Source organism: Carassius carassius, chromosome 34 (genome assembly GCF_963082965.1).
Source record: "Carassius carassius chromosome 34, fCarCar2.1, whole genome shotgun sequence".
Lineage (NCBI taxonomy): Eukaryota > Metazoa > Chordata > Actinopteri > Cypriniformes > Cyprinidae > Carassius > Carassius carassius.
Window position 1 is genome coordinate 1,496,339 of NC_081788.1, and position 60,948 is coordinate 1,557,286.

Here is a 60,948-nt window from a genome sequence, read left to right on the forward strand (position 1 = left end):
GGCTATTAAAAAAGCATTCCCCTGTATAAACTGTATTTTTATTAAACCAAGGGCTATCAAAAAAGCATACCCCTGTATAAACTGTATTTTTATTAAACAGGGCCTATCAAAAAAGCATATCCCTGTATAAACTGTATTTTTAATTAAAATTGACAGACTCCGCTATAAAACTCAACTTCCGCTATGCTATACAGGCACTCCACTACAGGACTGGGCAGGAAATGGCTCATGATCTAAAACATTCAGTATTGGTCACGATAAAATTAAACTCTTCTTACCATTTTTTTCTAAATCACTTTCTTGCATTGCTACAAATGCCTCAGTGTCTCACAAACACCTCACATTAACAGCAGACTGTTCCTAGGTTCCAACATTTAGAACATAGAACCCATCTATCAAGTGTCTGTAATATAACATTCCAAGGTGAGGAGTGTATTTTTTTCCCAGCACGTATCCCAGTATAATATGCAGATTTAACCAGAAATCATCCTTGAAGCGGTCGTACATTGTGCGAATTCGGATGGTCGGAAGATCGTATGTCCATGCACATGTCACGAGTGAGTTTATCTGAGATTCGTACGGACGAGGTGATATACGACACGATTTTATGACCTGCCAATTTCTGAAGCAATCGCACGAAGTTGATAGGCGCGTTCGACTTGAAGCAGCGCTGCACAGAAGGATCACTGTATGACATTAAAGTAACGCGAGAGTGATAAGAGAGCACACGAATCCAATGCATTCGAATCGCTCTCACGGTACTTTGATGTCATACAAGTGATCATTCTGTGCAGCGCTGCTTCAAGTCAAATGTGCCTAATATAACTGCTCTCCCTCTCTCATAACTGCATATAAAATATTGAAACGAGGCGTGACTGTTTCCTACATATACAGGTTCTTTTTCAGAAACAGGAAACCGGGACGTCTGGTCACCCTAGTGTGCGTGTGTGTGTATGTGTGTGTGTTCCTGTATATGGTTTATGGGGACACAAATATCTATAATGACATGGGTATTACACTTCCTGTGCCCTCATAAACCAAATGGCTTAAAAAAATACTAAATGTTGTTTAATTGAAATTTTAAACATGCATTTTTCCTTGATGGATAGAGGTAGTGTATGGTGATAGAATATACAGTTTGTACAGTATGGAAAACCGTTACGTCTATGGAGAGTCCACGTAAACTATGCGTTTGTGTGTTTGTGTGTGTGTGTGAGAGAGAGAGAGAGAGAGAGAGAGAGAATTAAAAACCATAGTACACGCTTCAGAAACCTCTTACAGCGTTCGCTGTTCGCTGCTGCCGTCTTCATCTTTCTTCTTCTGTGGTTTTTCTAGTTCGTGATTGGTCAACTTCAGATAGATTATAACAACAAATCGGCTCGTTCAATCGCACACACATCAAAAATTCAAACCGATAGCTCACAAACGTTTTAGACATGTTTAAAAATGATCGGGGGTTTGGGAAGTGCTCGTAAGGCACTCTGCTCGGCTCATAATTCCTTGCACATGATACGAGCTGTGACCATACGAGCATACACGATTTCCACACGATTGAAAAAAATCGCATGCGAACTCGTACGACAGCAAAAATCGCACCGTGCGCCCACCTTTAGGTTTACCCCTCAAAAGAATGTTCACTGTACACTGGGTGAGTTAGATGGTAGAGAGGGGGGATGTTGGGGAACCTGTTTGGAAATAGTCATTATTTTTGTCATTACATTTGTTTATACCAATGGAACAGAAATGATCCACTTCACCTTGAAAAAAAATGTCTTTCATTGGATTGTAATGCCTTCTTTGTATTCCATATTGTTCTTCACAGATTATTTGGGAAATCTGTATCTGTGTTCTAACCGAACAGCATGGCCAAAGATATTAACAGCCAACTTTGAGCTTGACAGCTCCAAACGACTTCCTCCTGGCCAACAGAACACAGTACATGAAGGCAGCGGAGAGCGATGACTCCAGTCGCACAATATCAACAAACTAAACAGGTCAATCAATGTAACTTGATAAAGTACATCTTTAAATCTGAAAACTCTGAAAACAAGCTGACATGTTCTCGTTAGAAAAGCACAGCGAGTGACTTACAGAGAAGTGTGATTCCATGTTTCTCTTGTTACTTGGGAAATACTTTTCACTCCCCTCTCAGGAATGGAAGAAATAGCAATGTTAGGACACTTAGAAAAACTTCATAGGTTTTTCCTAAAAGAAAAAAAAGAAGAAAAAAAAGAAAAATCATGAACATGGTAACTATAACACACACATCTATGCTAAGTCCTTTAACTCAACATTCCAGAATGAAAAAAAAAATCCTGTTTGTTTTTGTCTTTTTTCTTTTTCTTGCCATGTGTTATAAAAGTGTAAAGTGGACAAGGAATGCATGTTATCCAAGACCTTACACTGTTCACAATATCATTGAGAGACTGACAAAGAGGATTTCTGCATTTATACTCCCGCAGAGACAAAATAAAGAAGAGGATGAAAGATATTCTATAACAAGCCCAAACATAAGACTCAGATGATCACTTGGAATACAATGTCAGGTTCTGACCAATCAGGTCTTTTTTATTCATTGTCCTTTCCAAAATATTAAGAAATTGCCCTCAGGCTACAGATGGGGTGTTTTCACAACCATTACATGGTGCTGGCGAGTTGGAATCTTGTGCATTATCTTTATGTTTTGTTTTTCTGTCGTTGCCTTGCTTTGTTTGTAGAGCATTTAACATATTTTTCTATTCACAATATCTATTTTTTTTTCACATTGTATATATATAAAAAATGTATTTATATTTTTGAATTCAAGTGTTTTTTATTTTATTTTATTTATTTATTTTATTATTGTATTGAGTTCCTTTTTTTGTTTGTTACTGTTTTAAATCCATTGCTACTCTGTCAGCCGTTTACAGCCTTTTAAAAAAATATATATATATATATATTGGTTGAATTCATGTTTGACGGTTTAAGAAAAAGATCAAAAGCAATAGTGGAAGGCTGTGAGTCAGTAAAGAGCACAATTGTTAGATGTTTTTACAGTAGTGGTCAGAAGAGTGATATCTGTCTGTAGACCTTTAATATGTCTGTAAGGTTCAGGATCACTGTCATTAAAAGGTGATGCCCAGTCTCTCATAATAACACATTAAGTGGCAAAGCCATGTTTTGTTTTAAATGATTTTTTATTAAATAATTATAATGATTAAGAAAAACACAAGGCTAGTTGAAGATAAGGGAGCTGCTAAGTGGAATGTTGGAACTTTTAAGCAAGTAGCGATTGCATGTTCTGAAAAAAAAATGATATTGATGTATATGTTCTAATGGTATGTGTGAATGATTTTAGATGTGTATGCATCTACATTTATCACTCAAAAAAAAAAAAATTCTGATCAACAACAAGAAAAGAAATGTTTGGTCAGAGGACTTTTAATTTCAGACCTTCTATGCAATGATTCTCTCAGCTGAGAAAAAAATGGTTGTTAGAGTATAGAAACAAAATAAAAGAACTAAATCCAAGAATTACTAGATAGTAGTTTCAAAAATGTTACTTGGGGGCTGATTTGTTTGTATAAGAGAAACTATAATGTAAATACTATAAATCTGAATGGAAATTTTGATTCCCATATATGTGGCATGTTTCCCATTTTGTGGCACTGTTTTGAAATGGAGCCAATTACCCATAGCGATTTACATAATCATCAATCATTTCTCACTAGACATGGATGGTTGCTGCTAGATTGGTTGCATATGATGAGGGTTCCATCCTATTGGTGCAATACTTATTAAAAGGAAATTACAAATCTAAAGCATACTACAAATGTGTCAACAATATAGCAGACATCATGAAATATACATATATACAAGGAGGTTATATTTGAGAAATATTAAAACACTTTTGTTTATTGCAGTGTTTGAAGGGCTGCCCATTTATCTGGTCTTAAATTATGCTCCTCTGTGGTTGCCTGGAGGCCATGGGAAATCTTGAGTTATCATACAGTTTGACCCTTCACTGCATTAACACACACTGGATTTTCTGTGTGGTCAGAAAAGCTCTTGAGCAAACCCAACAACACAGCCTACAGCTATAGAGTTACGTCACACGTTATGTTGGTTTATATATACAGTATATAATATATATATATATATATATATATTTTTTTTTTTTTCAAATAATAGTTTTAAAAAACTATACCAAAATTTAATAAATCATATTTTATTAGACCAATAAATAAAATAAATAGCACTATATTATGTAAATGGATTAGAATGTATATGAGATGGTATATACGAGAGTCTATAATGAGCAGTTATATAGCAATGTCTAGACCACCCAAAATGTAAAGCAAATCAAGGAGTCTGTTTGTACTGCCTGCAATGTGAACTATATTAGCTATCATTCTGTCTTGCATCTCAGTTAATTTTTTTTTCTCTGTGTGTGTGTGTGTTTGATCCTGTTCACCTCAGGAAAGCATAGAGTTAACGCACCAAGGGGAGATATATGCATCGCTATAAGGGCTTAATTACAATACTAAGAAAGCCACTCATTCTAACACCCTAGGTTTGTGATTCATCAGGACTGTTGACTGTGATGTATGTCAGGGAAACTAGATCACCTGCCATTATGTCTGCTATTTATTTATTTGCTCATCCATTGTGATCCTTTTTACCGGGTTATAAAACAGTTACTCTTGTAGGAGTAAGTATGTGGCACAAAGAAAGAAATACATGACAGATGGAAAATGACTGCTATCACTTTGTCAAAAAGGAAAAAATCAGTTAAATTAGTTTTTAAAATAACCTGGGGCCTGTACCATGTTGGTAGCTGAACAAATTCAGAGTTACAGGATTAGTTTTGAGTTGACAAAACCAAACCTCTCCAATCCAGGGTTGTTGGTACCATGATGCTGATCATCAACTTTCTTTGTCAACTCAGGCTTTGATCCTGAGTTTGTGGAACGCGTGCACATGAATGTGTGACATCACTGGCGAACAGCCAATCACGAGCCTTGCAACACAAAGCAAGTTTGATTTACTTCTCGCAAGAGACCCAGCGAGATTCAAAACTAAAGATTAAAGGTTTTGCTAAAGGTTAAGAGATTGAAGAATAACAAATTTAAACATATGAAAAACGAAGGAGGACAAATAAAATAAATGATCTTGCTCTGTCAGTGTAGTCACAAGTGAAACTTGATAACTTAGTTTATACATTTGAAAATATATAGTGATAGAGACTCAAACATGTAAGGTCAGATTTTTATTTTATTTTTTTTAAATAGTGCAACCTTTTGATACTACAGCTTATTTATATGACATGTGTATATCTGTATACATTAATATTTATTTAAAATAAATGATTTATAATAATAAATAAACTAAAATTGCTTGTGTGTAATAGATTAAAAAATAATAATAATATGAATCATAATAATTATATAAATCATAAAATGACTCAGTAATTATCATTTAATTAAAACATTTTTTACACGTGATCTTTGCTAGCCAGCTAATGGTACAGGCCCCAGCTTCATGGTACAGGCCCCTGATAAGTGCACCCACCCCCACGACCCCTTTGCTGCTCAGTTGCACTGGCAACCATTTTCACAGTTAAAAGGACATGAATATATCTGTAAATCATGTAAATAGTACTATACTTTTGCACACGAAACATTCAGAACAAGGTGTAAAATGACCTGTTGTTTTGTGTAAATTAAGTCTAAAAAACAGCATCACAACATAAACAGAAACCAAATAAACACATAAATATTCAAATGAATCACACTGTGTATGTGGTTGCCTCATGTTGACTGTTTGGAAATGTAAAAAATACAAGAAAAAAAAGTATTGTATTGAGACACATTTTTGGTCAATGGTCTATACTTGTGATTGCTAATGCAGATAAAAGACTTAAAGAGAATATGGCTTCCATATAATTTGTGGACGGGGAAATTTAAATTGACAAATGTATTTTACGAAAAAAGAAAACAACAGACAACAGTTTGAAGGTGTTCGAAAAACAAAATTAATGTTAGATTCACTGTTGTGAGAGCATATCCATATATACATTGTAATTTTTGTGTTTGTTTCAGTGTATACCTGTAGTAGGCTTGATGTAATGTCATGTTGTGTGATGAAAGTAATGATGACTCTTCAATACAATCAGGAAAAAAATAAAAGAGGATTAAAGAAAAAAAAAAAAACACTACCTGAATCTAACTTGTCCTTTTCACTGCTACGCCAGATACATAGATAGCTGATTTCATCTGCTAGGCTAAGTAACAACAACAACAACAAAAAAAGTTAAGTACGTATTTTCCGGACTATAAGTCGCACCTGAGTATAAGTCGCATCAGTCCAAAAATATGTCATGGTGAGGGAAAAACATATATAAGTCGCACTGGACTATAAGTCACATTTATTTAGAACCAAGAACCAAGAGAAAACATTGCCGTCTACAGCCGCGAGAGGGCACTCTGTGTTTTCAGTGTAGGCTACAGGAGCACTGAGCAGCATAGAGCGCCCTCTCGTGGCCGTAGACGGTATTGTTTTCTCTTGGTTCATTTCTCTTGGTTCATTTCTCTTGGTTCATGTCAAATAATTTGGATAAATAAGTCGCACCTGACTATAAGTCGCAGGACCAGCCAAACTATGAAAAAAAGTGCGACTTATAGTCCTTATAGACTTTTACTTATAGAAAATACGGTAGCTAAAAAATAAGTAAAAAAAACAACAACAACAACAACAGTAAATTCAACATAAAGCTGCTGAGATGTTTGTTCTGTTACAGTGGTGCCTGATTATATACTGGTTACAACAATCTGGTGTCACATTCACCATGTTGGACCTAAATCTAATTATTCAAAACATTATGCAAATGCATGGACAAAAAATTAATGAAGGACAGGAGGACATTCAGAATAAGCATGGAAAATTACAATTTCCGATCTTGGTGGTCACTGTAATTAAAGACAATTTATCTATTTATTTTATTTGAACTGGCCTCAGATGGCACTATAATAAGCATTTGTTTGCCAAAATATATTCACAGAAATCGCAAAATTAATTTTCTTATTAGTCACATGATAGTTGGAAATAACCCAAATTATATTTTTGACAATTTTAAACTGTCACACAGGAAAAATAAAGTTGTATATATTTACTCCCAAAGTCATTGCCTGTCCACCTTTTGGAAAACAAACAAAAACAAAAGTTTTTGCATTTTGCCTAACCCCCAATTGCTACTCAAGTGGCCAAAAATATGTTTGCCAACTGCTCCAGGTGTGTGTTATCTGCCAATAGGGTAAGAAAAATAATCTTGTTTCCATTTGCATTAAAATAATTGTTCTTGTTTTTAGTAAAATGCGCTTTATTTAGTTTCTGAAAAACACATTAAGAAAAGCATTTTTTGGTACAGGCCCTAGGGGTGCGTTTCCCAAAAACGAACTATGATCACAAGTTCTGTCAGCTAACAATGCTTTTGGGAAAGCGAGCACAGGTTAGGACCACAGAGTAAGTTTCCATTGTAACTGACTCTGAGTATACATTACCTCTCTTTCAGAAACAGGCCTTATTTACCCTGCTTTCTCAGGTTCGGCAAACCTTTCACATAAACTGCTTTCTGAAATGGGCCTCTGCACACTGCACACTTCCTTCTCCCCTTTTTACTATTGCTGCATTCAAGTCCTACGGGGAATACTTACAAATTGACAAGTCGTAATTATGATATCGGGTGCGTTCCAGTCACTTTCATAATATGGCAGTGTACCTTCTTTTAATAAATTACAAGAAAATACAGCACAGTTTGTTAACCCTGCTTGTGGAAAATGATGAGCAAATAATTTGCATCAGGTGTGTTTTGCGTTTTTATTTTTTATAATTTATGAAGCCACTTTAAGTTGTATCGTACAAAAACTGGTGTTGTCAGACCAGGATCCCAGTGTAACTGGTTTTCAGCATCAACAAACATGATAAAAATACAGATAAAAAAAAAAAAAAAAAAACGGTTAACTAATGCAACATGGCAAATATAATGACTTCTCACCTACAGGTATTTAATAGGTGATAGTATAATAAAATTCTTGAATCTTGAAAACCAAAGAGATATTCTTTATAAAAGTAAAGTCAACCACGCCCCCCTAAAACACCGCCCAAATGTTCACACAAAGAAAGAAGGCGTAACTATTATTCTCTCTGTTGCCGTAGCTGCTATGTTGTGGAGACATTGTGAGTTTCATTGTGAAAGCGAAACTACTTTGTTTGGCCTTCCAAAAGAGACATGACTAGAAATCAGTGGTTTAGTTGTATTTCAACACTGTTCCAGAACAGTCCAACCCAAATATTCAGATGTGTGCAGCGCATTTAATGGAGGAATAGGACTTTTTCTGAACCAGTAGCCTGCAATATGTAAAGTTTCTATAAAGTTGCTCAGTTCAAACTTTGCACTTTTGCAAACTACTGCAAGGACAGTCTGGTGCTTCTGACTCAGAGCCTGTAAGTACATTTTTTATATTTAAAGAATTTGCCAATGATGATTCAGATGCGAGTTTTGAGCAGTAGAGTAGGCTTGTTGTTTCTCAGATCACAAATGTAGACATGGTATTATGTTTAAGCAGCGCGATACGCAATGCAGCACGTAAATTACTGATTATAATGACTTATACTGTCTTTTTACGCGCTGCATTGCATATCGCGCTGCATAAACATATAACCATGTCTGCATTTGTGATCTGAGAATCAACAAGCCTACTCTACTGCTCAAAACTGGATGCAACAAATGCCTCATTCGTAACTGGTTTTATTACAATTGGTCAAGTATTTTGCTCCGCCTATATAAAGATCACATCACCCCTTCTTCTTCATCTGTTTTTTCCACGTTTTCACAGCAGCTTTATCAAGAACAGGCTTGCTCTGCGATGACTGCCAAAGAGCCAGACAGGAGGAGGAGAGGAGAAAAGTGCTTGATAGCGACTCGCAGTGGAGGCAGGCATCTAACCTATCCTAATGTGTGCATGCACCATGAGTGTAGAATACATAAACACTTTTTAATAAAACGTAAGTTCATCCCCCAATTTTTTTCTTCCACCAAGTCAAGTCAAGTGTGTTCATAGAGGTTTCCATGGACCAATACGAATAAATCTAGATTTAAATAAAAAAACTGCTTTAAACTGATCACAAGTGACGATAAACACATTTATAATGTTACAAAAAATATGTATATTTCAGATAAATGCTGTTCTTCTGAACGTTCTATTCATCAAAGAAACATAAAAAAAATCTACTCAGCTGTTTTCAACATAATAATAATAATAATAATAACAACAATAAATGTTTTTTGAGCAGTAAATAAGAATATTTGAATGATTTTTGAAGGATCATGTGACTGAAGTAATGATGCTAAAAATTCAGATTTTAAATCGCAGGAATAAAAAATGTTTACATTTTAAATTTTAAATATATTTCACAATATTACAGTTTTTTGCTGTATTTTGGATCAAATAAATGCAGGCTTAGTGAGCAGAAGAGAATTCTTAAAAAAAAAAAAATCTTGCTGTTCAAATTTAATAAAATTGGGTCGATACAGAGAAGATTAGCATGGCCCTTGCGAAAGGATGTCACGCAAATCCGTGAAGCGCTCCATCTTTTTTGGGGGGAAGTCATGGCCTAGTGGTTAGAGAGTTTGACTCCCAACCCTAAGGTTGTGGATTTGAGTCTTGGGCCTGCAATACCACGACATGGGTGCCCTTGAGCAAGGCACCGAACCCACAACTGCTTCCTGGGCCCCACAGCATAAATGGCTGCCCACTGTTTGGGGTGTGTGTTCATGGTGTGTGTGTGTTCACTGCTGTGTGTGTGCACTTTGGATAGGTTAAATGCAGAACATGAATTCTGAGTATGGGTCACCATGCTTGGCTGTATGTCACTTTTTTTCACTTTTTGAAAGTGAAAGTTTTCCACAGGCTTGGAATCAGAAGAAATAAATTATTTTAAAGGGATACAGCCAGGTGTCTAAAACCTGACCCTGGCCTGTCAATCAGGGGGGTACCACCGGTTCTGAATAAACCTGCTCAAAGAACTGACTCGACAGATCTTCGGTAGCAACACCTTACTCAGAAATGTTTCAAAGAGATACATTAGTTTAGTGGGGCCCAAGATGAGAACCGGGGGCCTAGCCAACTCAGATAAAAGGGGACAAGGCAACAATGCGTCACCTGCCATGAATATGGACTTAGAAAGTGCACAGAGAACTAGCGTGAGCACTTACCATAGATAAGGATTTAGAAATACCGCAAAGAACCAGAGAGACATAGGTTGAGTGGAGTCCAAGGTAAAAACCGGGGCCTAACCAACTCATAGAAAGGGAATGAGTCTACAGCATGTAACCTTTACCATACAGGATTTTAGAAAGTGTGCAAAATTCCTAGCGTGCAAACTTAGCACAGTGTGGGTTTTAGAAAGTGCACAGAAGCTGAGCATGTGCACTTACCATAGCATGGATTTAGAAACACCGTTACTAAAGGTACTATACAGGTACTGGTCATATAATTAAAATATCATCAAAAAGTTTATTTCAGTAATTCCATTCAAAAGGTGAAACTTGTATATTATATTCATTCATTACACACAGACTGATATATTTCAAATGTTATTTCTTTTAATTTTGATGATTAGAACTGACAACTAAGGAAAATCCCAAATTCAGTATCTCAGAAAATTAGAATATAACTTCAGACCAATACAAAGAAATGATTTTTAGAAATATTGGCCAACTGAAAAGTATGAAAATGAAAAGTATGAGAATGTACAGCACTCAATACTTAGTTGGGGCTCCTTTTGCCTGAATTATTTGCAGCAATGCAGCGTGGCATGGAGTCGATCAGTCTGTGGCACTGCTCAGGTGTTATGAGCTCTTCTGCATTCTTGGGTCTGGCATATCACATCTTCCTCTTCACAATACCCCATAGATTATCTATGGGGTTAAGGTCAGGCAAGTTTGCTGGCTAATTAAGAACAGGGATACTATGGTCCTTAAACCAGGTACTAGAAGCTTTGGCACTGTGTGCAGGTGCCAAGTCCTGTTGGAACAATGAAATTTGCATCTCCATGCTCTAAAACTTCCTGGTATACGGCTGTGTTGACCTTGGACCTCAGAAAACACAGTGGACCAACACCAGTAAATGACATGACAATCCAAACCATCACTGACTGGGGAAACTTTACACTGGACCTCAAGCAACGTGGATTGTGTGCCTCTCCTCTCTTCCTCCAGACTCTAGGACCCTGATTTACTTTCATCAGAGAACATTACTTTGGACCACTCAGCAGCAGTTCAGTCCTTTTTGTCTTTAACCAAGGTAACCAAGAACCGGTCTCCTAGATAGGCATAGACCCTATGTGACTGTGTGGCCTGCTCAAGGAGAGCATGTAGATTTAGAAAGGTGTATCTCATAAAAACCCTCCATGTGAGGGGATAATCACCAACTCAACCAAGACTGTCACACTTCAAACTGGGAGCAGCATGCTCATAAGTGACCCTCTAAGTGAGGGAAGCACTACTTAGCTCGACCAACAAAAATAGCATCCTAACAACCTGAGACTGCTGCTAAATGGAGCGGAAGACCCAATGAGAGGACCTCAGACCTTCAGTTGGGAGTAGTGTGCTCAAAAGTAACCCTCTAAGGTGAGGGGAGCACTACTAAACTCACCAACGAAGATAACACCCTAACAGGGAGGCAGAGGCCTATGTCTTTTGGGGCTAACGACCCGATGCTACTGCTAAGTGGAGCTCCAAGGAGCGGAGTACACAATGAGAGGAGACCTTAGACAATCCACTGGGAGTGGCAGGCTGAAAGGTAACCTTCAAAGGTGAAGGGAGCACTGCTAAACTCACCAACAAAGAGAGGAGCCTAACAAGGTGCCCGAAAGGGACCTAACAGCCTGAGGCTGCTGTTCAATGGCTCCAAAACACACAAAGGTATCATCAGAGATAGATAGGAGAGTGAGGCCCAAGTAAGGATCCAGATGTGAGAAAACTCTGATAAAGGGAACTAGTGTGTGCACCTGAGATGACAGAGACTAGGTTCTAAGCAGAGAAACAACCAACACCGGGAGCGGAGGAGACCATAGAAGCTAGAGTAAAGAGTAAATTAACAGGGAGGAAGAAAGCCTAACCACCTGCAACTAGTCAAAAAACTCCAGGAGCTCTCTTCCTGAAATGTTTACCCCATAAAGCCCCAAAAGACATGGGCCTCAACCACAAATGCTCTACTCCAGAAAGTGGAGAACTCACTTAAAGAACTCAGACTAAATAGGGAAATACAGGCTTAACCAAAGAGGGTAGCCCAGCAGGCAGACCAAGAGGCCTAACTTTTAACCTAAAGGCTCTGCCTAGAGCATCTAGAGGGGCAGAAGGCCCAGTTCTTCAAGATTCTGTACTCTCTGCAGAGAGGAAAAACAAATGTTCCATTCCGGTTGGTATTGACACTCCCACAGTGAGGGAAGCACCACGTTCCGAACATGCCAAAAAAGTGAGAGCTGCAGGCTCCTCGCCATATAAATGATAGACCAAGGAGGCCTCTTAGCTACTTGATGTGAACAACTGTTGGAATTATGAGAGGTTTTCGACGAGTGGCGCCGATACAGGATGGCTGCCTCTGTGACGTGCTCTGCAGTTGTTTTTGTGTTTTTGTTAGTTTGTCCTGTCTTTAGTTATATTCCTGCAATCAGTTTCACCGGGGACGAATTGCTGGATATTCGGCAACACACATCTCCCGATATTTCACCGGTTTTCGACTATTCTGATGTTTTGCTGGACATTCTTGTCGGCGGAGCGGCTGCCCTGATCACACGCTTCAAGAGGACGCGCAGACGGGGAAAAAGAGCTGGCGCGCTCGTGAGACTCAGAAAACGCGGATTTCGAACGCCGTTGCCTAGCATCCATCTGGCAAATCTCCGCTCTCTACCCAACAAAACGGACGAACTGCTTCTGCTCTCTCGGACAAATAAAGATTTCTCTCACTCTGCTGCTCTGTGTTTCACGGAAACTTGGCTGAATGACGCCATACCGGACAGCGCGCTCCATCTGCTGGGCTTTCAGCTGTTTAGAGCGGATTGCGACGCAGAATCAACGGGGAAATCGCGCGGCGGCGGGACATGCTTTTACATCAATGAACGGTGGTGTACAGATGTAACTGTGTTAAAGAAGACGTGCTGCTCAAATCTCGAAACGCTCTTCATGAACTGCAAGCCGTTCTATTCGCCGCGGGAGTTTCACTCGCTCATTCTGGTTAGTGTTTACATCCCTCCTCAAGCGCACGTGAGCTCAGCTTTACAGAAACTCGCTGAGCAGATCACAGAGACAGAACAACAACACCCAGACTCTGTTTTAATCATTCTTGGGGACTTTAATAAAGCCAATCTCTCCCGTGAACTGCCAAAATACAGACAGCATGTTACTTGTCCCACAAGAGACAGTAATATATTGGATCACTGTTACACAACAATAAAGGATGCATTTCACTCTGTTCCACGAGCAGCTTTGGGACGTTCTGATCACCTTCTGGTTCATCTTATACCGACCTACAGGCAGAAACTAAAATCAGCTAAACCTGTATTAAGGACTGTAAAAAGATGGACTAATGAAGCAGAGCAGGATTTACAATCTTGTTTTGACCTCACTGATTGGTGTGTTTTTGAAGCTGCTGCCACCGATCTGGATGAACTCACAGAGACCGTAACATCATATATCAGTTTCTGTGAGGATATGTGTATTCCTACCAAGACTCAACTAAATTACAACAATGACAAACCGTGGTTCACTGCAAAACTCAGACAGCTCCGTCAGGCCAAAGAAGATGCTTACAGGAAGGGGGACAATGTCTTGTATAAACAGGCTAAATACACACTGGAAAAGGAGATCAAAGTGGCAAAGAGGAATTATTCTGAAAAAATAAGGACTCAGTTCACTTTGAATGACTCCGCATCAGTGTGGAAAAGCCTAAAGAAGATCACCAATTACAAGACACCACCCCCCAGCACTGTGGAGAATCAACGACTGGCAGAAGATCTGAACGAGTTTTACTGTAGGTTTGAAAGAACACCCATCACCTGCCCTGAACACCTCCCCACACAACCATTCACACCATTCACAACTCCTGCAACCAAACCTGAATGCCTCTCCAAACAACCGTTCACACCATTCACAGCTCCTGCAACCCATCCTGATCACCTCTCCAATCAACCGCTCTCACCATTCACAACTCCTGCAACCAACCCTGAATGCCTCTCCAAACAACTGTTCACACCACTCACAACTCCTGCAACCCACCCTGAACACCTCTCCAATCAAGCGCTCTCACCATTCACACCTCCTGCATCCCCCCTCTCCCCCACACCTGCAATACAGATCAGCGAGGATGCGGTGCGCCAGGTCTTCCGGAAGCAGAAAAGGAAAAAAGCACCAGGCCCAGATTGCGTTACACCAGCCTGTCTGAAATCCTGTGCTGACCAGCTGGCCCCCATTTTCACACAGATCTTCAACAGATCGCTGGAACTGTGCGAAGTCCCTTCATGCTTCAAACGCTCCACCATCATCCCTATCCCAAAGAAATCCAAAATTACAGGACTAAATGACTACAGGCCTGTGGCTCTAACGTCTGTAGTCATGAAGTCATTTGAAAAACTGGTGCTGGCCCACCTTAAAGACATCACTGGACCCTTGCTAGATCCTCTTCAGTTTGCCTACAGAGCAAACAGGTCTGTGGACGATGCAGTAAACATCGGACTGCATTATGTTCTGCAACACCTAGACAGACCGGGGACCTATGTGAGGATCCTGTTTGTGGACTTCAGCTCTGCCTTCAACACGATCATCCCAAACCTCCTCTTGCCCAAACTAACTCAGCTCTCCGTGCCCACCTCCGTCTGTCAGTGGATCAACAGCTTCCTGACAGACAGGCAGCAGCTAGTGAGGCTGGGAAAATACACATCCAGCACCCGTACAATCAGCACCGGAGCTCCCCAGGGCTGTGTTCTCTCCCCACTGCTCTTCTCCCTGTACACTAACGATTGCACATCTAAGGACCCCTCTGTCAAGCTCCTGAAGTTTGCAGATGACACCACACTCATCGGCCTCATTCAGGACGGTGACGAGTCTGGTTACAGACAGGAGGTTAAAGAGCTGGCTGTCTGGTGCACTCTCAACAACCTGGAGCTTAACACGCTCAAAACAGTGGAGATGACTGTGGACTTCAGGAGAAACCCCCCTGCACTCCCCCCACTCACCATCATGAATAGCACTGTGACTGCAGTGGAGTCATTCAGGTTCCTGGGCACCACTATCTCTCAGGACCTGAAGTGGGACATTCACATTGACTCCATTGTGAAAAAGGCCCAGCAGAGGTTGTACTTCCTTCGCCAGCTGAGGAAGTTTAACCTGCCACAGGATCTGCTGAAACAGTTCTACTCCACCATCATCGAATCCATCCTCTGCACTTCAGTAACTGTCTGGTTCAGCTCAGCTTCTAAATCTGACCTCAGAAGACTACAGAGGGTAGTCCGGACTGCTGAGCGAATTATCGGTACAACCCTCCCATCTATTCAAGAACTGTACTTATCCAGAGTGAGCAAAAGGGCTGTTAAAATCACTCTGGACCCCTCACATCCAGCACACTCCCTCTTTGAACTGTTGCCATCTGGTCGACGCTACAGAGCACTGAGCACCAGAACGACCAGACACAGGAACAGTTTCTTCCCTCAGGCAATCCATCTTATGAACAGCTGATAATAACTGTGGGACACACTACACTATTTATATTTATATACACTACACTTTTTATCCAACACACATACTTAGCGTACACTTAAATCTTTTGCACATAATATACATGTACATACATGGAACACACTACACTACTTATATTTATATTTATATACACATACACTTATTTATCCAACACACATACTTAGCGTACAGTTAAAACTTTTCCACATAATATACATGTACATACATAAATGCTCATTTTAATATACCTGCCATACCTTGTCAATTTGTATATTGTCAATCCTTACCCACCTATTTGTATTTTTTTGTATTTTTATTCCTTATTGTGTTTTTTGTTCTGTCGCTGTTATGTTGCACTGCGGAGCTCTGTCACGAAAACAAATTCCTCGTATGTGTGAACATACCTGGCAATAAAGCTCATTCTGATTCTGATTCTGATTCTGAGTGGTGCTCCCAGCACTCAGGCTGAGGCAAGTCCTCAAACTCAACCCAAGCTCAGGTCTAAGCCCCTCAAGGCAAGACCAAGCTGCCCAGGAAACATAAAAAGAGACAGTGCCTCCAAAATGAGCTCAACCTGGGAGAAAGAACTTCAAAGGCCGACAGATCCTGTGGTTGCAGCCATACTGGGGACATATTAACCAAGGAGGCTTCTCAGGGAAGCCTTATGACTCAGAGTCAGAGTCCAGCCAGTACAAAATGTCACACCCATTAGCATAAGTGATGCATCTTTAGCAAAGCTCACTAAAAGAGGAAATAAATGCTTCCATCTAGGAATGGAATAGAATAACAAACATGTAAGATAAAGGATATCAATTTTTTTTTAGAGGCTGAAAAGTTCCAATAAAACAGAACAGGATGTTGCTGCATCAAACAGGCCAGTCAGATAATAATACAACTGTTAACAGTTTAAAAGACATGGATCATACTCACCCACCATGGCTCCAGCGACTGTCTCTTCTGGACCTTCAGTAGGTAGTTCTATGTTCCTAAAAAAACACAGAAACTAACCTCATCGGTCTAGCCTGAGACTGTAATACCAGTGGATGGAGGTTAACCTTGCTCAGGGAAGGAAAGGGTTAATCAGGGGAATTTGGGAGAGGAAGACGAGGGTAGATGTGAACACTCAAAATTGGGCGGTCCGCCCTGATCCGGATGAGAACATAGGGAACGCCTCGTCTGTATTACTTCCCTCAAGTCTTGCCTCATAACCTTCAACCTGCTCCGTACTCTAGACCTGCTAGCATGTGGAAGAGGGACGGGAGTTGTGACACTAACCTTCTGGACCTGTCTTTGATCCTTAGACTAAGATGGGCCAGGACCCCTTTGTTCGGGCTGAGACCTAGGCCTTAGTGGAATGAAGGACTTAAAAGCAGCTGAACATGCCTTCGCCACCTTAAACTTCCCAACAACCATCTCAACGGAAGTGCAGTAAAGTTCAGAAGGAGAAACCTTCTGACAGACTGGTTCACCCACAGATGTCTCTCCATTACCACCATAGCCATCATAGACCTGTCTACAGTAGCCGCGGCCTGGTTGGTGGCACGGAGAACGAGTTTCAAGTGAGCGATCAAGCCACTTCATCAGGGGAAAGACCCTGACCTTTATCCAGGCCTGATAAGCCTGCAAAATTGCCATGGTATACAATGAAGCTGTCGCCTGCCCTGCAGCTGCATATGCCTTGCCATTCAGATGAGATGTTATTTGAAGGGGTCTGGATGGTAAGGAGGAAGTCCTAAGAGAAGATGTTTCTCCCATAGCAAGATAACAGGCTAGCGTCTCTTCAATGGGAGACATATTCTCATATCTGCTTTCGTGCATCCCCTCGATATTGACATAACTAGACTGCTAAAATCTGTTGACACGTGAAGAGAACAGATTTTTTCAAGTCTTCTCGATCTCCAAATGAAGATCAGGAAGACATGGAAGGCTCACCTGGGCTGGAGGGTTATGATCAGAAAGATAGCGCTCATCGAGCCGACAGCAAGAAACCACCACCACAAGTCAAGTTTGTTTTGTCGTGATTTTATTCGAGGTGACGTCATATCAGTTCGTTGTTCAATTTCATTTGAAGTATATCAGGGCATTAAGAGGGCTAGTTGGAGAAATTTGTGTGATGGAATAGAAAGAACAACACCTGTGGGAGAGGTATGGGGGATGATAAAGAGGATGGGATAAGATGGGATAAGAAGCGAATGGGAATAACCAGTTATAGTAAAAGAGGAAGGAACAGTAGTGTCAAGCAGGGAAAAGGCAGAGAGCATGATCAAAGAATTTGCAAAGATACATTGTTCAGAAAACCTATCAGAAGAAGAAAAGAGAAGAAGAGAAGGGAAAGTAAGTCAATATCCAAGAATATTAGTGAGGAAGAAGTAGAATGTACAATAGATGAACCATTTACAATGGAAGAAATGAAGAGAGTTATGAAAATTTCAATACTATCATCCCCGGGAAAAGACAATGCATGCTTTGTGATGTTAAAACATATAGGTGAAAGTGCACTATTGAAGTTTTTGCATCTTTATAATAGAGTCTGGGAGTGAGGGATGATTGCCAAAAATGTGGAAAGAAGCTATAGTAATTCCGACAAGGAAGATTGGTAAGGATCCATCAAAACCCACCAGCTATAGACCAATAGCTTCCAATAACTTCTAATTAAAAAAATAACAGAAATAATGATGACAGAAAGGATATCATATGAGCTTGAGAAGAAGGGAAGGATGGCAAATTATCAGAGTGCGTTAATGAAAGGAAGAAGTACCATGGACGCAGTGATCAGACTAGAAAATGAAATAAGGAAAGCCCAGGGAAATAAAGAGGCAGTAATTGCAGTGTTTTTGGACAAAGAAAAAGCCTATGATATGTTGTGGAAGAAAGGAGTATTAATTAAGTTACACAAGCTGGGGATTGGAAGGAGAGTTTTTATTAGATAAAAGATTACTTGTTTGAAAGGAATATCCAAGAAAGAATAGTATCAGAATTGTCAAACCAATATACTGTAGAAAATTGTACACCTCACGGTAGTGTTGTAAGCCCACTACTATTCATAATAATGATTAATAACATTTTTTTAAAGGTACCAGCTGATATAGGTAGGTTTTGTTTTTTGCAGATAATGGAGCCCTGTGGAAGGGAGGGAGAAATATGGAGCAGTGGCATAGGCAGAAATTGTATTTTGGGCGGGCCATTAAAAAAGTGAGTGGGCCAATAGTTTTTCCTAGAAAAAAATATGACTTAAATAATAATAAAACCTTATAGAGTGGAAAAAAGAATAGACAAACTGCAAAAACAGTTACACTTTTATTTTGATTTGATTTTGATTATATATCATCATGTTCAACCAACAGAGCTCAATACCAGCATAGACAATAACCTGTCTATTTTATCCAAGTTAGTCAGCAGTGCAGACAGTTAAACCGAAAATATAGGCTAAAAGTAAAATAAATTCAAATAATGAAAACTCTCAGCTGAGCATGGTTTAAAATAAATAACAACACTCCCTACAGAAAATTGCGTCCTTAATTACATTGTACTCCAACCAAGAAAACTGTCCATACCACTTTGATGAGAAGCTCCTTGATGTTCCATTCTTGAAAGTGCAGTGAAATACCTTCAGATTGGGTTGTGAAGGTGGTTCATCTATTGCAGTTAGATCGGCGGGTGAACACGCATCCGGGAGAGAGCACTGGCACTTTTTAAATAAAACATTAAAGAAACTTGTTTAGCCATTATTATGGCAATATTAATACATTGGCTAAAGGCCACCAGAGCCCGCTGCTCAGAGAGTTTTTGTGTCGCCCTAGCAACCATAGCAACCAATATATACAGACAGTTGGTCTGGGAACGCCCCCCGGGAACGCCCCATCACGTGATGTGAATTTAGCCCGTGGGGGAAAACATTGCGTTGGCGTCAATTGAATTACACGGGACAATCATGCTGAAGAGTTGTTGTGTCGTTTTCTGTACCTCCAATAAACTAACAAATTATCAAATGAAGTTCTACAGCCTTCCACGTTTACATTAATCTACACCCTGCCTCCAGCAGTGTGACACATGTTTGCATTAATCTACACCCCGTCTCCAGCAGCGTGACACATGTTTGCATTAATCTACACCCCGCCTCCAGCAGCGCGACACACGTTTGCATTAATCTACACCCCACCTCCAGCAGCGTGACACGTTTGCATTAATCTACACCCTACCTCCAGCAGCGCAACACGTTAACATTAATCTACACCCTACCTCCAACAGCGCAACACGTTAACATTAATCTACACCCCGCCTCCAGTAGCGCAACACGTTTACATTAATCTACACCCCACCTCCAGCAGCGTGACACGTTTGCATTAATCTACACCCCACCTCCAACAGCGCGACACACGTTTACATTAATCTACACCCCACCTCCAGCAGCGTGACGCACGTTTACATTAATCTACACCCCACCTCCAGCACCGCGACACGTTTACATTAATCTACACCCCACCTCCAGCAGCGTGACACATGTTTGCATTAATCTACACCCCACCTCAAACAGTGTGACACATGTTTGCATTAATCTACACCACACCTCCAGCACCGCGACATGTTTACATTAATCTACACCCCGCCTCCAGCAGTCTGACACATGTTTGCATTAATCTACACCCCACCTCCAGCAGCGTGACACATGTTTACATTAATCTACACCCCACCTCCAGCACCGCGACACGTTTACATTAATCTACACCCCGCCTCCAGCAGTGTGACACATGTTTGCATTAATCTACACCCCGCCTCCAGCAGTGTGACACATGTTTGCATTAATCTACACCCCGCCTCCAGCAGCGTGACACATGTTTGCATTAATCTACACCCCGCCTCCAGCAGCGTGACACATGTTTGCATTAATCTACACCCCGCCTCCAGCAGCGTGACACATGTTTACATTAATCTACACCCCGCCTCCAGCAGCGTGACACATGTTTGCATTAATCTACACCCCGCCTCCAGCAGCGTGACACATGTTTACATTAATCTACACCCCGCCTCCAGCAGTGTGACACGTTTATATTAATCTACACCCCACCTCCAGCACCGCGACACGTTTACATTAATCTACACCCCGCCTCCAGCAGTGTGACACATGTTTGCATTAATCTACACCCCGCCTCCAGTAGCGTGACACATGTTTGCATTACTCTACACCCCACCTCCAGCAGCGTGACACATGTTTGCATTAATCTACACCCCGCCTCCAGCAATGTGACACATGTTTGCATTAATCTACACCCCGCCTCCAGCAGTGTGACACATGTTTGCATTAATCTACACCCCGCCTCCAGCAGTGTGACACATGTTTGCATTAATCTACACCCCGCCTCCAGCAGCGTGACACATGTTTGCATTAATCTACACCCTACCTCCAGCAGCGCAACACGTTAACATTAATCTACACCCCTCCTCCATCAGCACGACACACGTTTAGATTAATCTACACCCCACCTCCAGCAGCATGACACATGTTTACACTAATCTACACCCCGCCTCCAGCAGCGCGGCATGTTTACATTAATCTATACCCCACTTCCAGCATCATGACATGTTTACATTACTCTACACCCCGCCTCCAGGTGACATGTTTACTTTAATCTACACCCTGCCTCCAGCAACGTGACACGTTTACATTAATCTACACCCCGCCTCCAACAGCGTGACACGTTTACACTAATCTACACCCCGCCTCCAGCAGCGCGGCACATTTACATTAATCTACACCCCGCCTCCAGGTGACACACGTTTACTTTAATCTACACCCCACCTCCAGCAACGCGACACGTTTACATTAATCTACACCCCGCCTCCAGCAACGTGACACGTTTACATTAATCTACAGCCCATCTCAAGGTGACACATGTTTACTTTAATCTACACCCCGCCTCCAGCAACGTGACACGTTTAGATTAATCTACACCCCACTTCCAGCAGCATGACACGTTTACATTAATCTACACCCCGCCTCCAGCAGCGCGGCACGTTTACATTAATCTACACCCCACTTCCAGCATCATGACATGTTTACATTACTCTACACCCCGCCTCCAGGTGACATGTTTACTTTAATCTACACCCCGCATGAACGTGACACGTTTACATTAATCTACACCCCGCCTCCAACAGCGTGACACGTTTACACTAATCTACACCCCGCCTCCAGCAGCGCGGCACGTTTACATTAATCTACACCCGCCTCCAGGTGACACATGTTTACTTTAATCTACACCCCACCTCCAGCAACGCGACACGTTTATATTAATCTACACCGCGCCTCCAGCAACGTGACACGTTTACATTAATCTACAACCCACCTCCAGCAGCGCAGCACGTTTACATTAATCTACAGCCCACCTCAAGGTGACACATGTTTACTTTAATCTACACCCCGCCTCCAGCAGCATGACACGTTTACAATTAATCTACACCCCGCCTCTAGCAGCGCGAAACGTTTACATTAATCTACACCCCGCCTCCCACAGCGCGACACGTTTACATTAATCTACACCCAGTTTTTTATTTATTTGGCTTTTATTTAATTTGTTTTTTTATTTACTTAAAAAAAACATTTTATCCCTTGCCCCCCTCAATCCCTAATTTATAGTAGAAATAGATTGTGAATTTACTTACTGGTCCTCACTCCAGAACAGAAGGGGGCGGTAATGCATCAATAAGACGGATGCCAACCGCCGTTAAAAAAAAAAAAGAAGAAGAAGAAGAAGAAGCAACGTCATCTGACCAATGATAGAGCACGACAGTGGACTTGTGCCCCGCCCCCTCAGTGAATGGATGTTCAGTTCCAGGATTCCTTTCCACCGACTTATTTCGCGCTGTGCTGTCATGGCCTCAAAGGTACAGTCAAATGACTAAAATATGATTTAGAATTAACTCCTTCCATGTGTATTTGACTTTGTACACTGCAACAGAACGCAGATTGTTCAGCCCCAGCATCTGAAAAGCAGCTCCGTGTTTTTCAGACAACTTCCGCGTCACATGAAAGGCATATAATCAGTTTAACGTTAAACACGTACATGTTGTGGCTGCTTTATTCTGTGTTTGCTGTACTCAGTGTATGTTCTCGTGTCTGGCTGTAAATCTAATGTATCTTACTATGCGGTGTTTCAGGTTCTACGGGAGGCGGCGGAGATCGCTCAGTTGTACCGGGATCAGTGTCGGTTCCCGGCGTTGTGTCGCGCTGATGTGGGACCGGTGATCACGTCACGCTTCGGCGGACAATACTGCAACGTTTATACAGGTCATCATCATCACTGAAATACCAAACGAACTACTGAAACACACAAATCAAACTCATTTGAACTGTTAAAACTGATCAGATTTAAACAATCTACCATAATGTAAACACCTACATGGGTCTGAGCTTTTAGTTATTGCTCTTGAGCAGAGAAAGATTTAGGGCCTGTTGATGTGTGTGTCATCAATGGTCACACTGTTCCTCAGACACACTGTGTTCCTGTGTTTACACTCCAGAGAAGTATTCCAGAAAGCAGGTTATGTGACATACCCGATATGTTCCCGATATATATACCCGATATGCCAATTCTTATTAAAAGCACTCTGCTGTGTTCCAAATTGGGTAAAGGGATACTGCTGAAGCTTCACGTGTTTTGGGGCTGTCTGCAGTGTTCCTAGATCATCCCTTTCACCTTCTAAAGCCTCTTCTTTCCTTGCTGACTCATCTAAGACATGGTAAAATAGCAAGCTCAGCTCTATTATTGTTTTAATAGTCTTCACTTAATGGCATGATTTTTGTGAGAATAGATAAAAAAAGGTGAATAAAGAATCTATAATAACAACAACAACAACAACAAAAAAACTTCACCCATTCTTCCTGCACATATTACATTTTATAGTCTACCTTGTTCTTACTTTATACATTCACTCACATACATAATACTATGGAATGATATTGCGGACATTATTCAAAAGGAATCACAAATTGTATTTGCAATTGCGTTTTCAATTTGTGGACGCATAAAATGTGACATAATCCAAACGCAAATGCAAATCGCGCATTACCGTTTGCATTTTGGTTTAAGTGAACGCACAGTGTCTGCCAAATTTAAAATGGAAATGCAAAGTCCGTTTGCAATTGCGTTTCCCATATCTTACGAGCTATGAGCCTGTCATATTTAAATAGCAATATTAATTACCACATTTGCCTTTTCACTCTCTCTGCACTGTGCATGTAAACTGCCAAAACTCAAATGGAATCGCAATTCCTTTTGCATTTGAATTTCCAACGTCTACATGGAAACCTGTCAATCAAGTGACAGGGGTGGGGCCATTTTATTGGGCGTGTTTGCATTGGGACGTGACGTCACTCACAGTCGACGGTAATAAATAATTATTAATTAATTAGTGTGGACTTTGCCATCTAAATACTTAATAACCAATAAGGTTAAGGATGCGTCTTAAAAATTACTTCATGTTTTCTATCCTGTGAAGCTTTACTTAAAGATGTTTCCTGATATTGACACTTTATGTTCTTTTTGTGGTGCTGAACACGAATCCATTTCTCATCTCTTCTGGGAATGCACATATACAAGTCTGTTCTCGAAGAATTTTTGTATCTTCGATCATACTAAAATGTACCATGTTTTACTATGGTAAATATGAGTTATTGATAGTGTTTATAATTAAACCACAGTAGCCACAAATGTACAGTTGTCTGAGACGTTATGAAATGTTCTTTAACATCATGAACCATGAAATGTAGTCAGTGTTCTGCTATTGTTTATTTTCATAATAGGTAAACACGGGCCACAAGTTAACACGGTCACATTTCCTTGATTCAGCAGCTGCACGATGTAAAGCCGAGAGTCCTGTCTTGAATCCAGAGATATGGAGCTGATTCAGTGTAGATTGGTAGCTCAGTGGTTAGTGACTGTCGTCTCTCGTTGCGCACCGTCTTTAAACGCGTGTTCGAAACCGTGCCAACACAGACGTACTTTATTTTTTTGTTTATCCTACTTACTTCAGCCGCGATACGGGTGATCATACTAATAACTTGTAATCTTTACAAGAATATCTGAATCATGCAATGAGCAAGTCTGCGTTTATTAAATACTTAATATCGCGTCAGTTTGTGCTTTCAGAATCGCCGAGTCTGCTGCCGTCGTTCCAGCACATCTGCAGCAGAGACCTGTCCTGAACCAGGAAGTTGGTCACCAGATAACACAGTAACCAGTTAAACCGTAACACCGGGAAGATTAGGCAAATAGACTAGTGACGTAGGTCTGCACGCGTTTCTCAATACAAAGTACGCTGATTTCGGACTTGCATCCTCAGTAGTTCAGACTTTGTGCATTCGACTCGGGAGTGTGATGTCTGCGAGGACGCAGGTCTGGTAATTCTGCAAACAGCAGTGTACTTGATAACATGTCAGCTGGTCTTGACTACTGCAATTTTCCTCACTGTATATTTACAATAAAATGAAAAAGGATATGAAATATCACTGCCTCCTTTCATTTTTCATTTAAACATAATAATAGCAGCAAAAATGTACTTAGTTCAGGGAAATGTGTATATATACAGTCATTACAAATGACACTAAATATTATATCAATTGCCTCTTTTATTACCGTCGACTGTGAGTGACGTCACGTCCCAATGCAAACACGCCCAATAAAATGGCCCCACCCCTGTCACTTGATTGACAGGTTTCCGTGTAGACGTTGGAAATTCAAATGCAAAAGGAATTGCGTTTCCATTTGAGTTTTGGCAGTTTACATGCACAGTGCAGAGAGAGTGAAAAGGCAAATGTGGTAATTAATATTGCTATTTAAATATGACAGGCTCATAGCTCGTAAGATATGGGAAACGCAATTGCAAACGGACTTTGCATTTCCATTTTAAATTTGGCAGACACTGTGCGTTCACTTAAACCAAAATGCAGACGGTAATGCGCGATTTGCATTTGCGTTTGGATTATGTCACATTTTATGCGTCCACAAATTGAAAACGCAATTGCAAATACAATTTGCGATTCCTTTTGAATAAAGTCCGGAATATAATTCCATATAATACACACAGAAACACTTAAAGCCAAGTATAATTATATAAAGTATAATTATATTTATTTAATTAAATTTTAATATAAATTACTTTATTGGGCATGAAAACTCATTGATGGCATGGTGGTAATAAAAACATTCGGGGCTTTAGTGAAAACATTCGGGGCTCCAGCCCCCTTAGCCCACCCCTAACCCGCCCCTGTGTGTATATATATATATATATATATATATATTAGTTTAATATGCTAAGTAGGCTATTATTATTCTAATATGTTATGTTTATTGTCATATCTGTTATCTATAAAAACACTGTTATAACAAGATAATGTTCATTTTATTCTAATATATTTATTGCATTTTGTTTTCTATATTTCTATAATAAAAGTACATATGTGATATTTTGTATTATATTAGCATCAAGCAAGCAATATCAGTCTTATTCTCAGTGATTAAAAGATTCAATAAATAAAAAATGATTGCACAACCATCGATTAGGTGGCGATATGCAGTAAGTATGTAACTGATCATTGAACAAAAGAAGAAGAAACTTCAGAATCATTAGCTGGGTGATAAAGATATTAAACCATGGAGTTTATTTTGTGTATACACAGAGTGAATACGGTCCACCTGCAGACCTAACTGCTGCAGTCGGCAGACGTTTTCCTCTAAATTTAATATTTGGTAACACTTTAGAACAGGTAACACCTATTAGTTGCTTATTAGCATGCATATTACTAGGTTATTAGCCATGTATTAGTGCTAATTAAGAACATATTAACGCCTTATTCTACTTGAGCTTATTCTACATCCCTGATCTTACCCAATACCTAAACCTAACAACTACCGTACTAACTATTAATAAGCAGCAAACTAAGAATTTATTGAGAGAAATGTCGTAGTTAATAGTTAACAGGTGTTTCCTATTCTGAAGTGTTCGCGAATATTTAAACTGAATTATCCCAAGAATATGATTTAAGAACTGACCTCTACTTCCGTGTTTTCAAGATATGATTGAGTTTATTGCTCAGTTTCAATTTTGTGTTGCCCTGATGCACCAGTAATACACAAGTCAAACAAAACCTCTTGTTTGGTTTTAGTGGAAGCGTTAATCTTTGTAAGTGCAATGCTTTAGAACATTTTATGCTGCACAGTAACTTACTTTTTCATCTCCTCAGCCATCTTATAGTGGTTTATTTGCCTGAAGTATTTGATAAAGCATTGTTTATCTAGCGAACATGTTGTGTGTAGCATACCAGCAACACAAACACATTGTTTCAAAGCAGCTTTCAAGAATTAGTAATGGTAATATTTTGGATAACTTACTGAGCTCAACATTAATGCTTGTCTGGGACAAATGGATTTTGTGAAGGGGCAAGTGAAAGAGAATTTTACTTGCTCGACCGGACAAGTAACCTGATTAAAATTTTAATAACAAACAATAACTAGAGCGGCACCGAAACTTTAGCGAGAGATTTTATTACTTTCAGTGTAAACGGTGACTAATAACGGATAATGTATTGTCAGTATCAAGATCGCAACTGGTCTGACTCACGGAGAAATCAAGACTATAAGTACAACAGCACACACAAAGAAACAAACGTGAACAAACATACTGCGGTAGAAAAAAAGATAAGTCTTCTATATAATGTATGTAACATCACATGACCAAGAGTCCCGACTTTCAACACGACTGCAGATGTGATATTTATCAAACAAAAATCGTTCTAGACTGCAGAACAGTCGTGCATCTGCGAGCAGTCTTTTCTTACTGAATGATTCAGCATTTCTGAACGAGTCAATGATTCAGTGAGCCATTCATAAAGACAGTCACTTGAACGAATCAGTTGAATCAATGATTCACTCATTAAAACAGTGACTTGCCTACTGGTGGTTTAATTTCATATAAAGTATCATTGCATTTTTACAACATTTCATATTTGTATGTTTAAAAAAATTGTTTTTATAAATAATCTCTCACAAGTGAGTTTCTGTCTTTCAGAGTGGACTCAGCGGGATTTGGAGAGGAATGAAAATGTGAAGTTTTGTCGTCAGTACATTGTGTTTCATGATGACACATCAGTGGTCTACTCCGGACCCTCAGGAAACTGCACAGAAATCAAGGGAGAGTAGGTTCACCTTTTACTCATATGTGATCAGGGAAGGATGTGTAGAGACATTGACAGCTTTGTCAGCATTTACTTACAGTCATGTCGCTCTAAACCTGTATGACTTGTTTCCTTTGTGGAACACAAAAAGAGCACACAACAGTGTTCTGATGAATGTTTCAAAGGGGTTTTCCCATACAGTGAAAGTCACGCTCCAGGACAGCACTGAAACACGGGTTTGGAATCGACATGAGTACATGTTATCGACTCTTTCATTTATCACAAAGTGCTTGCTCTGTGTTCAGGCTGCTCAGTGTGGATTCTCCGTCCGGAGACATGAAGGCTGTGCTGAGAGAGAGCACCATTAAAGGAGAAGACAAGCAGTTCCTTGAGGTCAGACTCAAATATAAATAACATCTCTGAATATGTTGCGAATACAAAATATTCACTTGACTTTGAAATGATACGATCTGTAGATATATTTTGGTCAATGTAGGGTATGTGCATCAGTCCAAATCCCAGTGTCATAATTCCAGCACATTCTTCTATTGATAGTTTTCAGTCACGTGACTGGTTCGAAGACCTGGTGGACGAAACATCCATAGAACTGCAGCACAAGGCAGTCAATCTTCTGTCTGTTCCAATCCAAAAGTATTTAGATTGTCTCTCAATAGAATAAAACAAAGATATGTGAATAAAAAATGCAAGTTTTGGCCATTAGCAATCCATATAAAGCACCCGCTGCGATATTTCCATCACTAAAAACAGCGGGACATTCTAAAACGGTTAATGTGAAAACACTTTAAAACGGCGATGTTAAAAGATCAAATTCAGTACACACCTTATTGATATTTAAAATATGAATTAACTGAAATAGTTAAATGAAATACTTCATAATATTTAATCATACATCAGCAAGGCTTCCTGTTGGGTGCATAGCAGAAAAAGGAAAACGTACATATCTTTATAACATTGTAAATGAAGATTAGCTATATTATTTCTATCTATGAAAATACCGATTCAGGATGATTTGTCTTTTAGTGGTTTGCTCTCTCTGTGTCTGTCTAGATCTGGCATAAGAACAGGAAGCTGAAGTGTCTTAATCTGACGACTCTCAGCAAGCATGGCAAAGTGTATGAAGATGGTAAGAGGAAAACATTCACACCCAGCATCTCAGGGCTCCAGAATGACTAAGTGGTGCAGCAAAGAGTGGTGCAATCTCTGTAGATTCAGAAATGCAGCTTTGTGAAGCACAGAAGGCTTTCCTCTCAGCTGTATCACAAAAGCTTTTACAGCTCCGTCTGTACATCATGGCTTTGTTCCATTACAGCCGCTTATTTCACATCTGCTTCTGTGTTTTGTAATGTTGTTGTTGTTGCTGTTCATTTTTCTAACTACTGCTCGACTCTAATTTATTCATGAGTAGCATGCATGTGTGCATTCACCCATCAGATCAGCCGACATATATTAGCACACCATTACAATTACTGATAACGACATGGAGTGTAATACACTCATGAACAATGAGAAAGAAAACATGCAGTTTCCCTGAGCTAGTTGATGCCAGGTACCATAAAGGCCATTTTATAGTGTATGGTCATTATTAAAGTCTATGTAAGTCAGTGTAAGTCTATGAAGAACCTTTCATAGGAAAATAAAGACTTTTTTTTCTGCATATTGGGTGAAGTTTGTAGTCTGTGACACTTTTTTTTTAGGTTCTTATTTGTGTCTTTATAATGGTTTTAGTTTTTCAAATACATTTTTAGTTATTTTATCTTACAAAAAAAAGCCCACAACACAGTGCTGAACTGAGCCAGATGAAATATATATATATATTATGTTTTTTTCTCTACAATTATGAGGTAAATATCAATGTAGAACCCAAACAGGAATCGAGGTTGTATCTGGATCTTGCTGGGGTCTGTTTAAATGAAATTGGTTGACAATGTTTGGCTCCATAAACTGGCTGAATGTGCTTACAGTGCCACCTTCACGTCAAGAAACTTGAAATCTCTTACTTTTGTATAACTTGTGTCCTAAAGTCATGCTTTTGTGCGTTAATGTAAGCGTATTATGCACTGAAATCCAGAACTGAGTCATGTTCTGCTGCTGTGCAGTCTGATAAACTTGATAAAAAGCACCAGGCCCAGATTGCGTTACACCAGCCTGTCTGAAATCCTGTGCTGACCAGCTGGCCCCCATCTTCACAAAGATCTTCAACAGATCGCTGGAGCTGTGCGAAGTCCCTTCATGCTTCAAACGCTCCACCATCATCCCCATCCCAAAGAAACCCAAAATTACAAGACTAAATGACTACAGGCCTGTGGCTTTAACATCCGTAGTCATGAAGTCATTTGAAAAACTGGTGCTGGCCCACCTTAAAGACATCACTGGACCCTTGCTAGATCCTCTTCAGTTTGCCTACAGAGCAAACAGGTCTGTGGACGATGCAGTAAACATCGGACTGCATTATGTTCTGCAACACCTAGACAGACCGGGGACCTATGTGAGGATCCTGTTTGTGGACTTCAGCTCTGCCTTCAACACGATCATCCCAAACATCCTCCTGCCCAAACTAACTCAGCTCTCCGTGCCCACCTCCGTCTGTCAGTGGATCAACAGCTTCCTGACAGACAGGCAGCAGCTAGTGAGGCTGGGAAAATACACATCCAGCACCCGTACAATCAGCACCGGAGCTCCACAGGGCTGTGTTCTCTCCCCACTGCTCTTCTCCCTGTACACTAACGATTGCACATCTAAGGACCCCTCTGTCAAGCTCCTGAAGTTTGCAGATGACACCACACTCATCGGCCTCATTCAGGACGGTGACGAGTCTGCTTACAGACAGGAGGTTAAAGAGCTGGCTGTCTGGTGCACTCTCAACAATCTGGAGCTTAACACGCTCAAAACAGTGGAGATGATCGTGGACTTCAGGAGAAACCCCCCTGCACTCCCCCCACTCACCATCATGAACAGCACTGTGACTGCAGTGGAGTCATTCAGGTTCCTGGGCACCACTATCTCTCAGGACCTGAAGTGGGACATTCACATTGACTCCATTGTGAAAAAGGCCCAGCAGAGGTTGTACTTCCTTCGCCATCTGAGGAAGTTTAACCTGCCACAGGATCTGCTGAAACAGTTCTACTCCACCATCATCGAATCCATCCTCTGCACTTCAGTAACTGTCTGGTTCAGCTCAGCTTCTAAATCTGACCTCAGAAGACTACAGAGGGTAGTCCGGACTGCTGAGCGAATTATCGGTACAACCCTCCCATCTATTCAAGAACTGTACTTATCCAGAGTGAGCAAAAGGGCTGTTAAAATCACTCTGGACCCCTCACATCCAGCACACTCCCTCTTTGAACTGTTGCCATCTGGTCGACGCTACAGAGCACTGAGCACCAGAACGACCAGACACAGGAACAGTTTCTTCCCTCAGGCAATCCATCTTATGAACAGCTGATAATAACTGTGGGACACACTACACTATTTATATTTATATACACTACACTTTTTATCCAACACACATACTTAGCGTACACGTAAATCTTTTGCACATAATATACATGTACATACATGGAACACACTACACTACTTATATTTATATTTATATACACATACACTTATTTATCCAACACACATACTTAGCGTACACTTAAATCTTTTGCACATAATATACATGTACATACATGGAACACACTACACTACTTATATTTATATTTATATACACATACACTTATTTATCCAACACACATACTTAGCGTACAGTTACAATTTTTCCACATAATATACATGTACATACATAAATGCTCTTTTTAATATACCTGCCATACATTGTCAATTTGTATATTGTCAATCCTTACCCACCTATTTGTATTTTTTTTGTATTTTTATTCCTTATTGTGTTTTTTGTTCTGTCGCTGTTATGTTGCACTGCGGAGCTCTGTCACGAAAACAAATTCCTCGTATGTGTGAACATACCTGGCAATAAAGCTCATTCTGATTCTGATTGTGTGTTCTCTGTTCTCAGATCAGTTTGGCTGCATGATCTGGTCTCATTCAGAGACTCACCTCCTGTATGTAGCTGAGAAGAAACGACCCAAGACAGAGTCATACTTCCAGGTCACAAACACAGATGATCACACAAAACGCACATGCTTTCTAACGATTCATTCTTGATCTGACCTCATGTTCTCTTAAACTGCAGGGGCCTGAGACGGGTGTCCTCACTGACGAAGAGGAGACCATCAAGACAGACAAGGAGGAAACCGTCCTGGTACAAGTTTGCCATCATATGTGACCCCTGGAGCACAAAACCAGTCGGGGGGTATATGTTAAGCAATAGCCAAAAAAAAAACATTGTATGGGTCATTATCATTGATTTTTCTTTTATGCCAAAAATCATTAGGATATTAAGTAAAGATCATTTTGTAAATTTCCTACTATAAATATATCAAACCTTAATTTCTGATTCTAATATGCATTGCTAAGAACTTCATTTGGACAACTTTAAAGGAGATTTCCTCAATATTTTGACTGAAAATAGTCCTATCCTAACAAACCAAACATCATCAATGGAACGCTTATCTATTCAGCTTTCAGATTAAATATATAAATATAATTCTCAGTTTCAAAAAATTGAGCCTTATGATGGTTTTGTGCTCCAGGGTCACATGAAGATGTGCCATCTTCTCTAATCATTTCAGTTTGATTCGTGCTGGGAATGACTGTGTGTGTGTGCCAGGGTCAGCAGTTTGAGTATTATGAAGACTGGGGTGAAGCTCTAGTGAATAAAAGCAGCCCAGTGCTCTGTGTGCTGGACATCGAAGGCAGTAACATCACTGTTCTGGAAGGAATCCCCGCTAACATCTCGCCAGGACAGGTACACCCTCCGTGCTTGTGTTTGGGTTCAGTTTGACTGACAATGATATTGTGGGTATTTTGACATTTTATATTGGTCTCATCTGTAATAAGTGTTGACATCTCGATATTAAGGCTGACAGGAGAAAAACTAAATAAAATAAAAATCATAGTCACTGAAACAACAGCACTCATGTTCAGCAGGATGTGTATACATTACAATATGTGTTGGTGTTTTGTCTCTAAATTGCTGTAAATGAGAGACATGTTCTGTCAATATGATGGGGTGTTAGGACTTTCATTATCATTATTAGATGCCTTGATAATGACAGTGGGTCATTTATTAATTTTTTTTTTTTACGGATGTCATTGAAGGAAAGGCTTTAGGTACACTGACCTTTGTGAGGAAGCAACTAATCACTTTATTAACTGACAGCCTGTCCACTAACCTTTAAAGGGTAACTAAACCCCTGGTCAGAGCCTGACTCCACCCACTGGCAATATTTGAAAAATGCTGAAAAGTGGGCAGATCACAGCGGAGATAGAGGGGATGAACTGAGGGCGGGGCTGAGCGTGTGGGGCGTGATCCTGAGACTCGCAGTGACGGATTGATTGACAGCTGCTGTCAGAGACGCTAAAATGGAGAGTGACTGTAGTGACGCAAGTAGCTCATTTGAAGTAGAGGACTTATCTCCCCCACCTTCACCTTAAGTGGAGGGTGTCGAGGTGTCTGTTCATATCAATTCGAGCCACTGGCTCAAACTGCGGTCTTAACTCGCGCACCGCGTCGCTTTTCAGCGCGAGCTGTGTGGAGAAGCCCATTTCCTCCTCCATTGCGTTGGAGAAGCAACCCCGTGTAAAATGCAGTTTGCACACTCCAGCTCTAGGTGGGAACTCGTGGTCTTCCAGGCCAAGTGCATGCAACCAGCAACACTACACCTACGTACCATCCTGACCACTGTATTAAATACAGATAAATCTACGCCAACTTGAAGCTATCCTAACTGATGCAATACTATGCTACTAACTATGCTTCTAACAATACTAACATTACACTAACAACTATGCTAATTAACTACATAGGCTACACAAAATAATCAAATAACTATATAAATGCTATGCTAAATAGATGCTAAAATACTCTATCCTGATCATTTTCAATACTCGCAATTCCAGCTCCTGACTCACTACAGTGATTTTGACGTAACAAGATGGTTTTATACTGCCGAGGGCGTGGTAGCTCGTACCAAGGGCGTGGTGAGCTGGAAACTGCTTACGTCACCTGCCACCGCAACATCCAATAGGAAAAATCAACTGCAGTAGCCACCGTTCAACCTGAAGAGGGCAGCACTCACACGTTTTTACACCATATATTGTAGAATTAAAACACTTTATACTCAAATGTCCAAAAAGTTATTTGAATCCATAAACAGCACTAATAAAGCCCCATTCGTACAGATCATTAACTAAAAAAAGTTGGTTTAGGGTTTAGTTACTCTTTAACATTGCCAATAAATAAATAAATACAAGTGTGTATATATACACATACATATATAAAATATTCCTTTTCTTTTTGAGAGAGAGAGAGAGAGAGAATTTGCACACAAAAAAAAAACTAAAGTCAAGGTGAATGAGAAAATGAGCTGCAGATTTGATAACTATTTCATGCACAATTATATTGTGTTGAGTAAGCAAACGGATGATTTTTCCATTATGTGTCAGCAGCTGTCAAACATAGAGAAAGAGGCATGATGATCTGGAACTTACTTCAGAGTTCAGAGTTGAACCGAAAGTCTTGGTTTGGCAAGAGAATGACCCAAAACATCAGAACTACCTTAATGAAAAGAACAATGCCGTTTAAACACCCTGAACTTGAAAAATAGATGTTTTGCACGGTTTTAAATTTTCAAATTATTATTATTTTGTTATTTTGTTTTTGTATGCAGATAAAATATACATATATTTGTTTTTTCTAAAATATCAATGCAAGATGAATAATGTAAACCAAACTCGTCCACAGGCATTCTGGTCTCCCAATGACACAGGGCTTGTGTTTGTGGGATGGTGGCACGAACCATTCAGATTGGGGCTCAAATACTGCGCCAACAGAAGGTGAGTGATGGGAAATATCTGTCTGATGATTTTTCAGTTGTTTAAATGCACAGTCAATGTTTTGAGAGTGAAATGTGTGCCTGCATACTAACAGCAGTGTCATTTCTGCAGGTCTTCTCTGTTTTATGTGGATCTGGCTAGTGGTAAATGTGGTAAGCTGTGCATTTTTTGAGCATTTTTCCATCGCAAACAATTCTGTACAGAAAATGCTCCTGTGTAATTCTCATGTAAGAAGAGAGGAACACACAGTACTTTTGTAGCACATAGCTTTATTATGGCCTGTGAGTCCTAAAAGACAGCACAGATCTTCAAAGAGCTTTTTCAGGGTTGGCTTTCATTGAAGTCACTTTAAAATGCTGTAAGTATGTCACTATAGGGAGTATGGCAAGGATGATCTCTTAAGTGATATTGATTTAATCTCAGAACCAGATTTAGTAACTGATCAATCTCAAACACAGTTCAGCAGGACAAACAGGATTATTTTCCCCCTTTTGTTTTGCATTTGCCGCTTGATTTTCAGAAGAGAGCACCTAACTCCCAGCCAGATCTTGGTTCTGCCATTTGATGTTTCCCTAGCCAGAACAAGTTCAGAGTTCACAGATTGGTGCCTTTTGACAGTGTTTGGGCCTGTTCAGACTGCCTGTCCCTATGCATGCTGTGTCTAATGACAGCATCAATGTTCATTATCCCTTCGGCACTGCTTCATAAAATGTTTCTTCTGAAGTGATGTGGCACTGCCACATTTGCCCCTGATTACATGCTGCTGCATAGCTTTTGGTGTGAAAAATTCTTCATTTTGGAAGGAAGGGGTTGCTCTTGACCAGGTATTTCAGCCCCATTACCTTGAGAACAGATACACTGACTCACAGGTAGCATCCAGTTTTAAAGTATGCATAGCATTTAAGGGGTCATGTGATGTTGCTAAAAAGAACATTATTTTGTGTATTTGGTGTAATAGCTTCTGTGGTTTAAGGTAAAAAAAAAAAAACACATTATTTTCCACATAATGTACATTATTGTTGCTCCTCTATGCCCCACCTTCTGAAACACGATAATTTTTTACAAAACTCATCGTTCTGAAAAGCAAGGTGTGCTCTGATTGGCCAGCTATCCAGTGCGTTGTGATTGGCTGAATACCTCAGTCATGTGACGGAAATGTTACGCCCCTCAACAAACTGATGTTGTCTCCTGGTGCGAGAAGACAAAACCAATAAAACCCATTACAAATGAGGCATTTGTTGCATCCAGTGGGGACATAATTACTGATTATAATGACTTATACTGACTTTTTATGTGTTATGTTGTGTTTTTCGCTGCTTAAACATAAAAGCATGTCTGCATTTGTGATCTGAGAAACGTCAAACAACAAGCTCTCCTCTACACTGCTCAAAACTGGTGTTTCAATCACCAGTGACAAATCCTTTACATATGCAAACATACTTACAGGCTGTGAGTCAGAAGCACCAGACTGAACTTGCAAAGTTAGAACTGCCCCACTTTATCGACAACAGACACCGACATTGTAGGCTACTCTGTAGGTTCAGGAAACCGTCCTCCATAGATGCACTGCACACATCTGAATATTTGGGTTGGACTGTTCTGGAACAGAGTTGTCAATACAACTTAACCACTGATTTCTAGTCGTGCCTTTTTTGGAAGGCCAAATAAAGTAGTTTTGCTTTCACAATGAAACACACAGTGTCTCCGCAACATGGCGCTGACGGAAACAGCGACAATCAAAGTTACGCTTTGTTTCTTTGTGTGAACATTTGGGTGGCGTTATGCAAATCTTCCCACATTGTGACGTAGACGTGGGGGCGTGTTAGAATGAGCCGTTTTAGGGGGGTGTGGTTGACTCTTAACTTTTATAAAGAATATCTCTTTGGATTTGAGACCTTAGTCTTTGTAACTTTACAGATCTTCATTATGCACCAAGAGATTGTAACACTCCAAAGAGAAAGGAACAGTTGAAATCACATCATATGACCCCTTTAACCTGCAGTTACAAATGCATAATTATTTATTTAAAATTTTTTAACCTTAAATGTTCAATACTGATATTTGAAATTATTAAAAACATGAAAATATACTTTAAATTGAAATCAAAACTGCCAGACGATAGCAGCAAGTCACTGTTAATAATTCAGTCATTGAACCGAATCATTTAAACAGTGCAAAAACGGGCAATATGGTGTCTAAAACAGAAATCTCATAATATTAACTTCCTGGTATTGAACTGCTGTATAAAATCAATATCATATTTTTGAAGAAGAAAACAAAAGCATTCTTCGTGTGATATTAGCTATATGAAATGTATAGATGTATGAATGTATAGATTTTCTGCTCCCATATCTTGAATTTTGTAATCATTCTAAATGCATTTTAAAAGACACACTGGTTTAACCTACTAGACTCCATCATGTAATGTATGCGTGCACTCTGTAGGTGTTTTTGTTTGGTTTTTGCAATATACTTATTCTAAATCGCACATCATTAAAACAATAATTACATAGACTGTATATCACGCACCCCTAACCCCAGTGTGAAGTTCCCATTAGGTCTTGTTAAGCTAAGAATTTTCTATTAACTATCAGAACCTCTTTAAAGCAGGCGTTTCCTGTTTTCCTAACCATTGTTATATTTTTCAAAATGTTCTGAAAGTTATCTCCGCTTTCTCCTCAGAACAGTTATCCTCTAACTCCAGTGCTGTCTGCTCTCCTCGGCTGAGTCCTGACCACTGCCGTATCGTTTATATGGAGTGTGGCGTCTTCGGTCCACACCAGCAGTGCAACCGTCTGTGTATGGTGTGTATTTTGTGTGTGGTCAATTCTTAAAGAATCACAGTAAGTTTAGAATTCATTTATTTAATATTTTAATAATTACCAAGAAGATTCCTCATTCAAAACGTATTTAGTGCAAAGACCATTCAGCCCAATTATTTAAACAGACTTTAGTCTGATTTTAGTCTCATTGCCCACACACTATATTAGAAATAATAAATGAGTGAACAAGTGACTGATTCAGAAGCAACTTCAGGTTCTAAGTGATCAAATGTAGGTAACTTTAATCGCGCTGTGGTTTGGTTGCAGTATGACTGGTACACCAAGCAGACAAGTGTTGTGGTTGATGTGGTGCAGAGAGCCAGACAGGGTATGTGCATGTAGTCAAACTATTCTTTATTCATTTATTGGTTGGTTAAGAAATTATAAAAGTTCAGAAAACGTGTTATTCAGATGAAGATCTCTGACCTGTTTAATGTATTTGTGTGTTCGTTAACTCTGTGTGTGTGTGTGTGTGTGTGTGTGTGTGTGTGTCAGATGGTTTTACTGGGATCTACAGCTCAATGCTTTCTCCCCGCTGCTGGTCAGCTGACAGTCAGCGTGTGCTTATGTCCTGTGCTCAGAGATGCCGTAAGGTACTGTAACACCTCTCTCATACTTACAGCTGCATTCATGATCACGGTTTCCATTGACACACAGCTGGGCAGATTTCAGAGCATGTAATATATACTTGCACATATACATTTCCACATGCATTTAAATGCCAAAATGTTATAGTCTTCTAATAGTAACACGTGGCACAGTGCCTATAAAATGAAGCAAAGCCTTTTACTAAGGTATAACGGTTTCTGTTGGTTCAGTTTGTATCGTGGTTCTGTGGTCAAGTATCAACATCACAAGTGTTCAGCATCACACACACCCGAGGCCGGCTGCACCAACTAAAACTTCTCCCAGCGTAGACGATGCATGCCACGCTGAGTAATGGTTCTCATGATATTTATTCAAATACGCATTAAAACATGAAGACGGCAGATAAAGTCAAATACAATGAATGTGAAATGAATCAAAAATGTATACTGCATTTTAAAGTTTCTTCTAATTATCCCAGATCACATGTAATATTTTACTGCGTAATTACATTCAGAAATATATTTTGTATTCAGTCAGTTACCTCTGTTGGCAGTGTGATAGCCCATACCAAGATTCACGATTGCAATATTTTGCTTATCCTGCTCGAAAAACATTAAAACAGAATTAATTAATTACTTCACAGAATCCTGAATCCTAAAAACGAATCAGGTCTGGACAAATAAGGATTTTTATAAGGTTCTTTGTAAAACTGCTTAAAATAATGATTGTAAAAAGCACTAGACCATGTTCAGTCATTGAAATGAGGAAATGTTTAGTTGAGATTATTGGTTTTTCTTTGACATATAAAAACAAGTCCAGTGTACAACACCCCTCTCAATGAAAAAAAATCCCCTTCTGTTTCATAACTGCTAATTGTATCTATTCTGGGTTGAGAGTATATGTTTGTTCAGCCAATCCGTTTCTGTCGCTCCTGTGTTACAGGATCTGTTGGTTGTTGATACTTCTACTGGTGAAGTCACGTCTCTCACCTCCCGTATGTAGAGCACACTCTCTTTCTCTCTTATATAACACATTACTGTACTGTACTGTACGTCTGTAATCTGTCTGTGCTCTGTGCTGCTCCAGAGTCAGAGGAGGGAAGCTGGAGCTTGCTCAGTATTCACAGAGATCTGATGGTGGTCAGCTGCTCTTCACCAAACTGCCCTCCAGACCTGGTATTCTCACACACATTCTCCATATCTCTTATTTTACTCTTTGAAGTTAAATATTAATTACATTTGATTTGAAAGTAAACATTGCTTCATAAGGACATTTTGATTAGTTGCTGTTTTTTAACCCAACACAATGCTAAAACAGTTAATAAGCCGTAACCCAGGGGTGTAAGGCTCGTCTCCTGAAGTTGGCTCCAGTCCTCATTAAACACACCTGACCCAGCTTATCAAGGTCTTCAGGATCCCTAGGCTGTATCTCAGTGTATCTGGATGTTAGACATCCCAGAAGACACTGCGCATAGATGCCTTAGCTTTAAACTTCCAACCTCAAGCACAAATATGTGACAGCTCGTGAGAGTAAACGTTTGTCACTATGTTGATTATAATTTTAGTTATAAAGTTGAAGAGAAAGCTTGCAGTACTTTGTACTGCCATATTAAAAATAATCGTGACTTTGACAGCATAAGTAAAATTAAATATGAATACATTTACAAGAAAGCAGTTCTATTCTCTGCATTCTTAAGACTGAAAAAACTCCAGGCAAATGTGAGCTGGTTGGACTTGGAGCTAAAGTCTGCAGGTCACTGGCCCTCCAGGAGCAGCTTATTATAGGAAGGTGCATCTAATTAGATGATCTGATCTGCAGCGGGTGGGTTTCCTGCCAGAGAAGGGTTCTGAAAGCAAGATGTCATGGGTCACGCTGGAGGAGACTCAACCTCAGGCGGATATCAGCTGGCAGACTTTAAACTTCAGTCCACCACCTGAGGAGGACAACAGCCAATACCGTAAGATCTGAGTGACTGTGCATATACGCTCATGTGAAAAAGTTAGGACACCCTATTGAATTCCATGGTTTTCTGTATCAGGACATAAAAAACAAACCAAAAAGGATCTGATCTTTGGCAGGTGTTAAAACGTGGAAATAAAACCTAAGATGAATAATATCACACTGTGTCATTATTTATTTAACAAAAATAAAGCCAAGATTGAAAAGCCATGTATAAATAAAATACATTATAAATTAAATTTATGCATTTAGCAGACACTTTTATCCAAAGTGACTTACAGTGCATTCAGGCTAACAGTTTTCACCTAACCTGTTCCCTGGGAATCGAACCCACAACCTTGCGCTGTTAACGAAATGCTCTATCGCTGAGCCACAGGAACATACTATGTATGACAAACTAAGGACACCCTATGATTCAGTTGCCTGTAGATCCACTTTTAGCAGGAATAACTTGAAGTAATCATTTTCTGTATGACTTTATCAGTGTCTCACATCGTTCTGGAGGAGCTTGGGCTCACTCTTCTTTATTTTGTTGCTCGTGTTTATTGAGGTTTGTGGGATTTGTTTATGGCCAGCTCTCGCCAGAGCATTACAGTCAGGACGAGGTCTGGACTTTGACTGGCTTTTGCAACACCATGATTATTTTCTTTTCAACCGTTCTGTTGTAGATCTGCTGGTGTGCTTGGGATCTGCTTGGGATCATTGTCCTGTTGCATGACCCTGAATTTTGACCCAATTTTAGGTAACTTTAGACCTCATATTTCACTCTGGAATACTTTGGTCTACAGAGGAGTTCATGGCCGACTGTGAGGTGCCCAGATCCTGTGGCTAAAAGACAAGCCCAAAATCATCAGCCCTCCTGCAGCATGTGTGACGTCTGGTATGAGGTGTGTGTGCTGATGTGCTCTTTAGGTTTTCACCAAACATGGCACTGTGCATTATGGCCAAACATCTCCACTTTGGTCTTGTCTGTTTGGAGGACTTTGTTCTAGAAGTCTTATGGTTTGTTCAGATGCAACTTTGCAAACCTAAACCGTGCTGTGCCATGTTTCTTTCGAGAGAAGAGGCTTTCTTCTGGCAAGCCTTCCAAATATGCCAAACTCGTCCCATAGTTTTCTACCTGAGCTGTCATGAACTTTATCATTTAAGATGTTAACTGAAGCTTGTGGTGGAGTTCTTGGGTCGTCTGCCATTTCTCTGATCGACAGTTATTGGGGTGAATTTCCTGAGGTGTCCACTTCTGCGTTTTCAGACAGATTGGTGTCTGTCTTGAATGTGAATAAGCCTCCTCACTTTGGAATGATGGACTTCAGATAGTTTGGGAAAGGCCTTGGTACTCTTCCAAGATTGATGGCAGCAACAATCGCCTGTTGATTGCTGATGTCTTTTCTCTTTGGCATCATGTTAAAACACATGATGAAGGCTTAGACCAGCAAACTGCCAACACTTCTGCTTTTATAGAGCTGCTCACACTTGCTGATGGTCACTTAATCAAAGGTATTTGATTAGCAAAGCCTGACTGTTACTTACCCTCTTAATTCCTATGTTAACAGTAAGGGTGTTACATATATGTATATGTATAACTGAAAGTGACATGACATACAGCCAAGTATGGTGACCCATACTCAGAATTTGTGCTCTGCATTTAACCCATCCAAAGTGCACACACACACACACACACACACACACACACCGTGAACACACACCCGGAGCAGTGGGCATCATTTATGCTGCGGCATCCAGGGAGCATGTGTGTATAATTTTTTTGGGGGCCCTGATACAGAAAACCATGGAATTCAATAGGGTGTCCTAACATTTTCACATGCCTGTATGTGATTGTGTGGTGTTGCATTTTGGATACAATGTTGCAAGTTTTGTTCTGCTGAACTTAAATGCCTCCAAATAAAGTTGTTCCATCAAACCTCCTAGTGCTGTTAGATTAAATAGCAGCACTCTTTGAATGCTCTACATGTGGTCAAATTCACAATACTGTAACTGTTGTGTTCGTATGTGTGTGTTAGCTCTGTCTTTTTGCATGAAAGAATCAAATAACTCTCTGTTCTTCATCAGCTGGTTTGGACTTTAATGCTATCCTACTGAAACCAAAGGAAACGACAGCAGGAAGCAAACTACCTCTCATTGTCATGCCACATGGTCTGTTTTGTAGTATCCTTAATAACAAAGTAAATCAGTATTGATACAACAGATACATTCGGCGTCAGTATTTTGTTTTGCTGATCTCTGTTTTGGCTCTGTGTGTCTGTCAGGTGGCCCTCATTCAGTGCTGGTGTCAGAGTGGTTCTTGTCCACATCAGTTCTGTGTAAGATGGGCTTCGGTGTCCTGCTTGGTGAGGAACAGTTCATGTTTACACTACATACCTCAAGTCTGTTCATCAGACACATGATAAAACCTTTCACTTGAAATGTATAATAATATGTGACCCTGGACCACAAAACCAGGCTTAAGTGTAAATTTTTTCGAAATTGAGATTTATACATCATCTGAAAGCTGAATAAATAATCTTTCCGTTGATTGTTTGTTTTAAGATCAAACAATATTTGGCTGAGATACAACTATTTGAAAATGTGCAATCTGAGGGAGCAAAAAAATCTAAATACTGAGAAATTTGCATTTGAAGTTGTCCAAATGAATTCCTAGCATTGCATATTAACAATCAAAAATGAAGTTTTGATATGTTTATAGTAGGAAATATACAAAATATCTTCATGGAACATGATCTTAATAATTTTTGGCATAAAATAAAAATGGATAATTTTGCCCCATATAGTGTTTTTTTGGCTATTGCTAAGAATATTCCCCAGCGACTTAAGACTGCTTATGTGCTCCAAAATTGTAGGCAAAATTAGTGTGAATGTGCACTGTCTAATTTGAGCTACAGGCCATTGAAGTGAAAAATGTGAATTTGGGGTTCTCGCAAAAATGAGTTAATTAAGCCCTGTTCTAGTGATCCTAATGCTAAAATGATCTTTATTTGTACGTTTTCTGAGAGAAGTAAGTTTTCCTCTGCTCACTTCTGGACGACTACTGCTGCTTCTCACCACAATATTGTTGCAAAGCGCAGGTTTCCAGCCTTATGAACATTCGTAGAGAATTCTGTACATAAATCTGAACCAGTAAAATATGATTATCATTTAAACGCACAGTATGGAATTTTTGGCCACCAGGGGTCACTCAATCAAAATAATAACATGAGACATACTTTGATGACGTCGGGAAAGAGCGTAGGCTCATGGGAGTTGTTGTTCATTGGAACACGCGCTCTGTCGCTCCCCACATTCCTCACTCATTTTAACTGAGGCCGGCGACACACTGGATGCGTGGCGCAAGCGTCTCAGCTGCGTGGCGTTTCAGTTTTTAATTCGGCTCCCATGTTAATAGGTTAGAGCTTGCAGACTGCCTGTGTGAGACGCGCGGAAAACGCGTGCTTGCTAGAAATAGAACCGGCGCCTATTTTTCACGCGACACATAAGCGTGTTGGAAGCGTTTCCAGGCAAAATATAATAGGAAAATATGTTTATATGTAATTTTGTACACAAATATATATTAATTCATGACATTTTGATGTTTGAAGTCTATAGGTTGACATAAATTCAGATACAAATGTAATTTAAAAAATAAATAAATAATTATCGATTTTCAAATATTGCACCTGTCAAACATAGTCTATTTTGCCGTCAATACTGTTGACGGTGTCCTTTATCAGTAGGCTTTATATTTATGTTCAACATGAAGTATAGATATTGTTGTCATGAAGACAAGAGCCTGGTCTGTCGGCGGTCTCCCTCTATGTCACCTACAGCAGCAGCAGAGACGCCACGCAGCCAGTGTGTCACCGGCCTTAGTATTTTGACAATCACGTATTTTCGAACAAAGAGATATATGAATTATCAGACCCCCATCAAATCAATATTCCATCTAGCTAGTAGTAATATATGTTAAAAAAAACACGGTTGCCTTTTATTAATAATTATAATTACGTTTATACTATGATATCGAACAAGATGAACTGCATTTGAAGCTACTTTATCCAGCTAGATATAGAACACATGTCGATTTACATTATACTCTACATGAGAGCTAGACCGTCTGCGTTTTACACAAGACCTCATCGTTTCACAAAATATACGGATAGATACAGTTAGCTGAATGGATGCATACCTGTTTATTAGAATGCAAGCATCTCTCTGTAGTTTCAGCTTGTCACGAAGCTCTCTCTATCTTGGAAATGCAACTCCAATATTTACCCGTGTCTTGTTGCTTCTCTTGTCCCAAAACCTTCTCAGGTCATTTATTTCACCCGTACGTTTGCTCTTCACAGAACGTGCAGGCAAAGCATAATCATGATCCATAACTAAGTTATTGATTGAGGTATAAATACGAATATAAACAATATAAATATAAAATATAATAGTCTCGATCAAGGCTAGCTACTACTTTTTCTTCTTCGTCTCGTCTTTGCTTCTGTTCACCTTTGTATTTGGCAGTTCCGCAGGAAGTTAGATAAACTAGAGGGGTCAAAGTTTATATGACGCCATAGACGGGCGACAAAACGGAAATAAAGAAACGTGCCGTGTCTTCTAATTAAACTATAATTTTCTCTGGATTTGAAAGTTCGTGGAAACTGTCGAGATAATGTAAGTACACAACTAAAATATATATATAACATAGATATAGTGATATCTGCTATTTTTAAAGCAGAAAAATTACATATTGCACCTTTAAGTACATTGTTGCAAAATGTCTTGGCGAGATGCACACAAACATAATCGGTTATGTCTTTTTAATAACAAAGATAAAATAAACCGCTATATTGTTATTAAATAATATAGCAATAATTAAGAAAATAAATATGCAGCGTTGCTTGGTGATTTTGCTTTGAAATCTTCAGAAAACCTCTGTAAGGGAAACAGGTCAATTTAGCTCAAAGGGAATCATTTAAGATTTTAAAGCGAATTTGAACAGAATCACTGTTTCACGGCTGATCACTGAGACGACCTGCGATTCACTGAACGAGCCGTTTATCATCAAATCTGCGCTGGATATTAATATCCAAACTATAGTGAAAACACTATCAATTAGCACAGTAACAAGATCGGCAGTTTAAGACATTAACTTGTAAGCACAAAACACAAGATACTTCTCTTTTCAATATGAATTAGGCTTTATTAGATAAATCTAAGACATATAAACTAATCTAACACACAAACGCACGCACTCACACATTCACACAAGTTGCAGGAAGATCGAAAGTTAGGGAAAGATGAGTTTAAGAGAATGGAAATGTGGAATCCCAAGTTTACAGCAATACGTTAAATTGCATAGACATGAACAACCATCAATCACTTAATTAACCCTCGCATTTAGTTCTTAAAATTATATTAGAGGTTAAAATTATATTAGATACACCAGCACAAATCAGAGTCTGGAGGTACATTGCCTGTGTAAAGTTGTCGCTGAAAGGGGGTTTGCCGATGTCGCTGATTGGCTGGAAGTTCAGTAGTCGCTGAAGTGACGTCTTGGGAAGCCCGTGGTTGGGCGTTGGCTGAAGACGTGGAGTTGTGTGGCTGGTTGAAGTTGAACGGGCAGTCGAGGTCAGACGGCGTTACAAAACTTAACTCAGAACACGAAACTCTCAAACGGAAAAGAAAAGATGTCAAGTTTGACGAGACTAGGTGGTGTTTCTTCTCATCGTGGCTAAGTAGCAGCAGGCGTGCAGGCTGAAGCACGCTGGAACTGCGCTCAAAGAACAGCTAACAGTGATGACTAAAAGCATGGCTAAAAGCTGGCATGACTGATAGCAAAAGCAAAGCTAAAACTAAAAGCAAGATTTTATGGTGTCCTGAGTATTTAAACTGTCTTGTTGGCCACACCTCAAATGTTGTCTTGACCAAACAGATATTGTCTTGGCTCGGGGGCATCATAAATCATATGTTATCTTATCAAGCATGTGGTCCGAATTTTCCCGCTCTTGCAGGGTCTTATTTTGGACATGATTCCTATAACAAGAATATAATACATTTGACAAATAACTGATGGTCATGACTGTTTCAAGCTAACAGATTCGAACACGTACACACTAAACATTAATATGTATCCTTAAGCTATCCAATAGTTATTAAAAGACAAACACAATAAGTGATTATAACATGATAGTCAAATGTGTGGGTTACATATAAATGAATATGGAATAAAGCAATGGACTGATATTCATTTATAAGTCTTTTTGAGTTCATTTTGGTCCATATATATGTAGAAAAGACAGTTTTCTGTGCCATTATCTGACAGAGATTTCTGTGGAGACCAGAGGTTCAAAGGCCCCCACTTAGGAATTTCAGTCTGGTTCTGCTATGTGGGGGAAGTCAGTCCAAGGATCTTGTGTAGTACTCTCATGGGTTTACATGTGATGTCCAGCGTTGCATCTCAATTACTTGCAGAGCCGGCCCTAGACCTTTGGGGGCCCTAAGCAAAATTTGGTTGGAGGCCCCTTTGACCGTTTTAAGTAAGGCCTACAGAAATGAATGACTACCTTGTAACTATACTGTACATATTATATCTACTATGATATTTTTTAATTTTTTAGTCTATTAAATTATGTTTTAATTATTCTATGTATGCTGTATGTTAATTATCTTTTTTACGCTGCTGGTCCTGAGTAAGTATTTTGTTCTTATATGGCAACATGTACAGAATGACAATGAAAGACCTTGAGTTCTTGAGTTGAGTTCCATGTTTGATGTCTAACAGGAAAATGATGATACCACTGAGCTGAATGGCAGTGCAGTGCAACGAACACACACTGATGAACTTGCTGAATAAAAAGACTGATAAAGTGATTTTCATTGACCATAAAAGAAAATTTTTTAATTGACACCAGAGTTTAAGAGGCACAAACAACAGCCTTTATATAGAATTTAAATGAAATAGAGCAAATAGAATAACATTTAAATAAAATATTATATATAATAATAAATAGAACATTTAAATGTTTGAATTTTTCAAATAAACAAAATTAACAATAACATCTAAAACACCACAAACAAGATTAATAGTACCAATAATAAAAATGAGGTAACATTTCAATAGAACTATTAAAATCCAAACTTGTGTATTTGTGTGCGCGCACATGCATACATGTTCTCCTTGGAAAAAAGTAATTTGCTAAAAAACAAAAAATTGAATTAAAGGTTATATCAGCGATTTCAGGCCCAAAAAAGGCCCAACCATAAATGATCACATTCATCTAATCTTTCTTAACGATCCGCTAGCTGCCTGCCCCATAAGCAGGCCGTCAAAAAACGCGTCTCTGCGCTCATGCACAGCTGCACGCGAAGTCGGAGAACACAAGCGCAAAACCTCACAACGCCCTCCCCCTGTCGGTGATTGGTTGGAACACTATTTGTTTTGGTTTTGAGTGGTGGTGAAAGCAACTGTTTTTTGTGTGCAGATCTCAGGGCCTAGGCTGCCAACAGAGACACGTTTTTTTGACGGCCTGCTTATGGGGCGGGCAGCTAACGGATCGTTAAGAAAGATTAGATGAATGCGATCATTTATGGTTGGGCCTGAAATCACTGATACAACCTTTAAGAGAGTGCAATAAGGTGCCAATACTTGACTTATAAGTAGGCAGGCTATTAACCATGTATTATTGACTAAATATAATCATAAGTTTACAATGATGATGATCATTTGTGATTTTCAAAAAAGACATTTGTGGGAAATGCTTTCCCCTCTGAAGTTCTTCAAATCTGTGATGCTATACATCCATTTACTCATTCCTCAGAATTGTTCTCTTCTTGCCTTCCTGGATGCAAAGTCATTTATAACCTCATCATATGAGATCTGGCTGCCTATCTGGTGATTGATGCTAATCATTGCCATTCGGCTCAGGCGTTCCTGACACATGGAGGACCTCAGGAAGGTTTTTATGAGTTTAAGCTTAGAGAAGCTTCTCTCTGCAGTTGCCACTGTCACTGGAAGAGTGCAGGCTATCCTCCGTGCTACCCAAAGATTTGGGTATAACTCAGACAGCCCCCTTTCATGTATATAAATAAGAAGCTCCAACACTGTCGTGACTTCTTTGGGAAGCTCTGGAAGGCTCTGCATCTCTATGGCTAGCTCTCTCCAATCAATATCTTCCTCTTCTCCGCAGGTGAGTGTTTTTCCGAGTTGGGCACATTGTTCTTTAAGTAACTCTTCATCCAGTTTGTGGAAGTTCAGGAGCACTCCGAATTTATCGTTTACTTCCCCCATTGACTTGAATCGGTCCTCCAAAGACTGGATGCTACAGTCCACCACAACATTGACAAATCCTGTTTCCAGTCTCTTCATTGCAGTGATCACTACCTCGTCAGCTGCCTCATAAGTAAAGTGCTTCTTTGTACTTCGCAGCCTCTTCTCTTTCAGCACTGCCTCAACATTCATGTTTTCACAGAGCTCTTTTGCAGTGGTCTGAGCATCTACAAACCCAGTTGCCCTGTAGGTCTTTAGAGATGCTTTGGTTTTATTTATGAGACTTACTGCTATGTCCAGCTGCATGTTGACGGACTGAAGGAGTTTGCTAACTGTGTTAATTTTTGATAGAATGTCATACCAGTCAAACTGTGCAGATCTGGAACCTAAATGATCCAATTTCTTCAGCCAGGGACTGGGCTTCAATTCTAATCAAAGGGTCATTTGTCTTTTCCCTCACCTCAAGCAAAGCTTCCCTGACTTTGACGGTGTGGTAGCGTAAAGGCTCAATGCTGTTAATTCGGCTTTCCCACCTTGTTTCACTCCAGGCCTTGACAGTGAGGTCCACATGATCTTTTAAGATGGCCCACCTCTGGGACGCAGCTGCAAATAAGGTGTACAATTTCTGCACCACTCTGAAGAAGTTAGTAGCATCCACTGACCCCTTGGCTGAATCTGCCACCATCAGATTTAATGTGTGGGCTGCACAAGGTACATAGAGAGCTCGAGGATTCTTCTTCAACAGCCTGGCCTGTGTCCCTTTATTTCGGCCTTTCATGTTGGCACCATTGTCATAAGACTGTCCTCTGCAGTCCTCAAAGGGGATGTTCAGCTCCTCTAGCCTTCTTAGAATCAGTGTGGATAAGCCGAGTCCAGTTGATTCATGGGCTAATAGGAACCCCAGGAAGTACTCTCTGATTTCTGGTGTGATTTTTAGGTCGACTGTACGGATCATAAAAGACATCTGCTCCTGGTGGCTGACATCTGGAGTGCAGTCCAAAATCAGGGAAAAATACTTTGACTCCTTGATTTGAACAACAATTGTATGGAGAATGGTGTCACTGATGCAAGCGATAAGCTCATTTTGTACTGTTTTCCCTAAGTATGTTGTGTGATTTGCTCCACTGTCAATGCGTCGTACATGCTCTTTTAAAACAGGATCAAACTTCGCTAGTAATTCCACCTCTTTTAGGAAGTTACCATTATTGTTGACATGTAACGTATCAACAGATCCTCTAAGACCCATATTCCTCTCTGCTAGAGATTGTATGATTGACACAAGCCTAATGAGGACCTCTCTCCACCTGTTTCTCTCTGCCTCTAAGAGGGACAATTCAGTGTGATCTATTGTCTCCCCTTTTCGTAGACGGAGTTCTAGCTCCTTCCAAGACAGCAAATTTTTAGCATGATCTGAGCTGTTTTCATGTTGCTTAAGTAATGTGCCAATATTGATCCAGTCTTGTTGACCATCTGTACTGAGCTTTGTTGATTTTTTTGAAAACAATTTACAACAAAAACAGTAGACAGCATTACTTTTCTGTGAATATATTAACCAACTTCTCTTTACCTTTTCACCATTTGTGAGAGATCGAAACATGAAATGATAGTGAAATTTCCTATTGTCTGATTGTCTTTTTGGAAATGTGAAGTGGTGGTCAACATGTGCTGGTCCTCTGTTAACCAGATCAATGCGTACTTTGTCATTAATGACTGTTGGCCAGTCAGCTGGATCCAAAGGAGGAGTAGAAAGAGAGCCAGGTGTGGTGGAAGGCATGGGGGTACTGCTCTCCACTTCAACAGGAGAAAGACCTATGGGGAAGTTTAACACCAAAAATTCTTACATTTAGTAAGTTGACATATGTTGGATGTTAGTTTTCCTAGCGGTGAATAATTGTTAATTTATTGTCGATGTAGGAGTAAACTTACCAGCATTGTCAGCTTGGGTGACACCAGAGCTGGAGGTAGAGGTTGATGGGCATGCTAATGAAAAAATCAAAATAAAATAATGAAATAAATTGACTGAATTGAAATTACCTGTGTTCTTAGCATCAAACTTAGAGTATCTTAAAATGCAAAACAATCTGCAAGAGTTTGATGCCATCTTCTTTTAAAAAGTTACTTTAGATAAAATGTATTTTCAACATTAGCAGCTTTGGAGGAAACTCCATAATTTTGCTGAATAATCAGTCCTTAAAAACAGCTACTACACGCTCCCCTCATGACAGATTTCATTTATGAGCAAAGGACAGGACACTACAACAAGTGGTAAATGTATCTATCTCTATAGGTTAAACTAAAACACAGAACTTACCAGCATCGCCAGCTTCTTGGGTGACATGACTGTGTTGTGAACCAGGAAAAGTAGTTGTTGATGGAGCTGCAATGAAATAAAGAAAATAATTAGACATAACGTTAGACTTAATTTTTAAAATGCAGAAGGTTATCATTTTACAGCCCCTTTATACTCACCAACAGCTGGAGGTTTGCTTACTGGCAGCATATACTTTAATAGTGCCCCTGGAAAGGGGACATAAGGAGTAAATTAATGTTAGCCCTTTAGTGTAGAAGCCAAACTGGGTTTATATTGTTCTGTTAAATGCTTTAACATCACAGCAAATGTATAATACTAAACCAATTTTATGCATCATGTTATTAGCATTTATTACATGGCTTGGTTGAATCCCAATGTAGAATGCAGTTGGTTATTTCTTGATAACAGACCGCTGCGAAGTAGAACACACCGTTGCCATGAAAAACAGAGCGTTGCTATGGACGCGGAGCGGACTATTTTCTTTAACATGGAGTCACAGTGTGCAGCGCTGCGCTGCTCAAGTGCGCATTTAAAAGTTCACGGCACAAAGTTAAGAAATGTCGAGCGCACAAATCCTAATGTATATCTGTCCAATAGTTTATTGATCATTTGTTTCTTCACAGTTTTAAATTCCAGTTATTGTGCGTTTGATGCCTATTCATAGTCCTTGTGATGTGTCCGTGATCTAACACTACACACGGTAGTGAGTCGTTTAAAAACAGCAACACACATAAAATACAAATACACAAAATAAAGTCATCTTATGCAAATCCACAGCCTTTTATCTACAGATCAAGCATTATAATGTGAATATATCATATATTGAAGAGAGTTTTACCATGCACGAGGCGCGCGCGCTGTTTGAATAACGTTACTGAATGGAGAATGATTGACGTGGAAAAACGAGTTTCCGTAAACTTTAATTTAATGTGGCTTCACATGACTTCGTGGAATTATAATCAGACGGACCCTCTCAGATCCAAGTCACCCAAAATGACGAGAAAAAAAGCGTGAGGCGCCGAAAAGTGCGCTGTAAGTGTTTGCATCCCAATATTATAAGACTTTTAAGACTTTAGGTATCGGAAAATTAAGCCTACAGGTTTACGTACCTTTATCTTCTTGCTTCTTCTCTTCTTCCAGCCTTTTCTTTTGTTGTTTTTCATGGCCAGAAAGATATTTTCGTTTCTTGTCAGACATCGTCGACGCTGGAGTAACTGACTGACAGACACTGACCGGGTGACGAGTGACATCATAGGGGTCAGTCAGGGTCAAGATTTGCGGGGAACTCGCCATAATAAAGAACTAAATAAAAAACAACTGTGCTTATCATGATGCCTGATAAAGAGCACTGTAGGCCCATTTCTTTTTATTTATTTATTTTATGTTACTTTTGATGTATGATTTTTTTCACCCACTATATAGCAGTGACTCAAGGGGGCCCTCTGCTGGCCACGGGGCCCTTTGCAATTGCAAGGGTCGCTTAGTGGCTTGGCCGGCTCTGATTACTTGCCCCAAATTTTACAATCTCTTCTCCGAATTGAAATTGTCAATAATTTTTCTAGTGGTGTTAATGTTGAAAGCTGTTCTGTGAAAGAGTTGGTTGGTTGGTTAACTTGTTTCTGGCTTGTGGTACTAGGACTGATTTATGACCTCTGGTTGCCTTCCTGAGGAATTTGGCTCATGTTTCAACCACAGTCCTGATCGACTCTTTAATTTGTCTGGTTCGAGTCAGATCTGCTACACCTCACTCAAGTCGACTTTGCTGACTCTATTGCCTTCAAATGGCTGTAGCTCAGTCACTTACTTTTGTCCAATTACAACAAGTTAGTTATTATTTTTAAGTTATTGTAGAATGTGAAAATGAAGGTAACTATTTTTTGGGGGGAAATTTGCAGCACATATATACACTGAACAAAATTATAAATAAACACTTTTGTTTTTGCCACCATTTTTCATCAGCTGAACTCAAAGATCTAAGACTTTTTCTAAGGCCTATTTCTCTCAAATATTGTTCACAAATCTGTCTAAATCTGTGTTAGTGAGCACTTCTCCTCACAGGTGTGGCATATCAAGATGCTGATTAGACAGCATGATTATTGCACAGGTGAGCCTTAGGCTGGCCACAATAAAAGGAGCATTGATTTCAGGTCTCTGATGAAAATAACTATTTTTTATTTTAAATCTTAAATGTATTTATTCATTTGCAGTATAAAATTTAAACGTTATATAATGATTTACATGTATATATATATATATATATATATATATATATATATATATATATATATATATATATATATATAATATATATATATATATATATAATATATATATATATATTATTTTTTTTATTAAGACTGTGACGATGTTTACATGTGCCATATACAGAATCACCAGACAAACAAACATATATACTAACGGCAAACATCACATAACAAGTTCATTCTGACAATGTGTCTGTGTGTGTGTGTCTAGGTATGTGGGAGGAATCATGGAGATCAAAGAGTATCTAGCAGATGTATAACAGATGTAACTAGTATAGAAACAACAAAAATGATGATGATAATGATAATAATAATAAATACTAAATACTAAAGATTTCATTTAGGGGGAAGTCGTGGCCTAATGGTTAGAGAGTCGGACTCCCAATCGAAAGGTTGTGAGTTCGGGTCCCGGGCTGGCATGTACAGTTCTCTCTCCACCCTCAATACCACGACTTAGGTGTCCTTGAGCAAGGCATCGAACCCCCAACTGCTCCCCGGGCGCCGCAGCATAAATGGCTGCCCACTGCTCTGGGTGTGTGCTCACAGTGTGTGTGTGTGTGTTCACTGCTCTGTGTGTGTGCATTTCGGATGGGTTAAATGCAGAGCACAAATTCTGAGTATGGGTCACCATACTTGGCTGAATGTCACTTTACTTCACTTAAGATTGGGAAGGGGTGGATGACAAGGAAAAGGTCAAGTAACAATAATTATACCATATTTTTCGGACTATAAGTCGCACCTAAGTATAAGTCACATCAGTCCAAAAATATGTCATGACGAAGAAAAAAACATATAAGTTGAACTGGACTAAAATTCATTTATTTAGAACCAAGAGAAAACATTGCCGTCTACAGCCGCGAGAGGGCGCTCTGTTTTCAGTGTAGACTACAGGAGCACTGAGCAGCATAGAGCGCCCTCTCGCGGCTGGAGACGGTTATGTTTTCTCTTGGTTCATTTCCCATGGTTAATTTCTCTTGGTTCATGTCAAATTAATTTTGATAAATAAGTCGCACCTGACTATAAGTCGCAGGACCAGCCAAACTATGAAAAAAAGTGTGACTTATAGTCCGGAAAATACGGTAATATTGTAACACTCTATCAGTGAGGTTACATCAATAAAGATAAAAACAGTTTCTAATGCAAAAAGATGTGTATTGTTTCACCACCCATTATATATACATCTCCTAAATAGACCACATGAACAAAGTCCACTGAATGTAATTAAAATAGTCCCCATAGTCTTTGCATAACCAGCTGAATCACGTAGCTCTTACCGCAAACCTGGTCAGTCCCAGACACACATACCCCAGTCCCCGCTGCAGTGTGGTAATACAGGGTCCAAACAGTCATGAAACACTCCTTTAAACACAAGTAAATCCTGCCAGCGAGGCATTAGCTGCAAACGAGGATATCCACCTGGAAACCTAGAGGTCCGACGATTGGAAAACTTTCCGGGAAACACCACCACCACACATTGGTTCCTACCCCCTTATATACATACAAAAATCATCATTCATGAAGAAAATCGGCAGACAGGAAGTACGAAACACAACAGATTATACATGAGTCCAGCATAGCATTATAGGAAATGGAGTCGAAAGAACATCATGGTATTAGTAATCAAGATATACAACTTAACCATCTTAATACAATTTCCATTTTTAAATAACACACTGACATAAATTCAGTATTAATATGTAGTAGTGCTACAATATTAAGAATAATAGTTATAAATTATTAGGGTTGCTTCTGATTAGGGGTGTGCACGGATAGTCGAACATTCGGATATTCGTTCTGCTCTAATTATTCGATAAAAAAAATGAAAATTCAAAAAAATTCGAATTTCGCAAAAAATAAATAAATTCACAAACCTAATTTGGTCACTTTCTGTGATTCTCCACAGCATATTTGAAGATGTATGCAAGCAAAAAATAATTAATGAATGAATAAGGGGCAGGTCACATATCGCGCCTAAAAACGTGTTGAAAACGCTAGGCGCGCCGCTTTCTCCTTCTTTACAAAGCGCTCAGGCAGAAGCGCTCCTGAGGCGTCTGCCGTTGCTAAGCAACAATGACATGCTCTCTCCATGAAGACGTGGAAATTTCAGCAAAGGATAAATGGATTTGCTGCACAAAAAATCGCTTACAGTAGCTCTGCTACTAAATTTATTTCAAAATGGAAATCCATATACAACTATGATCAGCTGTTCCTTCATCTTGGCTGAGCTTTCAACGTTGTTATGGGAAAGGATGAAGCTAAATGTTTAGTTATTGTCACATGACCTGCGCTGCGCTAGCGGCATTCAGAAAAGTTGAGATGTTTTTAACTCGATGCGTGCGCATCGCGACTGCGTCGCTTCCATTGTGGGCGCGCATACCGCGCGCCTACATTGGAAATAACAAACTTGAGCGCGCAAAAGACGCGATATGTGAACACCCCCTAAAAGAACTGCGGTCTTCTACAGTACTTCAAATATGCCATGGAGAATCACAGAAAATGACCGAATTCAAGCCGAGACAAGTGGGAACAATTCTTGCTGGAGCTATGTATTCCACCAGATGAAGCTCCCATTCAGTGGTGAAACGAAAACACGAAGCGCTTCACAAAACTGATTCTCTTAGCACACCGTTATTTGTGAGTCCCGACCACGTCTGTGCCGTCAGAGCACGTTTTTTCCACGGCCGGCCTTATTGTTAACAGACTAAGGAGCCGACTTTCCCCCGATCATGTTTACATGCCCGTGTTTCTTAACAAGAACATGTAAAACAATAGAAAAAAAGAAAAAAAGATTTGCTGACAGTTTAAAGGTTTCAAAGTTAAGTGTAGGCTACGGTCTACAATAGCCTAATTGCTGCAGGCTGCTTTACGTTTTTTCTTTGTTCACTTTTTAATTTTTTTTACTTTTAATCTGTACTTTTGTTTGTTTGCACGCATTGTTAAAGGTTTTCAGCTACAAAACACGATGTGTAATGTTCAAGCTTATTGTGTGTAAGCTTGTTCAAAATGACGGAAACAATAAATGTTGCTGAAAAATAACGTCTGTCTCATTAAACTTCATTTTTTGTGAGCTCAAGTATTCGAATGTGATATTTGCGGAAAACGCCCATCCCTACTTCTGATGTCTACAACCTACTTTAATCCCCAGCCCATGTCACGCCACAACAGGGGTGCCAGAGAAAGATGCAGAGAGGCAACGGAGCATTGAGCTTGAATGCTTATATATAATTATAATGTCTACAAAACAAAACCTTGAGATATAATGGAATTTTGTCGTAGAACATTGTGTATAATGCCTAATAGTCCAGAAATGGTGACAAAATCTTGATTATTAAAGGGTCATGAAACCTGGTTATTTCCAAAGACTATCTACTATAATACCCAAGACATGTCACTCGTATAGTTTTGAATGGGGAAAAATGCAACGCTCAATATGGCCGTTTAATCGCAGGAAGCCCCGCCTTCTGAATGAAAAAGCCAATCGCTAATTGCTAAAGGCATCCCATCACTGCAAAAGTATTGTTTAGTGTAAAACATGTTGGATTCATTAAATAAGCTGTTTCCTCTAAAAAGCCATTTATTCAGCATAGTGATGCCTCTCCTCCATTGGAATCCATAAAAAAACTAGCCATTACGATTTTTTGCCTAAAGGTTGCAGGCTTGCCTTTTAAGGCCCTGTCCCACATCGCATCCTAAACCCTTGCGGTCTTCCTCTTAGTTCACACTTTTGTGACGTAATGCCGCTTTGAATGTTGGGTAGAAGTCTGTTGCGGAGCTCATCTCAGCAACCCGCCAAAATAGAAGTTTGCTGGTTTTAGGTTTGCAAATGTTGAAAATTCATATTAAAATTAAAAAAAAGTAAAGAAAGAAAATTAAAATAGAAATATTAGCATTGTATTTTTTTAAATGCATTATGAAATAATTGTATTTTTAATATTCATTTTTATTCTAAAATATAATAGTATTATACTTTTTGTAATAAAAAGTAAATAAAGTCTCATAATACCATTACTATTATTATTTTATTTTTTTATAGTTATATTTACAGTATATTTAGTATGTCATCTTTTGCATGTCTTTCCTGTTGTAGTGAACTACAGAGGCTCACTTGGTTTTGGTCAAGATAGCATCCTCTCCTTACCAGGAAACATCGGTACACAGGATGTAAAAGACGTGCAGGTAAACACTAATGTTTACTGAGCTCCTGCTCCCATCATCAGTGTAACCAAATATCTATAACGTTTCACTGCATTTTAAAAATTTACAAATATATGTTAGCATACTACTTGTGATAGTTGGAAGTAGATTGCATTTGGTTGTTGAAGTTCTGAAAGTTGGAGGCTCTTCTGAAGTTTGCAGCTTATGTTTTGTGATTTCTACTTTCAACACAGCATACATGATTATAAATATAGTGTTTGTTTCCCTCAAAACAGTTGGCAGTAGACAGTGTTTTGAAGCAAGGTGACTTTGACGAGCAGAAGATCGCTCTGGTTGGAGGCTCTCATGGCGGATTCCTGGCTTGTCATCTGATTGCACAATATCCTGAGTTTTACAAGGCGTGTGTGGCTCGAAACCCCGTCACAAACCTGGCCTCCATGGTCGGCAGCACAGACATCCCAGACTGGTAATGTGACATCGATCTTCATAACCAGTGGATATTAGACCTGTCACTAACGAATATTTAAGTAATCAAGAAAACGGTCGATTATTCTGAAGATTATTTGAGTAACCAGATTATTTTTTTGTGCTAATAAAACAGACCTAAGAAAACAATAGACTTATATATTACTTAGATATGTAGCATGTAAGCAATGAGGCAATAACAATTTGTTACAATAAAATATCAGAAGCAAGTAATCATGGTTTTATGGATCAAAACAGTTAAAATAAATGTAGTAAAACAAGATAATCATAACTTTATGTATTATATCAGTAGGCGACAATGACAATTTAAATTATTTTTTTGTATGTATTTATGTATTAGCAGTTCATATTTGTTCATAAAGCACTTGCTATTCAATTCTGTATAGTATTATTTTTGTTTAGTAGTAGTATTTATAGTTGTTTAATTGTATACACTAATTATGTTCCTAACCAACTCCTAATAACCCTTTTGAAATAGTTAATCTTATTTAGATCAATATTTTATATATATGTGTGTGTGTGTGCGTGCGTGCGTGTGTGTGTGTGTGTGTGTGTGTGCTCATTAGCTGCATCACTTCACGTCTGTAGTAAACGGTGAAACAATTGCAGTACAAATTAATGTTTATTAGTAAATTGATAAATTCAAATTAACTTAAGTACTAGTTTACACAGCACAGTGAACGGTTTTGCACACTTAATAGGCTAAATGGAGATTGCTGACATTGCCTCACACACTCAAGTTCATGCCAGCTCTTGCATCAAAAATAAGATGGAAAGATAAAAAAATGTATAGTTTCCATTGCTCTAGTCTTTGCATCTGTTGGTTTGATGTTTGAATCAAGTCTCCTCTGTTACAATAGAATTGGATAGATGGCACAGTCACACAAAAAGTAGGTTCCTAGTGGAACTGCGGTCCTGAAACTGCTGCCTCCTGTGTCGCAAGAAAACAGTATTGGGGTTATTTTTGTTCAGACCAATGTGAAAATTGAGCAATGTTTTTACCCTGCAAAGACGCGGAGTTGTAAATGTGAACTGGTGGATTGATAAGATAAAAGTCTGTCAATATAAGCATATATATATATATATACATAATATTTACATAATATATGAAATGTGAAATCATTTGTCAATATTTAAAAAAATAAAATGTGTAAAATAAGAGTATTTTTCTCAAATAAATAAATATTTAATACAAATAGAATTAAAAAGGAAGTAAACACTGTAACCAACAGAGCTCTCAGTATTCTGGGAAGTTTGTGTTCACTGGCAATCATATATATTTTGTTTTTAAATAAAGCAAGGGTAACCCTCATTTTACACACAGCACACAGAGAAAATGACATGAATATGATCGATGCACACTTCACAAGATCTCACAGCTGAGTTCAACTAAGTTTGCAAGGTTTGTGAACTTAAATGTTCATTAGTCATTCAAAGATTTGTTTAAATTATATAAATGCGTATTTGCTTAATGCTGATGGCAAACGAGAAATTATAATGTTTGGCTATTATTAATAATATAAAAGCAATCGTTATAATTCTTTCTGTATACATGAACTCCTTAGTTTAACTGTTCTATCGGATTATTAGATTGACTTCTATCTGTATTAGACAGATCTGTTAATGATGACAGTGAACGAGAGAGAGAGAGAGAGAGAGCACTGTGTGTCTTCAGACGCTGCTGCTCTCAGAGTCGTCAAATAAAGTCTGGCGTGCCATCAAAAATAAAAGTCCTGCCTCGAACACATTGGCCAAGCAGAAAAACCTATCGGCTGATATTGATATTTTCAAAAATATTTACTAAAAATAGTTTAAATGCCGAAATGTGAAGTGTATCATTATATAAAACCTTTTTTTGAAAATGTGCATCTGAAGTACCCCAGTATAGTATGATGTATAAATACTTTTTTTTTCAATACAGTAATACTTTTTTGAGGGGTGTTCTTGATGTAATATGCAAACAATCTACAAAAAATGGGTTAATATAAAACTTCTTCCTTTTGATTTGTGGGTAAAATAAGATTTTATGTATTGTGATATTCACCTGTAGACATTTGTGATGGCTGATGGCTTTAAGTGTGTGTGTGTGTGTGTGTGTGTTCAGGTGTTTGGTGGAAGCTGGATTTGAATATAACACAGATATTCATCTTGAACCTGCTATTCTGGAGCAGATGTTAAACAAGTCACCCATAAAACATGTCAGCAAGGTGAGCAGGTGCTTTTCTGATACATTTATGTATGTATCTTTTCCTTTATTTTTAATTTCTTAACTGCTTAGCTTGTAATATACATGGTTGTTTGTTGCTCAGGTAAAAACCCCAGTACTTCTGATGTTGGGGGAAGATGACAAGCGTGTCCCCAGTAAGCAGGGTATTGAATACTACAGAGCCCTGAAGGCATTGCAGGTACCAGTGAGGTAAGTACAGTGAAACTCACACTTTACACTTAACATTCCTCTGCTCTGGATCATTGGTTCATTGGTGTATCCATGTGTCCACAGATTGTTGTGGTACCCAGGCAATAATCACTCTTTGTCCAAAGTTGACGCAGAATCGGATGGGTTCATGAACGCTGCTCTCTGGATCATCCAACATCTTTCTCTGTGATATCACTTCCTCTCCATAAATCATAACCAATTTTTATCACATTGTATTAAAGAGATTTCAGCATTTCTTTCATAAATATCAGCTTTGTCGTTGTCATATCGAGGCATCAGACCACAAAGTGAAAACTCCTCAAAATCTGTTTCTGTGTGATGCAAAAAGCACTTGAAGTAGTTCACAGGCAAATTATTGTGATATTTAGTGAAATGGAGTTTACATTAAATGGCATCTGAAGAGATTCAGTAATGGTTTTAGTTATCAGTTATTGACAAATTATATTTGTGCCAAACTGGTTACCGGTTCAGTGTAGCTAGTTACTTAGATTTTCCGATGGTTTTCTGCTTTTTTTTAATATGGCTACTTTCTGGGATATGCACTAAATTACTTACTGTATTCTTTTCAATAAAAATACTTTCTCTATATCTGAAGAGTAACTTTATGTGAAGCTGATTTCAAACTGAGTGCAAAAGATATGGTATTGATGGAACATCAGTATCAGTATCAGAGTGAGTAATAGCAGAAGCTTGTGTCTCTAAAACTGAAATGCTATGATCATGAAATAAAAGTGGAAACCAAACAAACAAACAAATCGGTTCAGT

General features: G+C 39.3%; 2 protein-coding genes and 1 pseudogene across 2 annotated transcripts in view; all 3 read left to right on the top strand.

The window, feature by feature from the left end:
* The window catches only part of LOC132114643 (protein bassoon-like), a 121,338-nt gene extending 118,574 nt beyond the window's left edge, over positions 1-2,764 (top strand). The window contains exon 12 of the mRNA XM_059522880.1: positions 1,823-2,764. The gene's annotated coding sequence lies outside the window, so the exon portion shown is untranslated. The remainder of the gene's footprint in view (positions 1-1,822) is intronic.
* A 6,771-nt stretch (positions 2,765-9,535) lies between these two features.
* Positions 9,536-9,634, top strand: LOC132115520 (U6 spliceosomal RNA; annotated as a pseudogene).
* A 12,896-nt stretch (positions 9,635-22,530) lies between these two features.
* On the top strand, positions 22,531-60,460 carry LOC132115306 (acylamino-acid-releasing enzyme-like). The gene is made up of 23 exons (XM_059523697.1): positions 22,531-22,651; positions 22,925-23,054; positions 27,833-27,959; positions 28,244-28,331; positions 29,007-29,082; positions 31,969-32,060; positions 32,146-32,214; positions 32,683-32,820; positions 34,819-34,910; positions 35,022-35,062; positions 37,593-37,714; positions 38,000-38,060; positions 38,228-38,325; positions 39,263-39,314; positions 39,407-39,495; positions 40,139-40,277; positions 42,350-42,433; positions 42,547-42,627; positions 57,193-57,281; positions 57,536-57,726; positions 59,851-59,953; positions 60,056-60,162; positions 60,247-60,460. The coding sequence occupies exons 1-23, from the start codon at positions 22,541-22,543 to the stop codon at positions 60,350-60,352; spliced, it is 2,286 nt and encodes a 761-aa protein (XP_059379680.1). The 5' UTR covers positions 22,531-22,540; the 3' UTR covers positions 60,353-60,460.
* The last annotated feature ends 488 nt before the right edge of the window (positions 60,461-60,948 follow it).

Excerpts from the sequence above, each read along its gene's own strand:
- LOC132115306 (XM_059523697.1), top strand. The coding sequence starts at position 22,541 with ATGATAGAGCACGACAGTGGACTTGTGCCCCGCCCCCTCAGTGAATGG. Across the intron at positions 32,821-34,818 it reads CTAACATCTCGCCAGGACAG|GCATTCTGGTCTCCCAATGA; the intron begins GTACACCCTCCG and ends ACTCGTCCACAG. Across the intron at positions 35,063-37,592 it reads TCTGGCTAGTGGTAAATGTG|AACAGTTATCCTCTAACTCC; the intron begins GTAAGCTGTGCA and ends CTTTCTCCTCAG.